This window comes from Gossypium hirsutum, chromosome A12 (assembly GCF_007990345.1).
Source record: "Gossypium hirsutum isolate 1008001.06 chromosome A12, Gossypium_hirsutum_v2.1, whole genome shotgun sequence".
Taxonomy (NCBI): Eukaryota; Viridiplantae; Streptophyta; class Magnoliopsida; order Malvales; family Malvaceae; genus Gossypium; species Gossypium hirsutum.
In genome coordinates, this window is record NC_053435.1 from 4,268,442 (window position 1) to 4,340,530 (window position 72,089).

At 31.7% G+C, this 72,089-nt stretch overlaps 3 protein-coding genes and 1 long non-coding RNA gene across 7 annotated transcripts; 2 read left to right on the forward strand and 2 right to left on the reverse strand.

The window, feature by feature from the left end:
- The first annotated feature begins 17,034 nt into the window (after window positions 1-17,034).
- Window positions 17,035-19,944, forward strand: LOC121210829 (transcription factor bHLH63). Of its 4 annotated transcripts, none has more exons than XM_041082516.1 (7): window positions 17,035-17,828; window positions 17,977-18,201; window positions 18,296-18,430; window positions 18,506-18,577; window positions 18,668-18,883; window positions 18,953-19,078; window positions 19,730-19,944. In XM_041082516.1, the coding sequence occupies exons 1-7, from the start codon at window positions 17,355-17,357 to the stop codon at window positions 19,757-19,759; spliced, it is 1,278 nt and encodes a 425-aa protein (XP_040938450.1). In that variant the 5' UTR covers window positions 17,035-17,354; the 3' UTR covers window positions 19,760-19,944. The 4 variants fall into 4 exon arrangements, with proteins under 4 accessions (XP_040938450.1, XP_040938453.1, XP_040938452.1 ...); XM_041082519.1 differs by having other exon boundaries at window positions 18,973-19,078; window positions 19,736-19,944; XM_041082518.1 differs by having other exon boundaries at window positions 17,095-17,828; window positions 19,736-19,944.
- A 3,228-nt stretch (window positions 19,945-23,172) lies between these two features.
- On the reverse strand, window positions 23,173-25,227 carry LOC107945034 (universal stress protein PHOS32). The gene is made up of 5 exons (XM_016878850.2): window positions 24,817-25,227; window positions 24,649-24,728; window positions 23,779-23,897; window positions 23,499-23,575; window positions 23,173-23,401 (listed from the first exon to the last, which is right to left on the reverse strand). Exons 1-5 carry the CDS (start codon window positions 25,046-25,048, stop codon window positions 23,376-23,378), a joined length of 534 nt encoding a protein of 177 aa, XP_016734339.2. The 5' UTR covers window positions 25,049-25,227; the 3' UTR covers window positions 23,173-23,375.
- Window positions 25,228-49,838: 24,611 nt separating this feature from the next.
- On the forward strand, window positions 49,839-51,718 carry LOC121210830 (uncharacterized). The gene is made up of 2 exons (XR_005906042.1): window positions 49,839-50,309; window positions 51,274-51,718. It is a non-coding gene; the product is annotated as an uncharacterized lncRNA (long non-coding RNA).
- Window positions 51,719-54,380: 2,662 nt separating this feature from the next.
- Window positions 54,381-56,145, reverse strand: LOC107945032 (aureusidin synthase). Its single transcript, XM_041082520.1, has one exon. The coding sequence runs from the start codon at window positions 56,130-56,132 to the stop codon at window positions 54,546-54,548; it is 1,587 nt and encodes a 528-aa protein (XP_040938454.1). The 5' UTR covers window positions 56,133-56,145; the 3' UTR covers window positions 54,381-54,545.
- Window positions 56,146-72,089: the final 15,944 nt, after the last annotated feature.

The window sequence follows — 72,089 nt, forward strand, 5'->3', positions numbered from 1 at the left end:
TCGGGCGGGCCTTCGGGCTGGCCGGGTAGCCCGGCCCATGCACACCTCTACTCTCATTGGCATTGTGTGGATTGATATCACTGGTTGCTTATTCTCACACAAGCAATTTATCACAGTCATTTACTGACAATGATTATATTAATCATTAAGAAGACACAATGGTGACAATGAGATAAAATAGAATTTTATTGAGTAAACAAATTTAACTCAAAAGAATCAAGGATGTCAAATGAGGGTAACACACACATGATTGGATGAATTGATTTCGTAAAGAGTATATAATAAGGAGTTTTTAATCATGGTACTTCTTATGGCCAGATTCTATGATTAAGTAAATTGCAATTATTGAAACGATGCTTCTAGACATAATTGCAATTACCCTAGCTTAATTGTATATGTCTGATGCTCCATTTGTTAGCTTAACAAAAGCTCAATTGGACAACATTTAAATCAGAAGGAAATTCTACGACTTTGAAAATAATTTAATTGAGTCAATTTATTAGATGTGGAATTAAATTAGGCTGTCGTGATAATTGTTCAAATAGATAATTTAATTAAAGAATTTTCTTGAAAAATTAATTTGAAAAATCTAAGTGATTTTTGAGAAAATTAATTTTAATCAAGTAAAATTAAATTAACCAAATTAATTAAAATAAAAATGATATTTTTGAAAATTAATTTTCAAGTTAGACAATTGGGTCAATGGGTAATTGAACTTGAAAATTGAACATGAGATTAAAAATTGGGCTCAAAAACCCAAAATCGAGATCGAGACCCAATAATTGGATGAATCGGGTTTGGTATGTGAAACCGGGCCTAGTCTCACCGATGGCCGGACTGGATTGATCGGGCCGTCACTAGCCTGGACCGAACTTGCAACAGTCGAACTAGCTCGGGGTGTCGTGAGGTTGTTGCACCTACAGTTGCACCTGTGATTGCACCATCGGACACGACGATGCTGGCAAAGGCAACGACGACATTCCGGTGGCCAATGGGTGGTCCTTCAGCGATTGAGTAGTGGAAGAATCACACTCCTATCGAGACTCTACTAGATAATTTGATTTCAGATTAATTATTCCTAAAAAATATTATTTTTATATATTTAATATTAAATTAAATTTAATATTTATCTTAATAGTATTTTATTAATATAATATTAGAGTGATTATCTTAATATTAAATAAATTTAATAATATTCTATTAATTTAATATTAAAATAATTAAGTTTAATATTAAAGTTGTCATCCACCATCGTTTGGTGGTTTAAGAAAGGTCTAATTGCTCCATGGACCCTTTGATTAATTAAAAATCTATAGTGATTTATTTTTATCATTTTTATAATTTAGTCATTATATCACAATTAATTGTCCAATTGACAAAATTAAAGGACTAAACTTTAATTAGCCTTTATATTAACCTCATAAATATTAAATAATAATATTTACGAATTCGATAATCGAAAATGGGATTCTGAAACTACTGAAAAATGAGTTGTTACATAAAACAACTTCAATGAGATCAGGATAAGTCTTGAATATTCAATATATGCTTCCAAGTTTAACCCAATTCGATTTAATCTCACCAAAGTTGAAGTTGATTTCTTTGATCCAATCCAAACCAATCTTCTGGATAGGTTAATATAATTGGTTTGAATATCATAAATGAGCTTGTAGTTATCCAAAGTATTAATAAAAATCAAAGCTCAAGAATCTTGTTACCAAAATTTACCAACACTAAACATGATAAGTTTTTGAGTTGGCACTCCTCCTTAACACTGCTCAGAACTTTCTCAACATATTATATATATGTTTATCATTGTAATTTAATTTAAGAAAAATGTTCATGTCGTGTATATAAATGTATGAAATATTTGGAATAATTTGTAATTAGAGAAAATTTTATTTGCTCATGAAGTATTTGTGTTTAAAGTATTAATTACTTCATTATATTGTGTTTGAGCCTTGCCTTTATTTACTTATCGTAACCATTTAATTTTAACTCTACATTCATTTATTTTAAGAATTAAATCTTTGCATATGCCAACACTATTAATTTCCTGCAAAACAATATATATATAATTAGTACAAAGGCCCCTGTAATTGAGTCAAATTTCTAATATGGTATATTTACTTTTAAGATGCCGATTTTGATACTTAAGTTTATTTATTATTGTGATAAGCTAACACCACTAACATGTGATTAAGAAGAAAAAAAAAAAAAACTCATCATCACTGACCATAAATGGATGATCCCTCAAATGTCCATTGCTTCTTTGGATCTTTAACAAAGCATTTTTCAATAAAATATTTTCCTTCCTCATATAACTCGTGAAGAGTTCCGGGCAGTTCATCATTAACCATCGAAATCGCCATGTTTGTTCCTTGTTCCAAACTCCAATCCCAACAATGCCACATCCAAGTCTGCATACATATCATAACAGTCGTAGAGAGTTTTGATCAGTGTTATACGGCAGATTAGAATATTTTTTAAAAATCAATAAATTAGTTGGCAATATATAACCTAAATTCTAACACGTAGCATTTACTAAGGATTCCTATGTCCACACTTGCTTCATCCTTATTTGTTTTGGTGCATGCATGGGAGGTTGTAAACAAATTTCAAGATACATTTTTTTTTCTTTTTAGTACTTCTAGGTTTAGTAAGAATGAATTAATAATTTTGATCTCTATACATTTTTTAATAATTTAAAATAGGATAATCTATAAAAATAGTCACTTTTGTTTGCTCAAGGTTACATTTTAGTCACTTATGTTTGAAATGTTACGTTTTAGTCACTTATGTTATTATTTTGTTACAAAGTGATCACTCTACTGTTAAATTCCATTATCTCTCTAACGGTAATCCTACATGGCAGTCCAAATAGATTTTAGGTGCTAACTTAGATTTTTAAATGGGATGAAAATAGATTTTTAATTAAAAATTTTAATTAATTAACATTTTTAAATCTAAACCTTAACTAAAAAAATTGTTCATCTCCTCTTTTTTATTTTTCTTTCGTCTCTTTTTTTTTAATGTTTTTTTTCATTTGACTAGAAAAACTATTATTAAGTTTAAAATAGTTGAAATCAAATTGACTTCATAAAGATGGATTCAATGGAAGGTTCAGGTATGTCTTCTTTGCATTCCTCTATCTCTTTTATTCAACACTGAAAAACAAAAGATTAGATTTTTATTGTTTAATAAAACTTTAAATTAAAATTTTTGAAGGAATTCAAGTGGATTACCAAAAAATCTAAGAATTTCTAACTCAATCGTAGCCCTGCCATCCACCTGGAGAAAAACATTAGACAAGAGAAACGTAACATACATTTTCAAGCTTAAACATTGATTTCATTGATAAAGTGACCTGAAGCCGAGAAGAAACCGATTTTTAATTTCAAGAATTTTAGTTTAGGGATTTCATTAAACAATAAAAAAATTTAATCTTTTTTTTTAGTATTGAATAAAAGAGATAGAGGAATGCAAAAAAGATATACCTGAACCCTCAATTGAATCCATTTTTATGAAGTGGTCAATTTAATTTCAACTATTTTGATCTTAATAATAGTTTTTCTAGTCAAATAAAAAAAATCATTAAAAAAGAAGAAGAGATGGAAGAAAAATAAAAAAGAGAAGATGAATAGCTTTTTTAGTTAAGGTTTAGGTTTAAAATTTTTAATTAATTAATTTTTTTAATTAAAAATCTATTTTCACACATTTAGAAATTCAAGTTAGTACCTAAAATCTAGTTTGACTGCCACGTAGGATTACCGTTAGAGAGATAACGGAACTTAACGGTAAAGTGATCACTTCGTAACAAAATAATAACATAAGTGACTAAAACGTAACATTTCAAACATAAATGACTAAAATGTAACTTGGAGCAAATAAAAATAACTATTTTTATAGATTACCCTTAAAAATAAGAACTCCATACCTATCTCATCATCTAATAAAATATCTAGGTTTCAAACAAAGTTTCCATTTTCAGAATTTTCAAATTTCGGTACATATTAATATATTGTCCATATTTAAAATATCATTTTATCAAATGTTTTAAAATTAAATTTAATCACCTTTATTTTTAATTTATATACATTATTAGTATATTAAATGTAAAATATTTTAACTATAAATTTTTAAGATATAAAAATGTTGGATACGTTTGGACATGCAGCTTTTATATACTAATAATACTGTGTATATCAGACAGACCTTTTGAAAAAGCTGCCTAAGATACGCAGAGAAGTTCTGCTTTACGGCTTTAAAACTTATTACTTAAAACAAGGCAAATTAAAGGAAATGGCACAGTCGTGACATCCATGTAAGTAGATGCACTCAAAACTAGGTCACATTATGAGTTTTACTTCCTCTATTTATAAAATAAGTAAATTAATTTTTATTAAAAATTATATTTATTTTTACTATTTAAAGTTTATTCATATATATTAGAATGAAATATACATGGCAATAATTTAATTATTTTATTAATTATGCTAATTTTTAACTATAAGAATAGATAATAATAAAAGTGACTAATTTAATTTGTGGCTTAATATATAAAAATTAATTTACTTATTTTTTGAATAATTAAAATAAAATACAATCTAATTTATAATTCAGAGACATTTATAGTACTTTGATCAAAGGAACTCGTGGAGTTTGAAGAGTGTTATGTGTATATTTATGGAACTAAAAGTTCTATTACATTTGTTTTAGGATGGGAAATAATTGTATGAAATATTGATGTTATGTCATCGATATTTCTTTTTTAATAGTTTTATATTATATCAGTATGTTCATCCTATAAAAAATCAAATTCAAAATAAAATTATTGATGTGGCGTAAGATTATTAAAAAAATAATATTATTATTACATAAAATCTCTTCTCTTTTTAGATTTATTAAAATTAATATTTTTTGAAAAACTAGGATTATTTCTTTGAACAATTGGAGAGAGAAAAAAAACCCCTTGGTGTCCTAATGGGTAGTGGGTAGTGGGTAGTGGAATGGTACATAAGATATAAGAGTATAGGCGAATCCCAACACCATTGATATCTCTGAAAAGCCTTCAGAATGGAGAGGGGTTGGGGCCTGCAACTCACTAGGATCCGCTCTTTTACATCGGATCTGCTGCAATCTTTCATTGCCGCCTCCTCTCTCTCCTTCTATAATTATTTTTTTTTCAGACCACATCAGTATTGGCTACTAACTTGAATTCAGTTTGGGTATGATATTTAATTTAATTTATTTATATTTTTTTTAAAAAAAATTAAAGATCAAATCTAAATATTTAAGATTCCTTCCTCTATTATTTTTAGACTAATTTATAATAAAAAAAATTAGAAATTAAGTTTGACAAAGTATGAAAGGCCGCCTTTGAATGGGGACACCTCGTTTTCGGGGGGTTACTGCAGGCATAACCGCATAAGAGGGAAAGATTGAGTGCTTCCTCTAACAAATGTATTCTAATGAAAAGAGTTGGCGTATGTATATCGCTATGGACTAAGCCGAAAGCTGAAAATTTTGTAAACCATTCAATATGATTGGACCACATTGCCACAAAGACGTTTCACTGACCAATAACCCCAACTTTTATTTAAATTAATAAAAATATTTTTAACGAGTTTAACAATTAGATTTAAATTTTAAAAAATAAAAAAAAATTAAATTTTAAATATACGAAAAGTTTATCAGTAAGCTCCAGTGAGGCGTGCTAAGTGTTTAGCACCTCAATTTTTTCATCCTCCTGTCTGCCTTTTCATTCTCACCAGTCTTTCATGGTCTATTATATCCCTACATTTTTGTTCGTTTCTTTTGAGCTTTGGCACATAATTTCCTCATTTTTTGCCTTAAAACTTCCCTTAAATTTTGTATAATTATTTTACAAATCATCAAGTGATTATTTCATATATAAATAATAAAAAATAAATATACAAGTTTTTTAATAAGCTAATGAAAATATTTATTACTATATAATTAATATAAATTAACTAAAAATAAAGAATAAAAAAATAGTTTGAAACAATATTATTATTAATTTTTATTTATTTATTAAAAATAAAATATTATATAGAAAATAATTTAATATTTTAAATAATATCCTTACTGGTTATTTTCTTTCTTTTTCTTATTACTATTACAATAATTAATCTTACCGTATATCCAAATAGACCCATTTTAATTTAGATGATGTATAAAAATTAGTATTTGTAATAAATAGAGTAGAGAGGAAGTGATGGAAGGAAAGAGAAAGAGAGGGCCCATTTGGCCTTAGTTATAGTATTAGTTCATGTGTAAGTACATGGGAAGGAGGGGTGAGGGGAAGGCCCCCCTCAAGTTTCTTTTGGAATGATAATGGAAGTAGCCTTCATCCTCTCTGGACTTGTACCCACCACTTCCATACTATATCTACTTATTACGACTACCCCTTACCTTCCATTTCTTCATAGTCCCATCAATGGAGCTACATATTTCTCTAATTTTATAATACAAATTATTGACATTTCGATCAATTTTGTATATATAAAGTCACATTATTCGACGCTTTTTAAAATTATTTATGTTGATTCTCGATAAAAATATAATTACATATTTTTATGTTGGTGTTAAGTTGAGCGGAAAATAATTCAACGTCAACTAATCATTAATTAGATTATAACTTTATAAGTCATGATTATCTTTTATCTTATTGAAACATCTTTTCTCAAAAGATGAAATTATAAAATCAAGCAGATAGTTTGGAGTGATTAAGTCTATTCGGGATTTCTCCTCGTCTGACTCACTCTTCACCCTCATTACAAGAATTTATCAACTTTTAGCGAAAGTTGGGCATTGAGACATGCAACACATTTCTAGGGAGTTAATACGGGTCAAAATTTGACAATTTTTTATGAGATCCCAAAAGAAGTATTAGCAATATTTTCTATTGTAAAAACAAGTGGTGTTAGCCTTGATCAAAAGGCTTCTATATAGATAGATTATATTAAGTTTTTCTTTTTACCAAAAAAAAAAATTTATTATTCCACTCTCAAAGTGAATTAATAGCCTATACTAAATTTATCTAATAATTTTTAAATTCTCCGATAATCTCTTATCTTAAGATTAAATATGTCTATAGATCAGAAATATATCCATAGACAAAATCGAGCTATGGTTCGATTTAAAAAAAAAATATTCAAGCTTAAGATTGACTTTTGACCATATTTAAAATCTGTTTTTACTACTCATAAATTAATAAAATATTTATATATTTTAATAGTAAATTAAGGCCATCCTAGCGAGATATATTTTTTAAAAAAATATGATCTAAATTGGATTAGGACAAACGAATTACACAGAGCACTTATCATTGAATATATCTACTTATGACTTGAAAATGGTCATGCCCGTCAACGCCGATCATCATTTGATAGATGCCCGATTAGCCTCAGTCAAACTTTAATTTAATTTTTTATTATAAATTTATTTAGAATATATTTTTTTTTTAATTTTTTTAAAATTTTCTAAAAGTTAAACTTTTTTTTTCTAAAATTAACTAAACCTTTCTAAACTTTATTTTTAGAATTTATATATATTATTAATGGAAAATTTTTATATTTTTTTAATTTTAAACTTTTAAAATATTTCTACTTTTTATATTTTTTTGGTGAATATAATAACAGATAAAATCTAAACAATAAACGTAACTAACATAACTTAAACCCAAATCACATTAGAGACGGTGAACGCCCTTAACCCTTTTGAATACTGTAATTTATACATAACTTTTAAGGTTTTTAATCCATTTATATGTCTCATATGCTAACATAGGCAAAAAGAAAAACCCACGTCACACGTTTTGGTAGTCGCCACATGGCCTTCCCTTTTTTACACGGTCAATTTTAGGAGTTGAATCGGTGGACGGAATTAAAATTTAAATAACAAAATGGGTAAAAAAAATAAGTACCAAATTAAAAAAACTGATAGAATAAAGTGTCAAATTATTAATAAACCCTAGTGTGGAAAAGAAAAAATATACTCAAAATATCGGATAAAATTGCAAGCTAGCTAGCTAAAAAGCTTTGATTATGACTAAATGTTTTATTATTATTTTTTTTTTTGGACGATAATGACTTTCCTTTCAAAGCTGTTGAAAATTGCAATCAACCAGACTTTTAATTCAAAAAAATAAAAATAAATTAGGTCCTTAAAATTATCATTTTCTAAACAAACTGTTAAATTTTGACGTAGTGAGTAATGTGGTAAGTGATGTGGCGGCTCGTATGAAAATTTTGATGACTTGGCATTTGATATGAATAGATTTTTTTATTATTTTATGAGAGTTAATTGATTTTTAATTATTTTAGGAGAGTTTAATTGATTTTTAAGGATTATATAAAAGTTCTCAAGAAATTATAAATTTTTTAAAATATTAAAATATCTTAAAAGTTATAGAAATTTATATAAAAATAATTAAAATGAAAAAAAAATTTAAACTATTATAAAAATTTGAGTAAATATCAAAATTATACATGAATTTTGATTTAATATGCAATTTCATACATGAACTTTGGTTTTGTGCTTTTTAATACATGAAATTTTGTTTTAATTCAATTTTCATAAAATTATTAACAATATTATCGGATTAGCACTAGTTTATATTGATATATTACATACATAAATAGTTATATTAATCCAATATGAAAGTAAATGTATGTATTCATTTTCTTTAAATGTATATAATTGAATCAAAGTTAAAATTTCACGTATACATATGAACCACAATTCAAGATTCACATATATAATTGCATTAAAATCAAAGGCCATGTATCAAGTTATACATTGAATCAAAGTTTATGTATAAATTTGATATCTATAAGTTTATGTATAAATTTGATATCTATTCCTAAAAATTTTAGCTAAAAGTTATTAAAATATTATTAAAATTTAAAAATTATAGAAAATCTATGAAAATTATTAAATATCATAAGATTTAAATAAAAAATAAAAACTAGTGAATGTTATAAAATATTATTAATATGTTATGAAATAATGAAAATGCTAAATAAATATTATAAAAATAATTAAAATGATAAAAAATATAAAAATTAATAAAAAAAAGTTATAAAAACTTATTCACGGTATAAAAAGTTGTAAAAATTAAAAAATATATAAGAAAATTATAGTTGTTTTTAATGTTTGGATGGTTTTAATGAGGGAGCTTGAAGTGTGATGGTAATTAGACTTGGATGAGGTGTTGAGTAAAGGGACCGAGAAATAATGGATTTAGTGTTTGGTGGTTTAAGGTAGATGATAAGTAATGGTTTTAGTTGAGGAGTGTGTTGATAATGATGGTTTACGGTATGATATAGTGTAGCATGTGTGAAAAAAATAAAAAATAGTAGTAGTTTTAATTTAAAAGTTTTTAAAAAATTATTAGAATTTATTAAAATATTATGATTTTTTTAGAAAATTATAATATTTATAAGTTGTTAAAAAATTTTAATGTTATAAAAAATTTAAATTTATTGTCAATTTAGAGGACCCAATTGATTGTTATTTTTAGATTAAGAGTTCAATTAGTTACACTTTTCAACTAGGGCCTAATTAATTTTCGAGTTAGGGCTTATTTAGTACTTTAACTTTATTTATTTGTATAAAAGATCAAATATTTATTTATTATAAAGCCTTTTAATTGTTTAAGTGTTATTAAAAAATTGTGACATATTTTAATTGATATTTTTTAAAAAATGAATAAGTAGTACAACGATTTTTTAATTTTTTTGGTGAATTACAATAACAGGGTAAAACCCGAACAACCAACTCGACTAACGCGACTTGAACCCAATTGATTTAAAGAAATCATTATGAATAAACTATATAATAATCTTTCATAAAAATAATATAAAAGCAATAAAGAATAAAAGTAGTGATAATTTTTTTGCTAAAAAAGATTTAAGGTTTTTAAAGTCTTTTAGCTTTTCTCGAAAAAAATCAATATTTTTTATCAAAATAATAATAATCATAATAATTTATTAAAAATATATTAATCAAATTTTAGATAAATTGTTATCCAGTTAACTCATAGTATCAACTCAATCAATAGTTTTATTAATAGTATAGATTAGAAAATATAAAAATGTAAAAATAATTTGACTTTTTGGTACTAAAGTTTGAAGCGCTATAATTTATATAGATGATAAATCTCTTCTATATATATGAGAAATTATTTAGTATACTATTAGTGGAGTTTCTTAGACTCCAAAATCGCAAGGCAGTTTGGAACTATTGTGAGCTATTTTATATATATTCACATACCGGCAATATCTCCATCAATTTTAAGAAAAAAGGAATTAAAATTAATTGTAACAACCTGTTTTCAGTGAAATCAGAACAGTGGTTTTGGGACCACAAATCCGAGCCCGAAAGGAAAATTTTTTTAATATTGTTTCATGGTCTGCATTGTGATAGGAATGACGTATGAAAATTTTGATAATAAAATTTTACCGATTTCATATTTAATTATAGAAAGGACCAAACTGTATAAAATGAAAAAGTTGAATTCTAGTAGCTAGAAGGATTAAATAGAAATGAAATTCAAAATTTGAAGTCCTTATAAGGAAAATAGACCATTAAGAGTAGTTAATAGATATTTATGATGATTCATCCATAAAAAATTAGAAAAAGAAAAGAACTAAATTGGAAATTGAAATAATTAAAGATGATAATAAACTAATATCATCCTATTCCATCATCTTCCCCAAAATTAACGTACATGGAAACTCTAGCAAAGAGAAAAGAGTTCAAGCAAGCTAAATTTGCTTAATTAGGTAAGCATTCTTGTCTCGTTTTTAGTAATTTTTATATTTCTGAGATCGTAGTAACCTAATCTACCTATTTTGCGGATTAATTTGTAAAGTTATCAAAGTATTAAAAGTTTTTCATGGATCAGAATGTTGAAATTTTGTAATTTATGGTAGAAAATGAAAGGTTTTTTTATAGATAAACAACTTTTGTAAAGGAAATTTTCATGAAATTATGAATTGGGGACTAAATTGTAAAGATATAAAATTCATGGAAAATTTATAAATTCTATGAATTTCATGGGCTATAAATATTATATGAAAATTTTGGTTAGATTTGAAATAATGATTAAATTGCATGAATTTCATTTTTTGAGTCTAGGGACGAAATTAGAATTAATTAAAAGTATAGGGGCAAAATAGTAATTTTCCTAGGATGTGAATTGGATGGAATTGAATGTGAATTGTATTAAAATGAGTTAAATTTACTCATATAGATCCAGATAGACCTAGTTCAAAATTGGATTGAGGAAAACAAAAAGTATCTGATTAGTAGCCTACGAACACGAATAATGATCAAGGTAAGTTCGTATAACTAAATTTTGTATATTTATATGTATGAATTAAATATTGTATATGTGAATGTTGAATTGTGTAATTGTTATGTTTATGAAATTAATTATAAATTCGAAAATGCCTAATAAGTATGAAATCCCATTTGAATAGATGAAATTTGATGGATACAAGATTTCCTGTATTGGTTGTGGTCTTGCTTATGTTGTAGACACACCATAGCTCTTATGAGTATCCTGTTATAAGCTCTCTCGAGCTTCCTATTACATGGTTCTTGCGAGCATCCCGATCGAAATTGATCCTGCATGTGTTGCAGATATACCGCAGCACTTTTTGAGCGTCCTGTTATATGATTGGTATGGATCCTACATATAATGCGGACATACCGCAGCTCTTTATGAGCATCCTGATATAGGCTCTTTGTGAGCTTCTTGATATGGCTCGCTTGAACTTCTTGTTATATGGCTATCCGGAGCTCCTTGATATTAACTCTTTGGAGTTTTCTATTAAGCTCAATGAGCTTTCTGTTTTAAACTCTTATGTGTTTCCTGTTATAGCCTGGATAAGCTTTCTGTTACATGGCTCACATGAGCATCCTATTATAAGGCTCGACAGAGAGCTTCCTGATTATATGCCCTAATGGGTACCACTGAATATTAGTTGACGGATTACAGTTTTGTACACTTCGAGTGTACTACATGTGTATCCATTGATATTTCAAATAAATTCAATGGGTAAAGTTCTGACATGGTTAAACTGAACTTAAGATGATTTTTTATGGAAATGCACATGTTATATGGAAATATGATATGAAAAACATTTGTTTATGAAAGTTATTACATGATGAGCTAATCCTTGATTCTTGATGTTTATATGTAATATTTGACTAACAAGTTTCTTAAGATTATATGTGTATGCTTATCTTAAATATAAATGATTGGTAAGTTAATTTTCTGTTATACGAACTTACTAAGCATAATATGTTTATTCTATTTTATTTCCTCTATTTTATAGCACTCGGAAGCTCATAAAAGTTGGAAGCTAGTCGGAGCAAGATCACACTATCCTTTAGCTCATTTTAGTATAATTAGTAAAATTTCCCTTGATATAATGGCTTGTATAGGTTTAATTGACCAAATGATGGCATATTAATATTTGGTTGTAATTAGCCATTGGAATGGCTAGTAGTGGTATGTTTTGATGTATATGTGTATGAGACCATATTATGTTGTTATGTGTTGTGTGCTTGAATTGATATACATATTAGGCATAAATATGCTTAAATGAATATTTGACCAATTTGGTAAGTTGGTCACTTGAAAATATGTGATGATATGTCATGCATAAGAATTGGTTTTGGCCTGATTTAAATGTTTTGACTTGGTTTGGGAATGTGTTAAAATGTTAATGTAGGTGCAAGGCAAATTTGGGTGAGAAATAAGGCTTGGAAATGGCCTTATTTTGTCTACACCGGCAGAGACACGGGCGTGTGTCTCAGCCATGTGTGACACATGGCCATGCACATGGGTGTGTGGTTTGGCCGTGTATCCCCTGTATCTTAAATTTTGAGAAACAAAATGCTTTGAATTGTTCACACGGGCAAAGACATAGGTGTGTGTCTCAGTTGTGTGTGTCACACGATCTAGCATACGGGCGTGTGACTTGGCCGTGTGACCCCTGCACCTAATTTTTGAAAATTAAATTGTCCACACGGCTTAACACACGGGTGTATGGCTGGCCGTGTGACCCAAGTTAGAGAGTTACATGGGTATGGACATGGGCTGGGACATGGCTGTGTGCCTCACATCGAATGCACACACGGTCTAGGACACAGGCATGCCACACAGGCGTGTGTCCCCTGCACCTAAGAAAAATTTTAAAATTTCGTGAAAAATTCTCTGAATTCCCGATTTAGTCCCGACTTGTTTCAAATGCATAAATTGGGCCATAAGGCTCCATTTAAGGGACAATATGATTAAATATGATTGGCTTTTGATATGAATAGTAATTGACACGAATTAATTGTATTTGTTTTGTAAACTCCAGTAATGTTCCTTAACCCTGTTCCATCGACGAATATGGGTTAGGGGTGTTACAAGCTTTCCCTAATCTCGTGTCGAATTTTTACCTTTCTTATTTGTAGAGGTGTTAAAATGTTGATTTCAGTTATTAATCGAATCAAACTAGTATTAATCGAATTGTATAATTTTTAACCAGTAATCGAACCGAATTTTTTTAACAGAAAATTAATCGAACTGAAATATTTTGGTTAATTCGGTAAAATTTATATGTTTTTGTCTTTTATTTAAACAAGGATAAAACATATAAAAAAATACATTAAAATTAACCAAAATATATGTTTTTGTCTTGAAAGTTAATCAAATTAATTGGAATTTTATGTTTTGAAACACTACTTAAGTCTTGAAATTAACACATAATATTAATTATTAAGTTTGGTTAATTCGATTAATTATCTGATTTTGAACTGAATTAAGTAATAACCGAAATTCCTAAAAACCATTAACTAACTTCTGATCGAACTAAGTTTAGCCACCAACTGATTAACCGAATTAGATAGGTTCGGTCAGTTAATTCGGTTTTAACCAAGATTTTAATACCCCTACCTATTTGATGTTAAAATTTATTATTATTTTTATATATTTGTATTTATTATTTATTTTTTTTATAATTTTTATATATAGTATATTTTATAATTATTTTTGAATATGTAAAAGAATGCCATGTGACAAAAAGAATGAGGATTTCAACTCAACTCTAATGTCAACTAAAGCTGACCTTACCTCTTCTGCTTTCGATTCTTTTCATAGTTATGATCTTTTACAAGTGTTTAAGCATTTTTGTTTTTTTAATAAGGAAAATCTTGTAGACTAAACTTAAATATGGTTTCACTTACGAAAGACTACGCTTACAAAAAGAATTGGAATCAAGAGAGTCGATGGTTGACTTCAACTGAGACGAAATCCTCAACCTAACAAAGGATTGAACCTTGACTAGATGGAGGAAAATAATTTGGCAGGCATTTATTAAACGAAAGGCACAAACTGTTGCATTATCCAATTAGTATGATTCCACTCAATGATGTGGAAGCATATAGGTGTCGTGGATTATGTCCATAAAAAATGACTATGCTCATCATGATATAGTAATGTTGTTGACTTTGTACAACAACCATGCAAACAATTACAACAAATACAATTTAGTACCTTTATAATTATAATTATTTAATTTTGATTTGTGTTCTTATCCAACGAACATCCCTTGTACAATTGGTATGATCTAAATGATTGCTTTATCAATACAAATATTATCCTAAAACATTTATAATACAATATTTTCTATATCATAACATAAAATATTAACCATGATTACATTTTCACCTTTTCGTAAAAGGAAAAGCGTATGCTAACCATAGCAACCGTATCCAACCCCACGCTTGTAGAAGTAGATAACATCTCAACAACTTTAGGACACCTTGCACAGCATTTGATAGAGAAATGTCAGAACTATTTTCTCTTTGCTAAATCGGCGTCGCCCAATAGTGGGAAATATAAGTTTAGCATCAACATTTTTTCAAACAAGTAGAGAATGTAAGTTATGGTATATCCATTGATTTCATTCTCATTTGCATCAGGTGGGAAAATGACAAATTAATTTGTCAATTATATAAATTTCACCCAACACTCATCGAAATCAATCACTCTTTTTGAGAATGTATCGCTCAATTGAAAAGCCTATCGATAAAACTATATCTTCTAGCACAATATCATTTCATTACATAAAAAATGAAGATTATAAGGCTCGGGCTTCCATTTTTCTAAACAAAGATGGCAATAAACAAAATCAATTCATTCTTTTAGGGAAGGTATCTCATACATTGATTCCTGTAGTTAGAAAGCCTAAATCATATGAAAAAACATATGTTAAGGTTTTTTATGTCGCATCGGATCAAATACATTAATTCAAATAGCTGAAAAGCTTGAACCATGTCAATAGAATCTAGACACTCATAGTGTTGGCTTGAAATTTGTGAGGAATTAAAATTCACTTCACCACTCATGCAAGTCAAGCCATAAAACTACTCTCTTTTTTTTTAAAAAAAAAAAAAATTATTTAGAGGGAAAATATAGCAACAATTATGTTATTAGAAATATTTGATTTAGTTTAATATTTGATTCAAGTGATATCAATTTAATAATTGAATTTATCAGATTTTTTTTTATTTTTAAAGCATTTCAGGCAAATAATAGTATACATAAGCATAATTATGTCATTTAATTTTTCGTATATTATTTTTTTCTATAAAAAAATCATCTACTCTCTATGAAAAAACATTCTTTAAACAAAAAAAAAAAGAAAAAGAAGAAGAAGAAGAAAAGGGTAAACTATTAGAATAGCTACTTTGTTTGCCTTAGGTTACATTTTAGTCACTTATGTTTGAAATGTTACATTTTAGTCACTTACGTTATTGTGTTGTAACATTTTTATCACCAAGTCATTAATTGCCATTAACGGTGTAATGGTATGCTGAAGTGGCATGTTAAATCATCATTTTAGACAAAAATTTTAGGTTAAATTCTACAATTGGTCCTTATATTTTTTCATTTTGAGCAATTTAATTTTTTCCTTTTATGTTCTTTTAACTTTCTTTCTATTTTTTTCTTTTTTCTTTTCCATTCTCTTCTACTTCTCCCTCTGCTTTCCTCCCTTCTTTATTTCTTTTAATGTAGTTTTTTTTTATATTTTTTATTTGTTAAAACTAGTCCACAAGCTCGCTTCACAAGAAAAAATTAAATTATTTAAAAAAAATTAAAGTATAAGGACTAGTTTTAACAAATTGAAAACATAGAAAACTACTTTAAAAGAAATAGAGAAGGAAGAAAAACATAGGAAGAAGAAAAGGGGAATGGAAAATAAAGGAAAAAAAAAGAAAGTTAAAAAGAACATAAAATAAACAAAATTAAATTGTTCAAAACAAAAAAGATATGGGGACCGATTATATAAATTAACCTAAAATGTTTATTTGAAATGATGATTTAACGTGCCATGTCAGCTTACTGTTACATTATTAACGACAATTAACGGCTCAGTGACTAAAATGTTACAACACGATAACGTAAGTGACTAAAACGTAACATTTCAAACATAAGTGACTAAAACGTAACTTGAGGTAAACAAAAGTAACTATTTTGAAATTTACCCAAAATAAAACCATTCTCTTCAAAAGCTACTACCTTTATAAAAATATTTTTCCTATTAAAAATACCATGGAAAGATATATATATTTTAAAAAGAATAATGTATTATATAATTTTTTTACCTAAATAATTGATGTATACATAATTTAATTTAAATAAAAGTCATAATGATTTTTTTGTTCTCCAAATTAAAAAAAATGTTATTTTAACTTTTTTTTTAAATATTACTTTTTAGGCTATTAAATTTACGTTTTTTGTCAAACTATTCTAAAATAAATGAAAAAGCTAAATATTTTTTTAACTTTGTTGACGCTATATATACATAAACATGTTAACTTTTTTATCCATTTTGGAGTAATTTAACAAAAAAACGTAAGTTTAAAAATTGAAAGAGTCAAAAAATGAAATGATTGACTAAAATGATTTTTTTTTTTAAAGTTAGAAGGGACAAAAGATAGATTATGCCTAAATAAAAATACTGCTTGTATTTCTACTCTAGTTTCCCCTTTATATATACCTCATCCTCCCTCCTCCCCCTGCCCTTTAAAACTCACTGTTCCCAAAAGTAACGAAAGATTTCAGAAAAAAGAAAAAGAACAACAAATTCTCAGAGTACATCACCTAGTGATATATGGTACTATCCCTCACAATGAACTCGTGTTAGCCTTGGAAGTCGTATAGTGAACCTGCCTAATCCTTCTTCATCTTAAACACTATTCTTTGATTTTGATCTTTCACTTCCCCTTTGTTGTTTGATTTTGGCTTATTTTGAGATTTTGACATGAATAGAGCATTAGCAGAGACATTGACAGTGCTGGATAGACAAAGAGCACGCGTGAAATGGCAACAAGAAAGCTATTTCAGCGAATTAAGTGGGGTGTTTTCGAACCAAACCAGCACCCATGTTCATGGCTTTCAGGGTGATTTAATAAGCGATGAGTCGGTGTTGGATGACTTGGTGATGACTCGGCAAGTGAAGCCTGACCCTCACTTAGAGACATCCTGGCCTGAGTTGGGGAAGGTTGACATGGCTGGCATGGGGTTTGGGCCATGCGGCTACAGTAATGGACCGAGTTTTGATATGAATTACGCCATTTCTAGGACTTTTAGCTGCCCTCCAGCTGTGGCGGCGACTATAGCCAAAGAGGCGACGGAGGTCAAGGGCAAAGAGTCGATTGTCTCTGAGAACATGGGTTCAGCCGTTGCAAGAGAAAGCTCCAAGAAAAGGAAAGCTGACAAGTTGCATAACTTAAAGGTTCATGTTCTGTTGTGTCTACACCTCTCTTGTTTTATACAAAATGTTCTGTTTTGGGATCTTGTCTCTTGTGCCAAAGAACCAAACTTTGGCAAAAACCAGGCCAAAAATCATTAAATGGAGTTGGTATTTTTTGATATGTGTGTAGGTTGCTGCGGATGATGACTCTAAGAAGACCAAAGCCTGTGGAGAAGAAGGGGAAGAGTCAAAAATTACAAGACCACCCAACACCAACAAAAGCAGCACCAAGCAGGAACCTTCTGCTGATACCTCCAAGGAGAATTCAAAGCTCACTGAGGTTCAAAAGCCCGATTATATTCACGTCAGGGCACGTCGTAGCCAAGCCACTGATAGCCATAGCTTAGCTGAGAGAGTGAGTAGGAAATTTGTGTGTGTGTATATATGTTTCTATGTTTTGAATACAGAATGATGTCTTAATTGGTTTGGTTTATGTTTTCATTTTGTAGGTTAGAAGGGAAAAGATCAGTGAAAGAATGAAATATCTGCAAGATTTAGTTCCGGGGTGTAATAAAATCACTGGGAAAGCTGGAATGCTTGATGAAATAATCAATTATGTTCAATCTCTTCAACGACAAGTTGAGGTAAAAACCTTTACAATCTTCATTTTCTTCATATATTTTGTGTCATCCAGTGTCTTAATTGTTCATAATCTGCAGTTCCTATCCATGAAACTAGCTGCTGTAAATCCAAGGCTTGATTTCGACATTGACAATCTTTTTGCCAAAGATGTAAGGCAAAATCTAGAATATTTCTCTTTTTTAATTCATTATTGTTAATTTATTTTTGTTCCTAATGTTTGAATTGTTTGTTCTCAACAGGTATTTCCTCCTTGTATAACTAATTTCCCAACGGTTGGGATATCATCAGAAATGGCAAATCCTTCTTATCTTCACTTCAACCCAGTTCAACAAGTGGTTGCTTGTTCTGGAGTTGAAATGGGATTGAACTCTCCCGACATTGCGCTTCGGAGAACCATTAGTGCTCCCGAATCGACAATCCTGGACGCATCATTTCTGGATACATCCTGTTTCACTGTAATTTCCTGATTGCCTCCATTTTACTCTTTTCTTTCACACTAGTGTTCACCATCTTTCTCATTATAGAACAACACTCGGCAATGCAGCAAATTCAGCCCTCACCAACATGGGACGTTGAATTGCAAAACGTTTACAATGTGGCATTCGAACATGGAAGATCAACAACACCCTTCCCATCTCAACCATTTGCAGGTGCATAAAACGCTAACATGTCCTTGATGATTTTTCAGTGCAGAAGTTTTGACTACATTTGATAGATGCATAAGTGAACCCCACAGTTGTTAAATGACTTTTTTTCGCTAAGTAAGAGCATTTGCCTATATATGCATATGATTTAAATGAAGAAAGTTACTTTTATAGAAGCTTTCTATCATTTTCACAATAATAAATTATATTCAATGAGCACTGTATCCCATTTGCTTGTTCATATAGGTAAGAGTAAACAACATTTTGACCCGACGTCTTCATTTTCCTTGAAGCATACGTATTGTGATATATTTTGGACATTGATATAAAGATATAACCCTCCAAATATGTGTTGAAAATTTTTTTTAACATATACTCGAGTCCGAGTAACATAGTTTTGATCTACTAAATGTGCATCTACTGTTACACCACATGGCTTGGAAAGGCAAAATTGGGGGCCCTGTGTCAAGCTAAACATACAATTAGAACTATCATATCATTGTCTTAAATAAAGGAGAAACATAATAGTGTTTTTTTTGCATTTTATGTTGGATATTTGTAAGGATTGAACTGGCAAGCATGAAAAGATAGGAGTAGGTCCTCTAGAGATGTGAATCAAAGCATACAAACCTTATCTGATCCATCTTAATTTGATAGCTGCAGGTTCCATTGAAGCTAGCCATCTAAAGATGGAGATGTGAATCAGAATATGAGTTGATGATTCATTGATGATCGAGTTAATTCCAGATCCCTTGGATCGATATTCTTTTCACCCCCCCTTTTTTGCTTCTTTTAAGTATATATATGGTATATATGTTTGTACGTATACTTGAAAACAGTATGAATAAAGATCAATACTGATTAACTTCAAATCTTCCTCTTATTCAAATTGCATTTAAGGTTACAATGAAAGGTTGATGGGATGGAGGGGACCACATGACTGGGGGGTCAACTTTGATAGCTATGTTACTAGTTTTTTTCCATATGGTTACACTGAATGTGCTATAAGATGGGTAAAGTTGATATGGATAAGTGCAAAATTGGCCACCATTTTTTAATAATCACACAGTTTATTTGAAGTTTCACTGCCTCATTAACACTATAGTTGATAATGCAAGAAACACCACAAAATTTGATAATGTTGAGGGGAAATGCATAGATTAATCCCAGTGGCACACGTTGTTCCGTTGTTGGAAGAACCATAAGTGACAACTTGAAGCAGTCCAGCATCAAAGACAGCGGACATCGAACCTACTACTGGACTATCTTCCTACTCTTTTCAGACATAATAATAGTATGTAATATATTTGATTGAGACACTGATAATTAGTGCATAATTGCATCAAAATTACGGCCTCAAATTTACCTTTGATTCATTCAATCATTTGGCAACTGTGTGATCATAATATCTATGAACATCAACCAGTATTAAGTATAAAAATATCATATCCATATTTATAAAATATAATTTAATTTGTATATGAAATAATATTTTAATAAATTTATAATTGAGTTGATGTTAATAACACCAATCCAAATAAAACACTATAAATAAATTAATAATTGTTTTGATTTTTTTCTCATTTGTCTATTAGTATAAAGTGATGATAATATAACCGTCTTACTAAAACCAGCGCACGACAACAAAGTAATAAAATAAAACCTAAAAGTTTGATATAAAAATGGATAAATGTGGAGAAATATGTTATGCAAATTGTAGATGAACATTAACTGCTGGTGTCGTGTGGGTGATCAAAGCAACAAAAAGGGGGCAACTTCATTGTCAACTTTATTTATATCTAACTCCCCTAGCACCCTGTATCATTACTATTTCCAACTTCATCCCCCCTTTTTATCTTCTTATATTTGAATGAATGTTTTTTCCACATTTGAATTTGTATTTTTACACATTACTACAACCTCAACCAACAATTATTATTTATATAATTTTTATCTCTACATTATTTACACCCTAGTTGGAAGACGTTTAAGGTCATACTTAGACGAAATAATAAATTGGTTCTCTTTTAAAAAAGTTATAAAATGTAATATATTTATGGTGAAAATTGTAATGCATTTGGAGCCCTAGTAGGTGAAGCATTTATGGTGAAAAATCTAAAAAAAAAATATTTCTCATGTTAAAAGTTGAAAAAAATAAAATTTTTTAGGCCCTTTTAGCACTGGGCCCTCGACAGCTGCACTCTCAAACAATCCCCAAGACCGAGCCTGATCTTACCCTTAATTTTCATGTTTGAGTATAGGTTAAATTTTGTTATCAATCCATATATATTACATGTAAATTACGGTTTTATTCTTTAATTTGATTATTTTAAGTCATTGTATTTCTAGAATTTTAACAGTTTTAATTCTAATCAAAGCTGTTAAATTCATTTAGTTAAATTCTGCTATTTTAAATTTTGAAGTGGCAAATATATAATTGCTTGTGTAGTGTCATGTAACTTACTATTTTTATATATTACTCACAAAAAATTAATTAATAGATTTAAGACCATTGTTTACATTAAGATTAAAATTTTGAAATTTGAAAAATATATAACAAATAAGAACAATGTAGTTGGACATAGGATAGGGTGCACGAGTATGCCTATTAGCTTGGGATTTAGATGTCTCTTAGTTTATTATTGTTCTCTTTTCCCTATATAAGATTTTAATTTTTTTTTAAAAAAAAGAATAATATAGAGAATATAGACTAAATTTATAACTTTACACATAATACATGATTAATGGTAGAATTTAACCAAAAAGATTTAATTGCTATTCCTTGGTCAAGATCAAAATTTTAAAATTCAAAAAATACATGAACTAAAATTGATCAAATTAAAATACATGTATTACAAAAAAATATATAAAATCTAATAATAAAATTTGACCTTGAATATACATTAAACACGATTGTTAGACACAAATATTTGATTAAAAAAGAAAGAAACAACATACTATATGTTGGAGGACACACTTATATGTTGGAGGACACACTTATATGTTGGAGGACACACTTTTGATCATGGCAGGGGCATTTGTAATTTGTAATTTGTAACCTTCCAATCCATTACTTTGTGCAGCAACAACCCAAAATTTATTTTCAAGTTTCATGTTAGGATGCCAATGAATTACTACAAGCCAAGCCAAGCAAAGCAAAAGCTTCTGAAAATTAGGTATAATTATAGAAAGAGGTGGGAAAATTTATAATCAGTGCTGCAATTAAAAAGAAGGGCATTAGGAGAAGGCGGGGGACCATAGAAGGGCGGGCATTGACATCTACTTGTTCTTTGAGAGTCACAGAATAGCCTTCTCACCCTTTCCTTCATTTTCAAGCCTTAAGTTAAATAGCGAAAGGGGGTGGACCTCTTGTCATCCACTGCCAAGATCTCTTTGATTCTCTTTGTTATATGTTGATGGTGAAATATGATAGATTGCCTTTTCACTTTCTTGGGACCCATTTTTTCTTTTTTTCTTTTAAACTGCACTTCCAAGGCAATAAAAAGTCCATCCCTCTTGCGTTTTGGGCTATTTCATGTTTGGATCAACTATAAACCCACTTCTTGTGTCTTTATGTTGAACAAGATTCCTCACCAACATCAACATTACACCCTTTGAATCTTGTATTAGTAATATGTGTAAAAAGAAACTGAAAACATTTCAGATTTTGAAAAAGGAATATTAAGGGTAGGACCATGAGATATGAACCCTCAATTTTTGTTCACAAGAAGTTGCTTCAACTCCGGGACACCTTTATCAACCAATCACAGCCTCTCACTCCACACAAGTTTCAGATATAATTGAAGCTTTTTTGAAAGTGATGTTTTCTTTAATATCACTGAATCTGCTTAGATTTTTAGAAAATAGCTGCTTCTTTTTTTTGTTACAATGCAGATATAGGGCCAAATTCAATGAATATATATTGCAAAGTTGAAATTTTAGACTAGGCAAAGATTACCATCAGATAGTCAAGGCAACTTTAGTCTTAGATTGCCATTGTAGAAATATGAATTTGCTGTGAAAGCTAAGGTACCTTTTGAAGTCCGGTTCAGTCGGTCGGTAATTCTTGATGACAACTTCGGATGCATAAATTCGGGAAATAAAAATCGAAATACCAAATACCGATAAAATTACACACAATATATCGTATGGTAACACTAGATAAGAGGCTCTGAAGCAACACAGCCATAACATGCAAACATTCAGATAAACAACCAAGCAATCTATCTTTACATACAGTGCTACAAGCAAACAAATTGATTCCATGACTAATGGTTTCTCAAGTTAACCATTGCCTTTGCCACTATATCAGTGATTCATCTCCAGCTTCTGCCGAGTTATAAAAACAGAATGTGTGAATCATTCAAAGTTTCCAAGGAATACAAATGAAATAGAACTAGTGGTCTCTATTGGTTAGGGTTAGTACCTTTCCCAGGTACGATTATTACGGGTGCGGATTTGCAGTTGTGGAAGCAATACTCGCTTACACTTCCTTGAAATACACTGCAAAGGTATGAATATGATGAGGGAAGAGCAAGGGAATAATGGAGTCATTTAGTTTTTCCATGTATTTGGAGGATATATTAAGGCATAGCTACATACTCATGTGTAGATATAAGTCCAACACAGGTGTTAAACATAAGAACATTCAGAAAAGTGACATCTATATAGAAAGATGTAACATGAAATTGAGGATTAAATCAGACCTTTGAATTAAGCTTCTACCACGAGTTCCCATAACCACTGCTGCTGGCTTCAACCTCTCTGCTTCCTTGCAAATTACCTTACCCGCATCCCCTTCGACTATTCGAGCTTTAGTCCTCACCTAATTCGAAGAAACTATAAATTTCAGAAAATCCAAACACCAAATAATTTTGACTCTCAAAGCTATATTGGAACTAGGGGCATGCAAAGGAAACACTACCCTAAAGTTTAATTCAATTATAATGTATAAATGCCAAAAGCAACAGATAATTGTGTACTCTAACTAGCATATCCCGTTGAAAAATTAAAAACAATCTGTTCATATTGATCATCTTAAACCTTTAAATAGCTAAAACAGTGAACCATCTTGACATTTGACAGAATATTCGAAGGGCTATGGACCAACGAGGGTTCTTTTATACATATATACCAAAAAAAAAAAGACCATGCACTTTTTGCGCCTTGGAGGGTTTATTCCTTGCACCATTGACGACACTGACATTGATCAATTTAAAACTTTAGGTGCAAATAGAAGATCAAATCATGGTTCAAGATTTTAGTTGGTCAATATTGTTGATTTATATTTGAAGTTTGGACGTACCCTATAAATGTTATTAAAAGTTCTAGAAATGAAACTAACCAACCTCTATTTCGCATTATGCACCTAAACATATGTAGATATTACAATTGATCCCATGGAAATTGTCAGTAATCCACATATATCAATGTACTCATCTATGGAAATAATAGACACAACAATAGATGGATCAATAATCAACCTAATTTAAAATGTCCACACAACAGACATAATGATCTCGCAATAACAATTCCATACTAATGACGCAAATGATAATAAAAGATGAAGAACTAACCATGGTAACCTCAAAAGCCTCGACCGCTAACTTCTCCATAAGAGCTTGACTAATTTCATAAACCACATCGTTTCTGACACCTATAAAGATAAAAAACCCAGAAAAAAATTGAGAAATAAGTAAGCTAATAATCTAGAAATCGATTATTTCTATGACATAAGTTATAACTGGAAACAGCATGGACAAGATGGATGGTATCAGCAAGCCTGAGGAAGTGAATAAGAGCCCAATCAAAGGCGTGTTTGCTCTTGGGGCCGTGATCAATAGCAATGAGTATATCTCTGCCTCTCCTTCTCTCCCCTGTTTCCCTCTCTAGTGCTGGCTCTGGGACTACTGGGACCAGCGAAGGCAAAATTACTTCTCTGTAATTGTACTCTTCATCTTCCATCACCGTCTCCATTTCGTTGATTAATTCCCAAAATGAAAGAAAATAGAAATCTTGTTTTCGTTTCTGAAATCGGGTTTTCCAGGATTTTGTTTGATTTGCTAGAGTTTCGTTGTTGGAAGATGATGAATTGAAATACGAGACCGAACTTTTGAATTGTAGCCGCCATAGACAGGCGCATGAATTACGTGTTTCAATTTTGAAACCGTGTCGTGTCGACTAGTCATAGATTAGGCAGGTTTTTTCAGTAAGAAAGTAGTTTGGTCCCACCCATGCTTCCCTTGACTATTTACTCTTTTGATTAAATTAGTAGAATTTAAAGATTACAATATATTTACGGCATGTTTTGAGGGTAGATTAATGGGATGAAAGTATAATTATTAGTATATTAATTACACTCTTTTTTTTTGCAATTATTAAGGTATTAAGTGTAATTTTTGTAATTATGAAGAATTGTAATTTTTTAGTCGTGTTTGACTAATAGAGTGTAATTACATCATAATTTCTCATATAATATTTGATAGTACAAGTTATAATTACATAGTTATAGTATTTATATTTTTAAAATATTAATTATTATAAAAATTATTATGTGAAAAAAACAATTTTTAAACAAGTAACAAAAGTTATATGTTATGTTAGTATAAAAAAAAGTTGATAATCTGATAACTAATAAAAATAACAAGAAAAGTAAATATTATATACAATTTTATCTAATTGCTATGGTGCATGTTTATTGGGTTATTCCCTCTTTAATATTTAACATATACTTCTTATCATTATATGTTGGTCATTAACCAAGTTTATCATCATCTAAATTTGAATCCGCATCATTAAAATTATCAAGACCACTTTCTTCCATGTACTCTATGAAGTATGGATCATCTCAATTCCCTCTATGGTTGTAGTTATGAAATATGCAACATGTTAGTACGATCCAACATTTATTCTTATGTTATACTAAGGTGATATTAATATGAGAAATGTTTTTTAAAGCAACAATTGTCTTATCAATTACATTTCGAAACCTTGAATGTCTAAAATTAAAGAGTTTGTGAGTTGTCTATGGTGTTTGTGTCTGACGCCATTTTCTCAAATGGTATCAAACCTCACGATATCGTGCAAGAGAACCTTTTCTATTTTCATAATTAGCATCAACCTTATAATATTTGAGTTTATAGTCCAAATTAGATTTGATCATGGGTTAGACCACCCTCCTAGGCCCGAAGGCCTGCTCGAAAAGTGGGAGGGTTTCGACAAAAATGTAGGCCCAAAAAATGGGCTTGGACAAAAAATGCCTATTTTTTAAACGAGCTAGGGCCTGGTAGGATTTTTTGGCCCGGGCTCGACTCGAATCAGCTTATACTTTCTTTTCTATTGTTGTTTGCTATTGTTTTGTTGCCATTTCGATATTATATTGCTACTATTTTGTTGTCATTGTTTTGATATTATATAACTTTTTATTGTTAATTTTGCTACTATTTTAGAGGCATTTGCTTGTTAAGTTGTAACTATCTTAGTATTTTTTAATTACAGATTTAAAAAAAATGTATTTTCAATTTGTTTAATGTTTTTAGTGTATTTAAAATATTATATTTTTTAAATTCGTTTTTATATAAAAAATAAATATAGACGAGTCGGATCAGACTTGAATTTAGCATTTTTAATCTGGGTCAAACTTGGACAAGTTTTTAGGCCCATTTTTTGGGTCAAACTGGGCCCGAGCATAGAAATGGGCCTAAAATTTTACATCGGTCTAGCCTAACCCACGCCAGGTCTAATCCAAATAGTTTATAGCTTTAATTATAAAAATTTATACAAACTTAATTTAGAGAAAGACTTATGCTAGGTTAAATCCATTTTTATAATATGTAAATTAAGTAAAAAAATAATTTAAAATCTATAATATATGATCTTTATAAAAAAAATTTATAAATTGTCCAAAGCTTCCATAACACTTCTTATAAATAATATAATTTTTCTATAGCTTTAGAAATTATTTTTTTTCACACCCTAGTTTGGCGAACTGGATTAGTTTGAGAGATTATATCAGTGGTGACCGTCTAAGTAGCGAAACTTAGACCAGATGAGGCAATAACTTCGTGATGGAGTGCTACGAAGAACCTCGCCAATGCTGCGGAGTGTCAGTCCGAGCAATAAGGAGTTATAGTTAGGGCGAGGGCCTTATTAGGCGAACTATCCCGCTAATAAAATCGTCACCTGTGTTTTAGTATTGTTACTTAAGTAAGTACGATGACTTGTAGGATACGTTTGAGTCACCTGGCCTCCTTGTAGAGGCAACATGTCAATAATTAGGACATTTGTAGAGCCTCGTAGGATGTGATTAATTAGTGGAAGCGTGCGAGAATGAGTAATGATTAGAGATAATCTTGATTGAGATTTGGACATAGGTTAGCTATAAATAGGATAGTATGGTAGTGAAGAGAAGGTTTTCTAATCCATCTTCTCCATCAAACTTTGTTATCATCAAAGAAACTAGTAGAGTTCTTCTTTGCTAGCAAGGGTGTTAACTATAAAAGTATAAGATAATGTTAGTGCTAGTTGTCTGCTGGTAAATTCTTAAACTTTCATTTAAGTTTTGCCAGATAGATAAAAACTGACTTAAGAAAAAATTGATAGGATTTCTTTGAATACTAGGTAGGAAGGAAACTCCTATCCATAAATTGTTTGCATGTCTATAGATTCTTATTGCACCATAACTTTTTGGTTATTTTTGATGATTAAAGAAGTTATTTTATTGTTTAGCTAAAGAAATGAGAGAAGGTTCCAATGCTAAAGGAACTAGTAGAGTAGATAAAGTTCTAAGTAAAGCATTCTAGTGAGCTTGTAATGGCGTAAATTTAAGTTATCGGAACAGTGGTTTGGTAACCACAAATCTGATTTAAAGAGAAATTTATTTTAATATTTTTGCATGAATATTGATATTATAGGAAAATCGTATAAAAATATTGATAGAAAAATTTTACCGATTTAGTGGTTAGTTAGAAAAAAAATTATTGAAGAAATTGGGTAAAAACAAGGTATCAAGACTTTGATCTCGTAAGACTAAGTCAAAAATATTTTTATAAATATTTATGAAATGATAGTAATATGGTATTAAAATTTCGTTAGAAAATTTTTATGTTTGGGTAGTTAATTAAGTAAAAAAGACTAAATTGAAAAGGATGTAAAAGTTACTAAAAGGATTAAATAGCTCAATTTTTAAATGAGGAGGGACATAAATTGCAAATAAGCCTAAAGGAGATATTTTGGGCAGCATAAGCTGAGAAAAATCAAGAGAATTGGTGAAATAAGGGCAAAATGGAAAAATAACAAAAGTCTTCATATTTCTTCATTATCATCAGAAAAAAAACGTCCTAAGGGTTTATTCAAGCTGGTATTTCATAATTTTGGCACCAAGTGAGTTAATTCTTGCCTTTTTCTTATAATTTTTGTGTTTTTAAGACTTTTACAACTAGGTCCTACTATTAAATTCATTAGTTTTTGATTTCATGGATGAAATTGAAAGTCACCATGGTTGAGTGCTGTAAGTTTATGATAAAATAGCATGAAATTGAAGCTTCAATTGAAATATCATGAAATTGAAGCTTCTATTTGTTTATGAAATGATTTTATTAGGTAATTTCAATAGAAATTGATTTTTATGACCTAATTGTGAAAATGTTTGGAATTAAAGTCTAGTGCTGAAATTCTGATTCCTAAAGGTTATAAAGTAGTTTAAAGTGATAAAATAAAGTGTTAATTGAGAAAAATTAGCTCAATTGAGAGGCTAATTGAGTAGGGATGAAATTATAATTTATTAAAAGCTTAGGGGAAAAATGGTAATAAACATCTTGCATTAAAACAGTTCTGGACAACAGCAGTAGACTAACTTTGAAAAATCACCATAAATTATGTAAATCTAATTAGAAGATGAACAAAATATGAAATTAAATCTTATTGAGTCTAGTTCTCACAGAAGAAACATTGTAAGCAATGGAATTATAAATCATGAGATATAATAAATTTTACAAGACAAGATCAGAATGAATTTGGGTTCCCCTATTCTGACTTTGGAAAATCATAAAAAAATTGGAGAAAAATATGTAGGGGTTAAAATTTATATATTTAAATTATTAATGAGTCTATTTTCAATAGAAACAAATTAAAACATCATCCAAATTTTGTAATAAGAGATAATTAATTTTTAGCAAAGAAAGGTCGAAGCTATCAGACAACAAAATAGGGGTAAGTTTGAAGATTTTAATGTACTTATTGGATAAACCAAAAATTCTGAAAATTTTATGGTAGAAAGGTATTTGAGTCTAGTTTCAGAAACATCAAGCAGTTTTTAATTTGGAATTTTTTAGCTTGAGATATAAATAATTTAGTGACTACAACTCAAGTAAACAACTTTGAATGAACTAGAAATAATAGTGGAATTATAGAGAATATTACATATGAACATGAAATGTATTAAATTAATGATTACATTTATTTATTTAGATTTGGAAAATTCAAATACGAAGCTAGATCGAGGAAAAGAAAAAGTTAAGGATTAGTAGATTTTTGTATACGAACAAGTATTGAGGTAAGTTCGTGTAACTTGAATTATATTCTTAAATGCTTGAGATGTATGTTATTGATGTGAATATGATTTGAATGTTCATTGTATGAAAATTGATGAAACATTGATATATTTGATAAAAAGGGGAAGAAATTACAGTTGAATGGAAGGAAAATTTGATGGATCTCTGAAAAGGAATTGACGGCAAAAATGATCTAGCCCAGACGGGTGATCCTATCCTGATATAGCCCTCCCGAAGAATATGTGTAAAATAGATTTAGCCCGAAGGGTAATCTGAATTAGGGTCTGAATTTAGCCTGGACTGGTAATTCAGATCCAAGCTCATTAGAGTAATTGTCGTTGCAGAGGATTTAGCTTGGACTGGTAATCCCGACAATACTCTATGAGTTTATATTACAGGGGATTAGTCTAGACTGGTAATCCCGCTGTAAGGATGAGGTTCACCGGAGTGTGTTCTCTGAAATGGAAATGTGCGCACATGAATATGAATTGACGAACCTGGAATTGTACACTAAAAGTGTACATCTGAAAATCCATTGAAATTCTGAGAAATTCAACGGGATAAATATGAAAAAATAACAAGGGAATGGAAATCATGGTATTGTTGAGCTCATCAATCATGGTATATATTATTGATACACGGAAATTATTGGACTAACTTGAATGTTGAATTTGTGCATGTTAGGGTAATCATGAATTGAACGGATATATGAATGTTTATTGCATTATATTGAAAATATTAGGTAAGTATAATTCTTGTTACATGAGCTTACTAAGCATAACATGCTTACTCTGTTTCCTTTTCCCCTGTTTTTTAGTGTTAAGAGCTCGGAGGTCAGATTTGGTCGGAGATTCACACTATCAACTTCAAGATTTTGGTATATAAAGAAACTTTATTTTGGAAATCAATGGCATGTATAAGCTAATAAAGTAAATGTTAATGTGAAATGAATGTAAGGTCAGCCATTGGTATGGCTAACAAATCTTGGTTTTGGTATGTGATGAGATTATCTTATAAATATGCATAGATCTATCTTGAAAATATGTTGGATTGTATTGGTTGATGTGGATTAGTCTCGGTTTAAAATTGCAGGGAAGGTTAAATATCTATAAAGGGGTTATATTGAGTTAAAAAAATTAATTCGTAAACTCCTGTAATGCCTCATACCCTATTCCGGCAACGAATACGGGTAAAAGGTGTTATATTTGTTGGTATCAGAGCTACGGTTTAGCAGGTTCTCAGACTAATGTAGCAAAAACGAGATTAGCTATATATGCCATTTAAATTATTACTGATAGTGTGATATCTCCTGACCATTTAAATGTGTTTGTCTTATAGTAAATGTCTGCCGACCAAGCTCAATCCGAGGAAGCCGGGAGTCATGCTCCTGCTCTAGAACGGGCACAGAGGGAAGCTGAAGTTACTAGTAGTACAGGGCCTATATCTAAGGGCCAAGGTGAGGAGGCAAAATGAGAATTCTTTCAAATGATGAATGAATGGTTTAGTAAATACTTAAGAACTAACCCTGTAATGCAACAAGCTCAAGCTCCCCCTCCGACTCCTCCACCGGTTCTCGAGATCCCACAGGGTACAGGTATTGAATCTGTTAGAAAAGGGAAACTCCAGTAGATAAAATCCAAAAATATGGGGCTGAAGAATTCTAAGCAATAGTTGATGATGATCCCGAATAGGCTAAATTTTGGTTAGAGAATACTACTCGGGTTTTTGAGAAATTATTTTGCACACCAAAAGAATGTCTGAAATGTGCCGTCTCACTGCTAAAAGATACAGTTTACCATTGGTGGAATACTAAAGCTTCAGTTGTTCCGAAAGAAGAAATTACATGGGAGTTCTTTCAGAACGAATTTAAAAAGAAATATATCAGCTAAAGGTTCCTTGATCAGAAAAGAAAAGAATTTCTTGAGCTGAAATAAGGCAACAGATCGGTATCTGAGTATGAAAGAGAATTTGTTCGGTTGAGTAAATATGCTCGAGAATGGGTACAGTCAGAAGCAGAAATGTGCAAACGATTCGAAGAAGGTTGGATGAAGACATTAAGTTACTGATCGAAATTCTTAAAATTTGAGAGTTTGCTACATTGGCAAAGAGAGCTTATAAAGCAGAAGAATTGAGCAAAGAGAAGAAACAGGCTAAGAGGGAAGCTCGAATTTTTAGTAAAAGACCGATGGGAAAATCCCAGTTTTCTGCTCTAAAGAAATTGAAGAAGTACCAGGATCGTTCTACCTCAGCCACTTGGTATTCGGGTAGAGAGCGAGGTTCTCAACGCACTAATCCAAGATCTTCCACTCTATCAATAACTAGTGTTGGCAGTGTTGGTACCCTTAAGCCGAGATGTCAATATTGTAATAAAGTTTATTTTGGAGAATGCCGGTTGAAAAGTGGGGCTTGTTACCGATGCAGTTCTTTCGACCATTTCTTCAGAGATTGTCCAAAAAGGGGTGAAAAAGAAGCTGAACAAATATCGAAGTTGAGTAATCCAGTTTCGAAGGGTAGACCACCTCGACCATCCGGTAATGTCAATGATAGCCGAGGAGTTACGAAAGATACTACAAGCAGACCTGAGGCACGACCACCTACTAGAACATATGCCATTCGTTCTAGAGAAGATGCCTCAGCACCCGATGTTATTACTGGTATATTTTCTTTACTTGACACTGATATTACTGCATTAATTGATCCTGGTTCTACGCATTCATATATATGTATAAAGCTTGCATGTGTTAAAGATTTATCTATTGAACCTATTGAATTTGTGGTTAAGGTATTGAACCCCCTAGGCCAATCTATTTTGGTGGATAAAATTTGTAAAAATTGTCTACTGATGGTAAGAGGTTATTGTTTGCTGGCTGATTTGATGTTATTGCCATTTGATGAATTTGACGTGATATTAGGCATAGATTGGCTAACCCAGCATAATGTAGTAATAAATTGTAGACAGAAATATATTGTGCTAAAATGTTAGAATGGTAAGTCGTTCGGGTTAAACCTGATCAGACAGAGGGGTTATCTGATGTGATTTTAGTGATAGCAACACAGAGGTATGTCAAAAAAGGGTATGATGCTTACTTGGCTTATGTACTCGACACGAAAGTATCTGAGTCAAAGATACAGGCAGTGCTAGTGGTATGTGAATTTTCCGATGTGTTTCTAAAGAAATTACCAGGGTTGCCACCAGAAAGAGAAGTGAAATTTTCTATATATTTGATTCTGGGAACTACTTCGATTTCCATAGCTCCGTACCGAATGGCTCCTAAAGAATTAAATGAGTTAAAGACACAGTTACAAGAACTTGTTGATAAGGGTTTGTTCAACCGAGTCATTCACCTTGGGGTGCTACAGTTTTATTTGTGAAAAAGAATGACGAGTCTTTGAGGCTGTGTATCGACTACCGGCAGCTTAAAAAAGTAACCATAAAGAATAAGTACCCATTACCCTAGATTGATGATTTTTTTGATCAGCTGAAAGGTCTACAGTGTTTTCAAATATTGATCTCTGATCGGGTTACTATCAGCTACGGGTAAAGGAATCAGATGTATCAAAGACAACATTCAGAACTAGTTACGGGCATTATGAGTTTCTGGTTATGCCGTTTGGGCTAACTAATGCACTTGCAGTATTCATGGATTTGATGAACCAGATATTCAGACTGTACTGAGACAGATTTGTGGTAGTATTCATTGATTATATTTTAGTCTATTCTTGAGATAAAATGAGCATGCAGAATATTTGAGAATAGTGTTGCAAATTCTGCGTGAAAAGAAGCTTTATGTTAAATTCAGTAAATGTGAATTTCGGCTCTGAAAAGTGGGTTTCCTTGGACATATTGTATCCGCTGAAGGCATCAAGGTATACCCAAATAAAATCTCAGCTATTATTAATTGGAGTTCACCGAAGACTGTATCTTAAGTTAGAAGTCTCTTGGGTTTAGCTGGTTATTATCGGAGATTTGTACAGGGGTTCTCTATGATAGCTTCTCTAATGACTCGATTATTGGAAAAATATGTAAAGTTCGAATGTACTGATGAATGCCAGTAGAGTTTCAACCGATTGAAAAATCTACTAATGAAAGCACCTGTATTAGTGCAACCTAAACCGGGTAAGGAATTTGTTTTTTATAGTGATGCCCCATTAAATGGTTTAGGTTGTGTCTTGATGCAAGAAGGTAAAGTAATAGCCTGTGCTTCAAGACAACTTAAACCACATGAAAGAACTTACCCAGTACATAATCTTGAATTAGCTGCTATTGTATTTGTGCTGAAGATATGACGGCATTACTTGTACGGTGAGAAATGTCATATTTATACTGATCATAAAAGCCTGAAATATCTGATGACGCAGAAAGATTTGAATTTGAGACAGCGCAGGTGGCTTGAACTTATAAAATACTATGATTTGATTATTGATTACCATCCGGGTAAAGCTAATGTTGTAGCTGATGCTTTGAGCCGAAAATGTTTGTTTGCTTTAAGAGCTATGAATACTCGGTTGTCACTGACTGATGATGGTTCAATCATAGCTAAATTGAGAGCTAAACCTACATTTCTACAGCAAATATGTAAAGCTCAGAAAAATGATGAGAAGTTACAGGTTAAATAGGCACAGTGTGAGTCAGGTATTGATTTAGGGTTTCAGATTGGTTCTGATGGTTGTTTATTATTCATAGCAGAGTTTGTATACTGAATGATACAGAGCTCATACAGAAGTTTCTACACGAGGCTCACAGCGATACTATGTCTGTACATTCGGGGAGTAATAAAATGTATAATGATCTAAAAAAGATGTACTGGTGGCTGAGTATGAAACGTGATATCTCTGAGTTTGTATCAAAGTATTTGGTATGTCAGTAGGTTAAAGCTGAACATGTACCTTCGGGGTTACTTCAGCCAATCACTATACCGGAATAGAAATGGGAAAGAATCACTATGGATTTTGTATCGGGGTTACCGTTGTCTTTGAGGAAAAAAGATGCCATTTGGGTGATTGTTGATCGATTGACAAAGTCAGCGCACTTTATTCTGGTACGTATGGATGATTCTTTAGATAAACTAGCTGAATTGTACAATCTAATATTGTCAGGCTACATGGAGTGTCTGTCTCCATTATATCGGATAGAGATCCCTGATTTACGTCTCGTTTCTGAAACAAATTGCAAGAAGCCCTGAGTACTCAGTTGTATTTTAGCACTGCATTTCATCCTCAGACAGATTGACAATTTTAGCGTGTAATTCAAATATTGGAAGATATGCTCCGATGTAGTACACTAGAGTTTGAAGATAATTGGGAGAGGTATCTACCTTTGATTGAATTTGCTTACAATAATAGTTATCAGGCCAGTATTAAAATGGCTCCGTATTAAGCTTTGTATGGTAGAACATGTAGAACACCGTTATATTGGACAGAGCTCAGTGAAAAGAAGATACATGGGGTTCATTTGATCCGGGAAACAGAAGAAAAAGTGAAGGTTATTCGGGATAGTCTAAAAGCAGCTTCCGATCGTCAAAAATCATATGCCGATTTTAAACGAAAAGAGATTGAATTTCAGGTCGGTAATAAGGTATTCCTGAAATTGTCTCATTGGAAGAAAATTTTTCTATTCGGTCGAAAAGGCAAATTGAGTCAAAGATTTATTGAGCCATATGAAATCATAGAAAGAATTGGACTGGTCGCTTATCAATTGGCATTACCACCGGAACTTGATAGAATCCATAATGTTTTGCATGTTCTATGCTACGACTGTATCGATAGATCCTTCACATGTTATTTTTCCGACAGAAGTAGAGATTCAGCCGGATATGAGTTACAGTGAAAAATCAGTTAAGATTTTGGCTCGGGAGACAAAGGAGCTCAGAAATAAAAAGATAAATTTGGTGAAAGTACTATGGAAAAAGCATGGGATTAAGGAAGCGACAAGGGAACCGGAGGAGAAAATGAGGAATCATTACCTGAACCTCTATACTGGTAAGATTTTCGAGGACAAAAATCCTTAAAAGGGGGGAGAGTTGTATTGGCCTAAATTCAAGGTTATCGAAATAGTGGTTTCGTAACCACAAATCCAATTTAAAGAGAAACTTATTCTAATATTTTTGCATCAATATTGATATGATAGGAAAATCGTATGAAAATATCGATAGAAAAATTTTACCGAATTAGTGGTTAGTTAGAAAAAGAAATTATTGAAGAAATTGGGTAAAAACAAGGTATCAAGACCTTGATCTCGTAAAAATAAGTCAAAATATTTTTATAAATATTTATGAAATTTTAGTAATATGGTATTAAAATTTCGTTAGAAAATTTTTACGTTTGGGTAGTTAATTAAGTAAAAAAGACTAAATTGAAAAGGGTGTAAAAGTTACTAAAAGAATTAAATAGTCAATAGTTAAATGAGGAGGGACATAAATTTCAAATAAGCCCAAAGGAGATATTTTGGGGGGGATAAGCTGAGAAAAATTAGGAGAATTGGTGAAATAAGGGCAAAATAGGAAAATAACAAAATTTACTAAAATAAAAATGGGACCAAATTGGAATATCTAGAATTCTCTTCATATTTCTTCATTATCATCAGCCAAAAACATCCTAAGGGTTTATTCAAGCTGATATTTCATAATTTTCACACCAAGTGAGTTAATCTTTACCTTTTTCTTATAATTTTTGTGTTTTTAAGACTTCTACAACTAGGTCCTACTATTAAATTCATTAGTTTTTGATTTCATGGATGAAATTGAAAGTCACTATGGTTGAGTGCTGTAAGTTTATGATGAAATAGCATGAAATTGAAGTTTTAATCTGTATATGAAATGATTTTATTAGGTAATTTTAATAGAAATTAATTTTTAGGACCTAATTGTGAAAATATTTGGAATTAAAGTCTAGTGCTGAAATTCTGATTCCCAAAGGTTATAAAGTAGTTTAAAGTGATAGAATAAAGTGTTAATTGAGAAAAATCAGCTCAATTGAAAGGCTAATTGAGTAGGGATGAAATTATCATTTATTAAAAGCTTAGGGGAAAAATGGTAATAAACATCTTGCACTAAAACAGTTTTGGACAGCAGCAGTAGACTAACTTTGAAAAATCAGCATAAATTGTGGAAATCAAATTAGAAGATGGAAAAAAAAAATGAAATTAAAGCTTATTGAGTCTAGTTTCTCATAGAAGAAACAGTGAAAGCAATGAAATTATAAATCATGAGATATAATAAATTTTGTGAGACAAGATCAGAATGAATTCATGTTCCCCTGTTCTGATTTTGGAAAATCATCAAAAATTGGAGAAAAATAATTAGGGGTTAAAATTTACATTTTTAAATTATTAATGAGCATATTTTTAAAAGAAACAAATGGAAACATCATCCAAATTTTTTACTAAGAGATAATTAATTTTTAGCAAAGAAAGGTCGAAGTTGTCAGACAGCAGAATAGGGGTAAGTTTGAAGATTTTACTGTACTTATTAGCTGAACCAAAAATTCTGAAAATTTTATGGTAGAAGGTATTTGAGTCTAGTTTCAAAAACATCAAGCGATTTTTAATTTGGAATTCCGTAGCTTGAGATATAAATAATTTAGTGACTTTGAATCAAGTAGACAGCTTTGAATGAACTATAAATAATAGTGGAATTATAGAGAATGTTACATATGAACATAGAATGTATTAAATTGATGATTAAATTTATTTATTTAGATCTAGAAAATTCAAATACGAAGCTAGATCGAGGAAAAGAAAAAGTTTAGGATTAGTAGATTTTTGTATAAAAACAAGTATCGAGGTAAGTTCGTGTAACTTGAATTATATTCTTAAATGCTTGAGATGTATGTTATTGATGTGAATATGATTTGAATGTTCATTGTATGAAAATTGATGAAACATTGATATATTTGATAAAAAAGGGGAAGAAATTCCAGTTGAATGGAAGGAAAATTTGATGGATCTTTGAAAAGGAATTGACGGTAAAAAGGATCTAACACGGATAGGTGATCCTATCCTGATATAGCCCTCCCGTAGAATATGTGTAAAATGGATTTAGCTTAGATGGTTAATCCGAATTAGGGTCTGAATTTAGCCTGGACTGGTAATTCAGATCCAAGCTCATTAGAGTAATTTTCGTTGCAGGGTATTTAGCCTGGACTGGTAATCCCGACAATACTCTATGAGTTTATATTACAGTGGATTAGACAGGACTGGTAATCCCGCTGTAAGGATGAGGTTCGCCGGAGTGTGCTCTCTGAAATGGAAATGTGCGCACATAAATATGAATTGACGGACTTGGAATTGTACACTTAAAGTGTACCTCTGAAAATCCATTGAAATTCTGAGAAATCTAAAGGGATAAATATGGAAAAATAACAAGGGAATGGAAATCATGGTATTGATGAGCTCATCAATCATGGTATATATTACTGGTACAGGGAAATTATTGGACTAACTTGAATGTTGAGTTTGTGCATGTTAGGGTAATAATGCATTGAATGGATATATGAATGTTTAGTGCATTGTATTGAAAATATTAGGTAAGTATAATTGTTGTTACATGAGCTTACTAAGCACAACGTGCTTACCCTGTTTCCTTTTCCCTTATTTTTTAATGTTAAGAGCTAGGAGGTCGGATTCGGTCGGAGACACATCACACTATCAACCTCAAGATTTCAATATATAAAGAAACTTTATTTTGGAAATCAATGGCGTGTATAAGCTAATAAAGTAAATGTTAATGCGAAATGAATGTAAGGTCAGCCATTGGTATGGCTAATAAATCTTGGTTTTGGTATATGATGAGGTTAATAAATATGCATGAATGTATCTTGAAAATATGTTGAATTGGATTGGTTGATGTAGATTGGTCTCGGTTTAAAATTACAGGGAAGTTTAGATAACTATAAATGGGTTATATTGAGTTAAAAAAATTAATTCGTAAACTCCGGTAATGCCTCGTACCCTATTCCGGCAACAAATACTGGTAGAGGGTGTTACAGAGCTCCTCTGTACCTTATGTTTGGTATTTGTGTTAATTTGTTGCTCCGAAATTCATGTCAAATAGGCCTCAAGAATCAGTGCATACATGGTTAATTACGGTTAAGCAAGCCTAAAAAACTTGGTGTTTATACATTAAGAGTACTCCTTCCTTAGTTGATACGAACTCGCCTCGGGAGTGATTTGAGTCGTATTAGTTTCCCGATCGTAAATTGGGTAAGTCTCGGCTCGTTCGAAGAAGGCTGGAACAAAGTAAGGAAATAAGCTCACAAGGGTTTCTAAAGAGGGTTTTAAAATAGTTGAATGGTGTATGGGTTAAAATGGCTAAGGCCGGAGAATGAACCAACAATATTAAGATTGTTGACCCGAGTCTCAAAAATAGCACTTAGATGAATTTCGATTTAGGAAAATAACAAGAACCTTGACCCACTATCAAGAGTGATAGGAACCAAAGGTATAACTTTGAACTTCCATACCAGCAAAGGTGATAAGTTCAGGATAAAAAGGAAAGATAGACGCCACGAGACGAATTCTCGATAAGTCAAATCAGTCCTAAAGTGAATAAAGAGAATTAAAATCTCACTAGAATAAAGAAGTTCATAAAAGTGACAAAGTCTAAAATTCTGTAACCTTTACAACCAGCTTGAAACATCTATTTATAGCTAAAAACTAAGGGATAGCCGAATAAGCACATAAGCATATAAAAGGTCAGTTTTAATCAATTCAAATGATCTGAAAATTTCCATGAAGTTTCCTTGGTGCTTATTTGAAGGTTCCAGCAGTTGGAAATTAAATTTGAGCTGTATAGTTCTAAAAAATTCGACCAAAAGAGTGCATGGTAATGAGTTGGCTGCTTCAATTAGCTGAACAGTCTTGGTGCCTTAATAATTTCAGCTTGGGCACACCGAAAGTCAAAGAAATCATATAGCTGAATATGGTGAATAAGTGTGGCTGATGGTGTTCTCGATGAATGGCTCTTAATGTTTCATAAAAGTCACATGGAGAAGATAAGTAGCAGCAGCTGTATTAATTCACTCAAGGACCTTTTGAGCTACACAAAAAAAACACATGGAAAACTCCAATCAGCAACTTCTTTCTTAAATGTCGTCCATGAACATGCAAGATGCATGCTTCCTCATTAAATGCCTTCCAATGCACCTTGCTTGCTGGTCAGCTGATTTAAGCACCAATTAAATTCGATCCAAGAAATATGAATGCCTGTACATCAAATTAAGTCAGCTTAAGACACATTAAAATTCAGCAGCCTTAAGACAACTTTAATTCGGCTAGACAACTTAATTAACCATCAATGCCATGTTCAGCTGGACAAAACAATTAAATATGTCCTGTTCTTGACACATTAAAGTTATGCGCAAACTATGACAAATTAACTTGCTGTAGCTTAGGACAAATTTAATCCATTAAATTCAGCTGACACATTTAAAACATGTTAAAACTAAGACAAAATAATACGTGCACATTAATTCGGCTAACACACATTAAAATCATGTAGTAACTATGTCACATTACAATAATGCACTAACTTAAACATATTTAAGCTAATTAAATGATTAGAATTTAAACACATTAAAATTCTATTTTATTCCAGCTGAAATAAATTACTAACTTAATAATTTTATTCCAGCTACTAAAATATGCATGAAAATTTAAATATCATGTCCTCAAGCTCAACGAGCTATCATGAAACTGAGTTGAGCTCAAGCGAGCTAGATCGAGCTACATTAATCTCAAGGAATGAGCAAACAAGCTCATTGGGCTGGAATTAAGCTGATTTGAGCTCGTTGAACGGAAATCAAGCTTCATTTTACATTTGGGCCCCTCGAACTTAGGCCATTCTCGATGTTGTGGAGTTGGGTCATAACATGATGAGACCGGGTTCGCATCATTCCCTACCTCTTGAAGAAGATTTGTCCTCAAATCGGGCTACTTGCTCGAGAAAAATGTTTCAAGATCACAAACCCTTTTGTTCATGATCCAGACAAAATCAGTTTCAACATTCTGAGAACCACAAATGGCTCGGAAAGAAAAAAGGTCATTTGCATGCCCTCCCTCTTTAGGAGGGTACCACCTCACATTGTCACCTACAAAAGAATAAAACAAATTAGTGACTCGATGAAGGTTAAACACAAAGGAACCTTCCGAAATTTTATTCACAATTTGAACAAATAAACCAATTCCAGGATCAAAAATAGAAGTCGGACATACCTTTTTCGAATTGGTCTTCATATTCGGCAACAAAGAAGGCATTAGACTCAATCTCAAATTATAATCATCATGCAACAAGAATTTATTCAAAAAAATATGTAGTCCAAACATCATTCGTGCAAAGCATGCATGATCAAATAATCGAAACATCTTACATTCCAATTTGTTATTGAATAAACAATCCAAGAGAAATGTTTTTAAACACTCATAAATCTCGAATCTCATCCGCACATCATTGTTCAAGCAAATTAATTTAATGCAACAACTTAATGAGTGCAAATTTTCATCATAGTGAGAAGTTTCATATGATTCAAGATCTTGCATAATTAAACCTTGCAATTGCCGATTGGTTTTTACCTTACTAACAAACTCACCAACATCACAATTTCCAATGGGAATACTTGCCTTGCCATCTTTTAAGACAAACATGCTATCAACAATCAAAGAATATCAATTGATCACATCAATGGACAGATCCTTTTCAAAACGCAAGTCATGAACAAAGTTGTCAATACGATTCGGATGGAGTAGGTTAAGGAATAAAGAATTCTCACCTTGCTTATTGTTGGGAATAGGGAAATGAAGATCGAGTTTACCTTTTTCAACCAATATAAACCTTCTCTCCTCGGAAATGTAGTGATGACCAAAATTTTTATTTCGATTAACCTGAAATGACGATGAAACACAAAGACAACTTGTGTTTTTCAAAGTGTTGCATTCATAATAATGAAAGAGGCTAATGTCACCATGGACAATGGTCTCAAAGGGACATGCTGATATGTTATTCACACACTGGACGTATGAATCGATACCAGGATCAAAAGTATGAACTGATCTTACCTTTTCGACAGGAAACATGAATTTCATGTACAGCCATATAAAATGAGGAAGGAACGATTTTAAGTTGTAATCAAAATTGCCAAATTTCGTTTCCTTAGTCAAAGACCAGGCATCATACAAATTGTTCACACAAAGTTTAGGGTGCTGGAGTTTCCCACAATACGAACCAAAATAGTAAATTCCAAGTTTGAACGCACAAGTTTGTTTACTTATTCCAAAGTGTAGCAAATGTTTCATTTTTGTCATTAAATCAAACATGCCGATCCAAAAGGATTTGTGCATATACAGAATCAAAATATCTCGCCAGGACAGATTTGCACAAATTCAAGGATGTCACACAAGGCATGAGATGATTCACATAATCACCACAATCAAACAACTTAAACACTTTTCGTGAAAACCCGATTTCACGTGAGATCATATTTGGTGTTTGTCAATCTAATCGAACAACATCAACAGATTTTTCATCACAAAACAAATCAAGAAAAAAAACTTCTCACGTTTCCACTTAGAACAAATTTATCAACCACAAACAAAGAATAATGAGTAATTGTTTCAAAATAAAGAGATCTTTTAAAAACGAAGTCATCGAAAATTTTATCGACAACTTTTAAACCTATTTGCCGTGGCTCGATTGCTAAAGATTCCTTACCTTTAAGCACTTGTGGTTGGATTCCACCTTCAACCTTACCTTTTTCGATCAAATGAAAGCGTCTCACATCAGGGAAGTATTGCAGTTGGAACTTATCACATGATTATTCAAAAACCTGAAAATGAGAAACAGCACAAGGACAACTCACATGTGGATTAGTTGAAACAACACTCACTTTTTCTTATTTTCTCTCATCTCTTCCATTCGTTTCTTTTTCTAACTCACGTTCTTTTTCAACAACACTCACTTCTTGCTCATTTTTCTTTCTTTCTTCATACTCACTCTCTTTTTCAATTTTCTTTTCTTAATCAATTTCTTTTTCTTTTTCAATTCCGTTTTTCTTTTTCTCATTCTCTTTTTGCTCTATTTCACACTCTTTTTCTTTCATTTCTTTTTTTCTTTCAAATTCTTTCTTACATGATTTTTTTATTTTAGTACAAGAAGGAGATAACTTAAGAGATTCAAAATGAGAAACTTTTCGTTGGGAAAGACATGAAGGATCCACGTATGAGATATGATCATCTTTTTGAGATTGAGTCTTCGTGGATGATTAACTTTGCACATATAAAGAATTACTTGGACCTTCTCATTCGACACCGTAATAGGATTCAAACTTAAAGTTTCCTTTGCTTCGTCTCGAATTCCTTGTTGAATAGGAATCATGATATGGATCTCTTCGGGGATGACCTTCCGTGAGTGAAGACTTGGATGCATACGAACCATGTTCACTTCTTCGTTTGGACTTCTCCGCAGAGGAATACTTTGAAGCGTTTGAAGAAAAATTTCTACCTTCTTGTTGGTAGTCTCGAAAGGGTTCAAATTCATGGTTTTTTTCATACCGACTCAACTTCCTTGATGAATAATAACCTCGGTATGAGTCTAACCTCGAGTAATCATCGGATACGTGTCTCTGTGATGATCTTGTCTCCGTCTTTTGATTTGCAGAACTTCGATACGTTTGGGCTTTTTCTTCGATATGTTCCAAACGTTCTCGTATTGGTTTTAGTCATCTTTGGAGCATTTGACCCACCTCATGAATAAATCTTGATATGTTGGGTCTAACAAATCATTATCATAATTACCATTACTTTCGGTATTTTGAAACATGGTGTTTACTTAGGCAAATCTCACACTTTCTCTCAAAAAAAAATATCACAATTTTGGCTCTTACACACTCGAATAATCTCACTACACACTCGTGCATTTTTCATCTCTATTCGCCTCTTTTGATTCACAATGGACTACTTAGACTTAGCAGTCATGGTGTAGAGTCGGCTTACAAAAATGATGTTTGGTTTGGATAGGAAATGTTGTTGGAACAAGGGTAGGCTAGAAAAAAAAAACAAAAGGATAAAAGTGTGGCTGTTTTTTATTACTATTTTCAAATTTTACACTTCAAATATATATTCTTTTCCCTTTTTTTTTGAATTTTTCTTTTTTTTTTGCTAAAATGCAATTCTGGGAATAGAAAAAACTTCGATTCTTACCTTAATTTAACCAGCTCTGATACCATATGATATGAACTCACCTCGGGAGTGATTTGAGTTGTATTAGTTTCCCGATCGTAAATTAGGTAAGTCTTGGCTCGTTCGAAGAAGGCTGGAACAAAGTAAGGAAATAGGCTCACAAGGGTTTCAAAAGAGGGTTTTAAGATAATTGAATGGTGTATGGGTTAAAATGACTAAGGCCAGAGAATGAACCAACAATATTAAGATTGTTGACCCGCTATTAAGAGTGATAGGAACCAAAGGTATAACTTTGAACGCCATACCAACAAAGGTGATAAGTTCGAGATAACAAGGAAAGATAGGCGCCACGAGACGAATTTTCGATAAGTCAAATCAGTCCTAAATGAATAAAGAGAATTGAATTCTCACTAGAATAATAAAGTTCATAAAAGTGACAAAGTCTAAAATTTTGTAACCTTTACAACCAGCTTGAACACCTATTTATAGCTAAAAACTAAGGGATAGTCGAATAGGTACATAAGCATATAAAAGGTCAGCTTTAATCAGCTCAAATGATATGGAAATTTCCATGAAGTTTCCTTGGTGCTTATTTGAAGGTTCCAGCGGCTGGAAATTAAATTTGAGCTGTATAGTTCTAAGAAATTCGACCAAAAGAGTGCATGGTAATGAGTTGGCTGCTTCGGTTAGATAAACAGTCTTGGTGCCTTAATAATTTTAGCTTGGGCACACCAAAAGTCAAAAAAATCATGTAGCTGAATATGGTGAATAAGTGTGGCTGATGGTGTTCTCGATTAGTGGCTCTTAATGTTTCATGAAAGTCACATAGAGAAGATAAATAGCAGCAGCTGTATTAATTCACTCAAGGACCTTTTGAGCTACACGAAAAAACACATGGAAAACTCCAATCAGCAGCTTCTTTCTTAAATTCCGTCCATGAACATGCAAGATGCATGCTTCCTCATTAAATGCCGTCCAATGCACCTTACTTGCTGGTCAGCTGAATTAAACACCAATTAAATTCGGTCCAAGCAATATGAAAGCCTGCACATCAAATTAAGTCAGCTCAAGACACATTAAAATTCGGTAGCCTTAAGACTACTTTAATTCAGCTAGACAGCTTAATTAACAATCAATGCCATGTTCAACTGGACAAAACAATTAAATATGTCCTATTCTTGACACATTAAAGTTATGCACAAACTAAGACAAATTAACTTGCTGTAGCTAGGACAAATTTAATCCATTAAATTCAGCTGACACATTTAAAACATGTTAAAACTAAGACAAAATAATACGTGCACATTAATTCGGCTAACACACATTAAAATCATGTAGTAACTATGTCACATTACAATAATGCACTAACTTAAACATATTTAAGCTAATTAAATGATCAGAATTTAAACACATTAAAATTCTATTTTATTCCGGCTGAACTAAATTACTGACTTAATAATTTTATTCCAGCTACTAAAATATGCATGAAAATTTAAATATCATGTCCTCAAGCTCAATGAGCTATCATGAAGCTGAGTTGAGCTCAAGCGAGCTAGATCGAGCTACATTAATCTCAAGGAATGAGCAAACAAGCTCACTAAGCTGGAATTAAGCTGATTTGAGCTCATTGAACAAAAATCAAACTTCATTTTACATATTGGCCCCTCGAGCTTAGGCCATTCTTGATGTTGTGGAGTTGGGTCGTAACATGATGAGACTGGTTTTGCATCATTAGTGCACAAGTTCCATATCCAAATGAATGTAAGGAAGTATCGGAGAGGTGTTGTATATAATGATAAAGAAGATACATGATAATATGATTTGCCTTCAGTATGGGACTTGTTGCAAACCGTGACCGGTGAAAACCGAACCTTGCCGGAGGACACTTATGTGTTCATACAAGAAGGGGAGTTAAGATGATACGGAGATGATATTGTTATATAGCTTAGATGAGTGGATTTGAAGATACAAGAAAATTTGGTTCTTCAAGAACCGGGGATAAAAAGCTAACACAAGGAAGGGAGTATGTAGAAAAAAAATAGTGTATAGGGTATTGCATGCTGCATGAAAGCATTAGCACTAAACTCGTCTATCGTAAATGGCAATCCACATAAGTGGCATATTCGTGGAATAGATGTGCCTGTGATTCTCCTATATGAGTATAGAAACAACGTTGTTCGCCAATCAACTAAGTTGATTTGTGGTATCATCTGCTAGTTGATCTGTAAGCCATAGTAATGTATCGGCCAACCATGGTGAATTAATTGAGTCCTTTTTTCTTTAATGTCCGATAGTAATTAAGGTGAGATTGTTTTCCCCAGAACTCACTAAGTTCTTATGAACTTACCCAATTTCTTCTTCCTTTAAAGTTTTTAGGTTAAGCATGGTGATTAAAGGGACGTAGCCAAACTTGCGACCATTTGTGAGCCTTTTTAATTTTTGAGGTTAACATGTATTTGCTACGGGTGTTAGGTCACTTATTAGAAACCACCAAGCTGAAGGTTTTTAATCTGTATTGAATGATATTTTGAAAACTACGAATGTTGAATGGAAGCCTTGACGACTTAACAAGATTTATGATTCATTGATGTTAATTAAGTAGGCACAAGAGGGTTATGCTGTGCACCCTTAATGCAGCGGATCTTTTATTCAAAATTTTGCTTCCAAATATAAATAAACTTAAACTAAAGGAGTACCACTTTGGAAAAAGGGGTATCAACAAAAAAAGATAATGTTCTTTTCTAGATAGAAAAGCTAATAGACGTGTTCTCAAATCGAGTCAACCTGTGACGCTCCATACCCGAATTTGGAGGTCGAGTTGGGAGTAGGGTGTCACATTTTTATAAATAAGTTATTGAAAAAAAATTATAACATTTTTTTATAAATAACAATATTATTTTTATAATATATAACATTGATACATAAATAAGTTATGTATGTAGTTGGCCATAAATTTTTATAAATAAATATATTATAACACTTTTATAACATGTAAATTACTTTTTATAATAATTTTTTTACCATAATATTTAAAACATGTAAATATACAAATTATTTTTATAATATTTTTAGGATTTATAATATAAGAATTTTTTTACATAACCATCACAAATACTCATACGTGTTCATGCTTATAATATAATTTTTATAACTTGTATAAAATATATTCTTTTAAAAATTGGATTTGGGAGTAATTACTTGAGTAATTACTCCAACTCTCCCCTCTCCTTTAAGAATTGGAATGTGTAATTGGAGCACTCCAATTACACTAAGTTCGGTGAGTCTCATCAATTACAATGGTTACCCAAACATGTTACCCTTGTGTAGTTACAAACAATTACACGTAGATCCATTTACTAGGTGGCTTTCCAAACACTACCTAAATATTTATATTTTTCGTATATTTAGAATTTAGTCTCCATATTTTTATTTTTAGGAATTTAGTCCATTTACTTTTCAAATTTAAAATTCAGGTCTATTTGTTAACACTTGTTTGTTTAATTTGTTGGGTGACAATTTGAATTTTTTTCTTTTAAAAAATACTCATTTGGTGTCTATGTAACAAAAAACGATATAGTAATTAATCTAAATTTAACAGAGAATTTTAATAGTGTTAACAATTCTTTAAAATTCAAATAAACATTTTAATTAGAATGAAATAGTTAAATTAACTAATAAAAAAATTGAGGTATCAAATTATGTCAAAATTAAAATATAAATATCATATCTAAATTTGAACAAAACATAGGGATCAAAATTCAAATTTAACAAATCTTATATAACCTAAAAAAATTTAAAAATAAATTTAGCCATTAATTTAGCATCTAAAAAAATGAACAAATGTCATGAAGGAAGGTGTTAGGGTCTTCCTTATAGATATACTAATATGGATGCGTTTGGTTAATTATTTATTTGTGTCAAATTTTAGAATACAAATTTGAAGGTTAAAATATACTCTAAGTCATATGCACTTTGTGTAGTTGAAATTTAGTTTCGCTACTTTTATTTTTAGAAATATATTTATCTACTTCTCGAATTTAAAAATTTAGGTACAATATTTACCATCATTAAAATTTTTCTATTTAATTTTATGATATGACATTTTAAAATTTAAAAAAAAACTTAATAGTCATAAAACAATAAAAGTAACCTTGAATATACTTATTAGGATTTTTTCTTAAAAACTTTCATTTGAAATCATCATTATAAAATAACTTTTTATTGGAATATGGTTTTTAAAGAAAAATTGATAGTGATTATTTTGATTGAAAAAGTTTATAATATTAATAATTTATACTAACTGATGATATCATAAAATTATATATAATCATGTAATATTTTAACTGAAAAATTAAAACTATTACTTACTTAAACTAATTAATAATATTATAAAAATATAAGAATCAAATTATATTAACAATTAAATGTTAAGCAGATAAAATATGAATACTGAAATTTAGTTGTTTTATAAAATGAAACAAAAAGAAAAAGAAATGAAATGAAGCATAATGGGTGAGTATGCCAATGTCATGGAAGCAATGTCTTTTGGATTTATGCATAGGTATATAGATAGTAGTAAAGATCTTAAAAATGAGTTCAGGCTAGTGTCACGGGCTAAAGTGTAAAGCTCGTGACCATGGCGCAAGATGTACCCTATGGAGATCTATCGATTAGATGAGAATCATTTAGCCTACGAGAACTGGCCCGATTCAAAGAACTGTTGGAGAAGCCTGTCAGATTAAAGCCTAGTTGGCCCAATAATGAAAATATGGCAACATAGGCTGTTTTTAGTAAATATAGGAATCATATCTTGTAGATTTAATTTGATATGGTTTATCTTGTAAATCCCATGATTTAAGGGATAGGCTAATCTCGTTCGTCAATGTAACTTAATCTTAAGAGTAATAGAATTCTTGGAGAGCATTTACTCAAATACCTCTCATGCATTCTTTCTGTGGCTTTCTGTTATTCTTTTGTGGCTTTTTGGTATAAATTGCTTCCATTATACAAATTGGTGTCTTGGAGAAATTCTAAAGGAATCCTCACTTGTAGTGTTTAGGTTGACTTAGGCGAGTTTGGTACGAACGGATCGCCTAAGGCCGCACGAATCGCGAGACGAAAGATCTAGCCCTATGACACTAGGACATTGAATTATTAAATGCCTTTCTCAAACGGCTCAAATCATAGAGATTGGGGCTCGACTTGGGCTTTAGACAACATTTTTATCATCCTAATCACTACATAATATTTATAAAAGGATTTCTACCAAAAATATTATTTATAAGAGAATTATAATTTTTATTTTTATTTTTATTTTTAAAAATTTAGTTTTTTTTATTTTTATTTAAAATTATTCTGTTGAATTCATTAATTTGCCATTTTGAAATAAAATTTTGAAATAAAATAAAAACTCATTTAGTAGTTATGTAAAAAACTATTGTAATAAACTTAAATTTAATAAAAGAATTCTAAGGACATTGATAATTGAACTTACATTTTTTAATAAAAAAGATAAATTAAAATTTTTAAAATAAAAATAAATGACTAAATTTCAAATAAAAAAAATATAAAAACTTAAAATATATTTTGATAATTGAAATAAATAAGTTGTTGAATTGGCTTTTCATTTGAATTTTAAAAACATATATTGTGATGGATTTTGTTATCATCATTGATTGATGTGTATATAGAATGGCTAATCATTCTTTATCCATCAGTTAATAAAAAGGATAAAGTATTACTTCACTAAACCCCTAATAAAATTACAATTTCTCACCAAATAAATCGTATCCATTACATCTCTCCTCAACTTACTCTTAATTTTAAAGGCTAAATGCTACTTTATAGGGTTATTATTTGATCACCAAAAAATATCTGATAGAAAGTTAAAATTTTGATTAATTTTTAAATAAAATGTTACTAAATTTGTAATTTCTTACTTAAATTTTATTATGGTCATAATTGGAATGTCGAAGTTCAAAAATAAGCAAATACAAACTAAATTGATGCGTAAAGCAAATTTGGGGCTGAAGTAAAAATTTAGAATAGTTTAGGCTGCTGAAAAAAAAATCAAATGGTAGACTTTGAAGGATTCAAATATTTCGTTTAACAAAAATCTTAGAAAAATCCGATTCTTACTTAAGCATTGGTTAGTGCTTAATTATTACCAAGAATTTAGGCATAAATTGTGAGACTTGGTTCCTTCAAAATTAGGGTCCGTTCTTCAACCCGGCTGAGATGAGCTTTTAGTTAAAAAAGCGCTTTTCATTAAAAAGCAAAGGAGAACGCATTTCATTTTGAGAGCAAAAGGACAGCTTCTTAAAAGGACTTCTCGGCAGATGAGAAGTAGATTTTTTTAGCTTTTCAACCAAAAAGTCCTTTTGCCTGGTTACTTTACCATTTTAGCCACACCGACGCTGGTTCCCTCTGCTGCTAAACTTCTCTCTGCTCTTTGCTCTTTGCTGGTTCCCTCTGCTGCTACACTGTTCTCTGCCCTCTGCTGCTACACTGCCCTTTGCTGGTGAGTTTATCTTTTTCTTCTCTTCTTCTCTTCTTTTGTATATTGATTGATTTTGTATGGGATTGACTTTTTCTATTGGTTAGAACCTAATAATAAAAATAAAGTAAAAATTCATTTAAAGGTTAAAAGCTTTAAAATCACTAAATCTTATAAGAGCCAAACGTGTTAAAAACATTAATTAAAAATAAAAAATAATTTTTATAATAATACAATCGTGTCAATATCTAATTATAAATATTTAATTTTTATATTTAAATATTTAAATATAGTTTATATATTCTAATTAAATTTTATAAATAATTAATATTAATTACTTAGAAATATTTAAAATTAATATTATATATTAAAATATTAACAATAAGTTATAATAATTTATTTTTTATATTTTTGCTAAAATATCATAATATTAACTAATTTGAACATTATTTAAATACATATTTGCTACTTTATAATCTCATGTCTAAAATGGACATTTTATTCTTCAAAAGCACTTTTTGACAGCAATGCCAAACACTCAAAATTCTCAAAAGCACTTCTCAAAAGCACTTCTGAAAAGCACTTCTCAAAAGCACTTCTCAAAAGCAATGAAGAACTGGCCCTTAGTATAAAAAGAGGTGTAACTGGGCATTGGCTGGAGTTGAGAATTTATTTTAGAATTTGCGTCCATAATATCTTGAAGTTTGCTGCCTTATTCTTTTTCTTTTTATATTTTGGTGAAATTCCCCCTCAAGTCCCTTTCATTTACTTTCAAAACCTTGCATTCTATCTAAACTCTCAAAATTTCATCAAGCATGACCAAATTCATGTTCAACTAATCCCCGCTTAGCTTTAGGCAGATAATCAATCCAACTGAGAATCTTGAGAAATTAACCTGCACTAAAAATCTTTAACACGGTATTCATTATCTCTCCAGAATATGGGACAAGTATAACTGTCTATTTAAGTTAATTCAATTTTAACTCAGAAAGAGCTTGTTGGGTTGTCAATTGTTTGACGTACAATTGGGAAAACGGATCAGTCAACTACCACATTCAAGTTCCCGCAAACAAATTGGCATGTCCAGGTGGAGAAGGCCAGTTGGATTCCATCAAGGGAGATAATGATCAGATTTTAATGACCCACGCGGTTGATGCCATTGATTCGACTTGAGCTCTTCTAGATTGCAAGGCTTTCAAGGTCTTAAATTGTGGACACGTGTTACGCGGTTAGACAGTTGGTAAGGATTGGCTTGTAGGGCATCCCAAAATCAACTACACAAGTAAGAGTTGGCGATTAAGGCGTCCTTAATTCATCTTTGAGGGTTGATTCTAGTTTGGAATATATCGAGTCTAAGGCTAAAAATTTACATATTTGATTATCTAATTTAATTTTATTTTTCACATTTATAATTCAACTATTATTTTGTTCTATTTATTTCTATTTTTTTTATCTTTAATCAACTAAAACCCCTTTGTTTTATTTTCAGCACAACACGTTACAAGTCATGGGCACAATTGCTGGCACAACGTTAAAATCTGGTCACGCAAAAACAATATTAAGAATCCTAGTCCCTGTTGGATCGACCCTGGTTCTTTATACTATTGTTTAGTTTAGCAATCACGGTTCAGTCTATGAACTAATACGAACAAATACGAATACGCGGTTATCCACCCAAGCCACACTAGAATGCTCAATCGAGCTAATCCAACGAAGAACATGCCTAGGCACTAAGTGCCTATCCCGAAGGCTAACATCCCTGAAAAAACACGACTAGGTATCAAGTGCCAGGCCGGTAGCCTCACATCCTCTCCAAAAACATGCCAGAATCACTATAAATATAACTCGATAATCCGCAACAAATACTGGATTTCGATATATTCAATATATAATATCATGTCATATATCATCATCTCTTCAATATCAATCCTGTACAACACGCAAAATAACAGGCTGAATGAAATTTTAATTTTTTATAGTCTATATTTTTATAATTTTTAAAAGATTAAATTGAATTTTTTATAATTTTAGAGGAGCTAAAATATAATTTTATCTTTATTAATTTAAAATTTTTAAAAAAATTTAAAAATCTAAATAATAATTTTTTATTTTAGGGTCGAGGGCTTTGCCTCTAGATTCACCTCTGAATTTAACCGTATAGTGTAATATACAGTGTGAAGCTTCATGCGATTGACTTACATATAATACTATAAGATCCAAAATTACTTTTGTGAATATTATGAGTTTACCACAATGTGGAGGGACCATTTATTTTATCTTAATTAACTTGTGTAGTGTCGTATGCCACACAAAACTTCATGTGACTTACATACATGTAACACTGCCGCATTTTTTCGATAACAGTCAAGGGTGGCGGTGGGGGATGCAGACAGCCCCTAAAATGGATAAAATGCGTTTTAGACCCTAAGAAATCTATTGAATTATAAATTAATAAGTTGTATTTCAACTCTTACAAAAATATAAAACTTAATTTCATTCTTAAATTATTAAAAAGATAAATTGAAGGATTCAGTAAACCTAGCCAATTCTTAAAATAAAAATGAATCCAATTGTATTTATGGGTAGGTAGGTGTGAGGGAGTAAAGAAAGTGGTACTCCTCTTGGCCCTAAAAACCATCGGTAGAGACATCTTGGTGATGAATTGAGAGCCACATAACGTAATTTAAAATGTCTAAATTGCAGTTGAGTTCAACATAAATTCACCCTTTTAACTTGTTCCACCCTAATTTCTGTATTGTTTATGGATTTAATTGGCTGCTGATATAAATTGATAGTAAATTTATGTTTTAGTCCTTGAATTATTTGAAAATTTTCATTTAAATTATTCACTGTTAAAATCGTTGTTGTATGATTTTTTGTATTCAAACTAGTTGCACCAATTGAAAGCTCTCATTTCGCTTCTCTTCTACAATTCCGTTTTTTTTTCATGAATCAACTTTGAATGTCACAAATCTGTTAACCAAAATTCAAACAACTTTCTTTTATGATCTCCAACACATACTGCAGTGGTGGAGCTAGGGATGGCGAGGCCCCTAACCCTCCTAAATTGGAAAATTTTTCATTTAGGCCCATTTATAATTTTAAAATTTTAAATGAGGAATGGTAAAATTGCTCTCTGGCCCTCAAAATGATAAAAATTAAAAGATATAAGCTATTAAAATTAAGAGATTGTATTTTTACCATCATAAAAATATAAACTTAATTTCACCCCTCCAAAAAAAAAGGCTTGACTCTTGACTGTCTGTTAGGTTGACTTGGTTCTAAAGTATGTTCTAGTCATTGATGGGTACTAATCCATCGTATCGATCATCGAATCATCGCTTAAAGCTCATTAGGTGAACTTAAAAAAAAAACTTAACTCTCAATGAGTTAAATAAAAAATCCTGAATAGTTTAGTGATTTAAATGAAGACTTTCGAATAGTTTAATGACCATTTTGTGACATTTTGAAGTTGAGTGATCAAAACGTAATCTTATCACAAAATAACAAAAGATGATAAAAATGTTATGTTTTTTTTAGAATTTTATATTTATCATATTTTTTTAGCAATATATTTATCATAATTAATCACAATAATATTTATTATTTTTATAACTGAAATTTCTTATACACATGGATTAAAATAATACAACATAATAAGGTAAAGAAAAATATTTAATGCATTGTTAGTGCATAAGTTCCATACACTATCAAATGAATAATAATATAATACATCATCATAAAATAAAATTAAAAATAATGGATGATTTATAAATAAATTTTAATAACTTTATTTAAACATAATTAAATAATAATTAATTATAAATAAATTATAAAACCTTAAACTCTAAATTTGATAACCTAAACACTAAACTCAAGATCTTAACCTCTTAAGCTCAAGTTTCTAAATTCAAGAGTTATTAATATTTATTTATGATGATTATGATTATTTAATTATTTTAAATAAAATTATTAGTAATTATTGAAAAGTCTTTTACTATTTTTTTGAATATAATGATTTATTTATTATGTTATTATTTATTGGTAATACATAAAATTTATGCAAGACAATATAAAAAGTAAAAAGTAATTTTTTAAAAAGATAAAAACTAGAAAATAATTTTAATATAATATGTCCCATCCCATGATTATTATTTTAAGTGCAAAAGGGTGATCATGAAAAAAATAATGATGACTCTTGAAAAGATTTTAAAAGAAATAAGCAAGAAAAACAAAACTTAATCGAGAAATATATAAAAATTATTTGATGTACTGCATTCGAACCCCTCCAATTGTTACGTTGCTGCAACTTGGTGTTGTTGGTAACAATGTTACCCATATGCTTTCATCTTCATCGGCTTCCAAATCTTCCAGCAGTTCCGACACTCCAAGTTTAAGGTCAATTTTCCTCTTCCCGGCTCCGCCGCCCGGAATGTGAGCGAAGGTCCCTGCAAATTCCCTGAACTTTGGGCTGATCTTGAACTGATCAATCAAGTTTACATACACATCAAACTTAACATATGCATCTCCCTTCACTTCAATCCCGTGCACAACTATGACCTTTTCCTCTTCTTTCTCCTTCTTCCTCCAATGGTTCCTAACCTTTACTGTCAAGCTAGCGTCCAGAGCTCGACCATGAGTATCCAACTCGGAGGACGAAACATGGGTCCTTGACAACATTTCTAATTTATGCTTCTCTTTCGTTTTCAACATTTGACGAGCTAGTTTTGGTGGGTAAGAAGGCTTTGGACGCATATTCAACCACGGACGGTGAACCTGTTCATAAGAATAACCCAGTTTGATTGTATCCACAACATCACCGACTTTAACCCTCACGAGCCTCAAATTCTCATCATAGAAGTAAAAGAAAGAGTCGAGCCAATCTGGATCTTTGATATCCAATTGTTGTTTATGAGCTTCCCTCCAAACTTCCCATAGACGATCTATGTTTGCATGGTGTGCGTAGAAAATAGGGTCCTTTGCTACAGAGTAAAACTTACCCATATCTTCCCTTCCAGGGTTTAAGCTGCTCCCAATCCATGTGTGCAAAGCGTTGTGAGGGGCAAGCTCTATTGTGCCAGGTCCATTACAGTAACCTTCCTTTCCAGCTTTATATGTACACCCCATGAACAGTTCGGTCTTTCTTGCTCCAGACACCATTTGGTTATACATAAATGCAAGATTTAAATCTATTTGATCTTCAGGGCTTAGATTTGTGTCCGAAACATAGTTTAAATCCGCCGTTTGTGGTGGAAGATGAGAAACGTCGCGCATTGTATGATAAAAAGATGAACTGTTGTTGGTGTACATATCGGGTATTACCATCCCTTGAGGGATGTCCCAAGCCCAATATGGCAAAGCAAATGTTTCGTCTCCGATGAGACTACCGAGGATACGTTCGTGGAAGTATATCATCATTCGATGCCAAGGGAAAAAAAACCATGTGCGGTGGATACTGAGCGGAGCATTGGAGTTTTGTTGGTCGTAGGCTCCGGTGCAGAAGAGACAGTGCAAGTTTGCCTGACGGGAGAAGCTTCGAGGGTCATGGTGTGGTAGCGACTTCATTATGGACAAGGCCTTGTCATATTTAGCGATGTAGTCGGCATCGACAGCATGGACTGGGCGGCGGATTCTTAATGGGGACTGGGGATCGGGAAACTGGAAATCAACGAAGGGCAGCGGTGATTGGAATCCTGGTGGGCAACAATCAACAAGAAGATCCGTACGACCATAAGATGGATGGCAAGATGTCATGTTTGGTCCTACAGATTTAGTCTCTCTTTTACTCTCTTCAGTGATCACCCCGTGCTTGCCCAAACTCCATCCTTCAAGCTTGCCTAGAATCATCTTTGTTAAATCCCTGCATGAACAATGCCTCATTATCTAATTCACTAATAATGCATAGAGTGGATATAAAAATTAAAAAAAAAACAGTATAAACCCAAAATAATATTCAAATTAAGTGACGTGGAAATAAAGAAAATATGAGTATATTGCAAATTAACTGAACCTACCCTGCAAATGGGTATTGAACTTGTTAGGATCGTCCCGATTAAGCAACGAATAAGTAAAAATAGTAGAAGAAATTGAAAAGATGAACACAAAAATTTAACGTGAAAAAACCCCTCAAAAGAGGATAAAAAACCACGGGCAAAGATAATTTTACTATAATGGCAAAAGAATGAAGAGTACAAAAGATGGAGATAAAAACTAAACCCCGAAAACCCGAAAAACAAAGAACCCTCAAACGTAAACACAAAATTCTCTGAATGTGGTATGAGTTCTAATCTAATGGGTGTCTCTTTATTCTAAGATTGTAAAGGAGCCTATTTATAGGCTAAATTAGTAAGTCAAATAAACTATACTAATAAATGCTAAATATATTATACTAATAAATACTAAATCTTCTAGAAAGAAAATATATTTTTGTTTAACTTGACTTGCAAGCAATCTCTTAGAATTTGGGTCACATAATTCTAACAATCTCCACCTTGACACGAATTCTTTCAATGCCATCTTTGCCAAAACCCGCCACGGGCCTATCTTGAACTATGCAGGGAATTAACTGAGTCGAATCTATGCTTAGAAGCTGGAAGACTTCTAGCCTTCGACTTGTGCATTGCCAAATCAAAACTAACCCGGGTCTGATTTTTACGAATACAGTGCCCTAACTTTTCAAAACCTGCATCCAAAGAGAACCTCTCTTCAACGAAACGGTCATACCTTTTTCCCTCCTATGACCAAGTTGCCTCCGCTTCAAATGAGTTGACTTTGACTCCGTAACGGACGAGGGACGTCCGATTTCACCGGTCACTGTAGAACCTTCCAGAATATAAAGACTGCCGGTTCTTTTACCTTTTAACAAAACGAGAGCTCCACGAGATACTTTAATGTTGCTCAACTCGATGTTGATTCTGCATCCTTTCAAGTCTAAAATACTCAAGGAGATGAGATTCTTTCGTAAATCAGGTACATACCTGACATCTGAGAGTGTCCTAATCGTCCCATTGTGTATCCTAATTTTAACAGAACCAATACCGATTATTTTACTAGATGAATTGTTTCCCATGTGCACAACTCCACCTTCAACTGAACTGTATGTGGAGAACCATTCTCTATTGGGACACATGTGGAAAGAACATCCTGAATCTAGGATCCACTCAGACGTAAGCTTGGAGTTATCGCTCGTTGACACTAACAAGAAATCATCACCGCCTTCATCGACCAAATTAGCACCAGCTACATCTTCCTCGTTACTCTCAGCAGCTCTTTTATTTCGCAGTTTATAACAATCTGCTTTGACGTGACCTAACTTTTTGCAATAGCGACACCTTTTGTCTCGTTTCTTTGATGCTACCAAAACGGAAGCTTGTCTATCTACTTTGCTATTCAAATCAAACTCATTGTCGAGTTTGTCTCTACTCAACAAATGACCCTTCACATCTTCGAACAAGAGTTTGTCTCTGCCATAAATCAGGGTCTCCCTGAAAGACTTGTATGAAGAGGGTAAAGAGCACAATAATAGCATAGCTTGATCTTCATCGTCAATATGAACCTCAACGTTCTTTAAATCATTTAAAAGAGTAATGAATTGACTGATGTGATCTTTAAGAAGCTCACCTTCGTTCATGCGAAACGTAAATAAACGTTGTTTCAACACTAAACGGTTAGCCAGAGACTTAGTCGCATAAAGAGTTTCTAACCTTTTCCACAAGGTGAATGAGGTCTTCTCCATTAATACCTCCTGCAATACTGTATTCGCGAGGCACAACTGGATTGCAGACAAAGCCTTTTCATCAAGCTCTTCCCATTCTGTTTGATTTAGATTCTTAGGCTTTTTCCCTGTAACAACCTTTTTCAAGCCATTTTGAACTAGAATTGCCATCATCCGAACTTGCCACAAATTGAAATTTGTCTCACCATCGAACTTCTCAATTTCAAACCTTGTTGCTGCCATCTCTGACCGGACTGATCTATGAAAGTTAAACTAGCTCTGATACCACTTGTTAGGATCTTCCCGATTAAGCAACGAATAAGTAAAAATAGTAGAAGAAATTGAGAAGATGAACACAAAAATTTAACGTGGAAAAACCCCTCAAAAGAGGATAAAAAACCACGGGTAAAGATAATTTTACTATAATGGCAAAAGAATGAAGAGTACAAAAGATGGAGATAAAAACTAAATCCCGAAAACCCGAAAAACAAAGAACCCTCAAACGTAAACACAAAATTCTCTGAATGTGTTATGAGTTCTAATCTAATGGGTGTCTCTTTATTCTAAGATTGTAAAGGAGCCTATTTATAGGCTAAATTAGTAAGTCAAATAAACTATACTAATAAATGCTAAATATATTATACTAATAAATACTAAATCTTCTAGAAAGAAAATATATTTTTGTTTAACTTGACTTGCAAGCAATCTCTTAGAATTTGGGTCACATAATTCTAACAGAACTTGATTTGATTCAAGGCTCCAAAGAGTGACAGTGAATATGAGCAAAAGGAAGGCAAATGTGATGGTGGAAATCCATTTGCATGGTCCCAAAGCCATGGCTAACAGATTCTCAACCTTTGTATTCTCTCAATCTCTGCAATAAGAAATGGGAGAAGGAGACAAAGGGTGCTATTACCTTTGCATTCTCTCAATCTCTGCAACAAAACACTGCTTTAAATCGTCCAATTCAAACACGCGTCAATGTCATTCTCTTAAACCTTATTTAATTACCTTGTCGGCAGTCACTACTCGCTATATATATGTTTTATTCCATTGTTTTCTGCTTCTTTTTCCTCCACGTAGCTCAGAGAAATGTATTCCTGGTCATGAATCCCTGCTGAATTATTCATTTCCTTCTTTTCCCTTCTAATTTCCTCATGGTACGTTGCAGCTTGAAGAACCAAAGGAACATGGAAAACGACATGTATGGATAAGGAACACCCCATAAGGCAAGTGGAGTGTGGGACTTTGCCTGTTAATGATATAACCCAGATCCAGCATAAGATAATGCTTGGTTAGCTTCATATCAATTAAAAACACCCTATAAATATTATAAGCATAAATAACTTTTTTTTATATTTTTATTACATTTAAGAAGATGAGGCCTCACAATATTTGAAGACTATTCAATTAATGGCTCACGAGAAAGTTTGAGAGATATAATTAAAAAGGATATATTTTACATTAAATGCCATCACCGAATGGGCATTTGATTACTAAAAATTATAGTTTGTGAAATATAAACCTTTTAAATTAATTACTTTTCATTGAGGAGTTTTTGCTAAAGTTTTTTTTTTAAATGGATAAAATTATATCATAAAGAATTTATGTGTAACAGCCAAAAACAGTATTGGTTGGTGCCATAAATGGTTTCAGCTTCACAAGTACAAGTGGACAAATTTTGAAGGTTGTCATAAAGGCCAACAAGTGATCTTTGCGACCAATAGAGAGCCACGTTTGAAATAGTTAAATTGTAATTAATAATTGTTTCTGTCCCTGTTTTTCAAATTCAAAAAAATTAAATCGATTTGATATTAATTTTTAAGTTATTATTTTAATTAATTTTTAGTTGGATCGATACGATTCAATTCAAATATCATGTTAGAATTAAGTGACCCAAATTTTTATTTAAATAAAATACAATGGAAAATAAAATAAAAGTAAAATTCATATAGAACTAGACTTCTTTTATTTTATTTTAGAATAAGGTTTTTAAACCTTATTAAACTCCATTTATTTTATATTGATTAGGATAAGGTGTTTCAATCCTACTAGAATATGGCTTTGCAAGCCTATAAATAGACACAGTCTATTCCTATTGTATGTGATTCAAATTTTTCGATATAGTGAATTTTCTTCTCCTCTGTCCGTGGTTTTTTCCCGAAAAGGTTTCCACGTAAAATTTGTGTGTTCTTTATTTTATTTATTTTATTTTATTTTATTTTTCACAAATTGGTATCAGAGCTTCCAAGTTATTCATCTCGATTACAGTAATGGCGTCTTTGAAGTATGAAATTTCGTTGTTGGATCGCAACACCAGATTTGCGTTGTGGCAAATTAAGATGCAAGTAGTTCTTGCACAGATGGATCTGGAGGATGCCCTGCTAGGGATAGATAAGATGCCTTCGACATTAACAGATGAAGAGAAGAAGCGTAAGGATCGAAAGGCATTAACACAATTACATCTGCATTTGTCCAACGAAATTTTGCAGGATGTGATGAAAGAGAAAACTGCCGCTGCATTATGGAAGAGGCTAGAACAAATATGCATGTCGAAAACTCTAACAAGCAATTTGCATATGAAGCATCGTCTTTATGCTCATCGTTTGGAGGAAGGTGCGTCTGTACACGAACACTTAACAGTGTTTAAAGAAATTCTCTCAAACTTGGAGGCCATGGAGGTTCAGTATGATAAGGAAGATCTAGGGTTGATTCTACTTTGTTCGTTACCCCCGTCTTATTCAACCTTTAGAGACACGATTTTATATAGTCGCGAGTCTCTCACAGTTGATGAGGTTTATGATTCTTTAACCTCGTATGATAAGATGAAGCATCTTATGGTTAAACCCGACTCTCAGGGAGAGGGTCTCATTGTTCGTGGGAGACAAGATCGGAATGCTGATGATGATCGTGGTAGGACACAGGAACGGAATCCTCGTGGTAAATCTAAGGGTAGATCGAAGTCTTCAAACAAAGGTAAAACTTGTAACTTCTGCAAGAAGAAAGGGCATATTAAATCTGAGTGCTATAAGCTATAAAATAATATTAAAAGGGAGGCTGCCAATCAAAAGGGAAAATAACCAGAAAATTCCGGTGAAGCTGATGTTGTAGAAGACTACAGCGATGGTGAACTTCTAGTCGCTTCTATCAATGATTCTAAAGTAAGCGAGGAGTGGATACTTGATTCAGGCTGCACCTTCCACATGAGTCCCAATCGAGATTGGTTTACAACTTATGAAACAGTATCTGAAGGTGTTGTTTTGATGGGAAACAATGCTTCGTGTAAAATCACAGGTGTTGGAACAATTAAAGTTAAGATGTTTGATGGAGTTGTCAGAACACTTAGTGACGTGCGGCATGTTCCAGAATTGAAAAGAAATTTAATTTCGTTGAGTACTTTTGATTCAAAAGGGTACAGATACACAGTTGAAAGTGGGGTTTTAAAGATTTCCAAAGGGTCCCTTGTTGTGATGAAAGGGCAGAGAAAGATTGCCAAGTTATATGTTTTACAGGGTTCTACTGCTACTGGTGATGCAGCTGTCACTTCCTCTTCCTTGTCAGATGATGATATTACTAAACTTTGGCATATGCGCCTAGGGCATATGTGTGAGAATGGCATGGCAGAATTAAGCAAAAGAGGACTTCTTAATGGGCAAGGAATTTGCAAACTGAATTTCTGTGAGCACTGTGTTTTTGGGAAGCAAAAGAGAGTTCGATTCACTAGAGGAATCCATAACACGAAGGGAACGTTGGAGTATATTCATTCTGATCTGTGGGGGCCATCCAGAGTGCCTTCGAGAGGTGGAGCTAATTATATGCTAACATTTATTGATGATTTTTCCAGAAAAGTTTGGGCATTTTTCCTGAAGTAGAAAAGCGATGTGTTTTCCGTATTTAAGTCTTGGAAAATTATGATTGAAAAATAGAAGGGAAAATAGATAAAATACCTGCGCACAGACAATGGCTTAGAGTTTTGTTCTGATGAGTTTAATAGATTGTGCAAGTCAGAAGGGATTATGAGACACTTGACAGTTCGTCATACTCCACAGCAAAACGGCGTTGCAGAACGAATAAACAGAACGATTATGGAGAAGGTTCGATGTATGTTGTCAAATGCCAACTTACCGAAGGCATTTTGGGCAGAAGCGGCCTCTACTGCATGTTTTTTGATCAACCGATCTCCATCCGTTGCCATTGAGAAAAAGACTCCACAAGAGGTATGGTCTGGTAATCCTGCTAATTATTCTGATTTAAAGATTTTTGGGTGTCCTGCGTATGCTCATGTTGATAATGGAAAATTGGAACCGAGATCTATTAAATGCATTTTTCTTGGTTATAAAGCTGGTGTAAAAGGGTATAAGTTATGGTGTCCTGAAAATAGAAAAGTTGTGATTAGCAGAGATGTTGTTTTTGATGAAACTGCTATGCTACCTAACTTATCTCTTAAAGACTCTTCCAATAAAGAAAATCAAAAGCAGGTGGAGCATCAGATTAATACAGAGTCAACTCCTCAAGCCAGAACAAAAATTGAGAATAAAGTTGCTTCTTCACCACAATACTCTATCGTCAAAAACAAAACTAGAAGAGAAATTAAACCTCCAAAGAAGTATGCTGAGGTTGATCTAGTTGCTTATACTTTAAATGTGGCTGAAGATATAGATGCGAATCAAGAGTCATCTAATTATTTTGAGGCGGTTAGCTGTGAAGACTCAGAAAAGTGGATGTTTGCTATGCAAGAAGAGATGGAATCACTCCACAAAAACAGAACATGGGACCTTGTGAAACTTCCTAAAGGCAAAAAGGTTGTTCGTTGTAAATGGATGTTTAAAAAGAAAGAAGGGACTCTAGGAGTTGAAGAATCCAGATATAAAGCAAGGCTTGTTGCAAAGGGTTACAGTCAAATTCCAGGAGTGGACTTCACAGATGTGTTGTCTTCAGTTGTTAAGCATAGTTCGATTCGAGCTTTGCTTGGTATTGTGGCCATGCATGATTTGGAGCTTGAGCAGTTAGATGTAAAAACTGCATTTCTGCATCGAGAACTTGAGGAAGGTATTTACATGCAAGAACCAAAGGGTTTTATAGTCTCAGAAAAAGAGGACTATGTTTGCTTGCTGAGAAAGTCCCTTTACGGTTTGAAACAGTCACCAAGACAGTGGTACAAGAGGTTTGATTCCTTTATGACTTCTCATGATTTCAAAAGAAGTAGTTTAGATAGTTGTGTTTACTTTAAGAAAAACAGTGATGGTTCTTTTGTGTATCTACTTCTTTATGTTGATGACATGTTGATAGCAGCAAAAGATAAAGGAGAGATAAGAAAGGTTAAAGCCCAACTAAGTGAAGAATTTGAGATGAAAGATTTAGGACCAGCAAAGAAGATACTTGGTATGAAGATTCTCAGAGATAGAAAAGCAAGTAAATTGTACCTAAGTCAGAAGGGGTAAATTGAGAAAGTTCTTTGCAGGTTCAATATGCAGAGTGCTAAGCCTGTTAGTACTCCTTTAGTAGCCCATTTCAGACTTTCATCGGCATTGTCTCCTCAATCAAATGATGAGATTGAGTACATGTCACATGTTCCATACTCTAGTGCAGTGGGATCTCTCATGTATGCTATGGTTTGTTCACGTCCAGATTTATCATATACAGTCAGTGCAATTAGCAGATATATGGCAAATCTCGGTAAAGAACATTGGAAAGCAGTTCAGTGGATTTTAAGATACTTACGAGGCACTACTGATGTTTGCTTACAATTTGGAAGAACTAAAGATGGAGTTATAGGGTATGTTGATGCTGATTTTGCTGGAGACCTTGATAGAAGAAGATCTCTTACAGGTTACGTCTTTACAATCGGAGGTTGTGCAATTAGTTGGAAAGCCACTTTGCAAACTACAGTCGCTTTGTCTACCATTGAAGCTGAGTACACGGCGATTACTGAGGCTTGTAAATAAGCTATTTGGTTGAAGCGACTATTTAGTGAACTCAATGAAGACCTTCAAATCAGCACAGTATTTTGTGATAGTCAGAGTGTCATCTTTCTTACAAAAGATCAAATATTTCATGAGAGAACAAAACACATTGATATTCGGTATCATTTTGTTCGTGGTATTATTGCTCGTGGTGATATTGTTGCGAGCAAAATTAGTACTCATGAAAATCCTGCAGATATGATGACTAAGTCACTTCCTATAACCAAGTTTGAGCATTGCTTAGACTTGGTTGGTGTTCATTGTTGAAGTTAAACCCTTAAGGGGTTTTATGGAAGAGGTGGAGAACTTGTTTATTGAAAGTTCGCGATGAAGAACTTGTTTATTGATAATTTGTGTCAAGGTGGAGATTGTTAGAATTAAGTGACCCAAATTCTTATTTAAATAAAATACGATAGAAAATAAAATAAAAGTAAAATCCATATAGAACTAGACTTCTTTTATTTTATTTTAGAATAAGGTTTTTAAACCTTATTAAACTCCATATATTTTATATTGATTAGGATAAGGTGTTTCAATCCTACTAGAATATGACTTTGCAAGCCTATAAATAGACATAGTCTATTCCTCTTGTATTTGATTCAAATTTTTCGACATAGTGAATTTTCTTCTCCTCCGCCCGTGGTTTTTTCCCGAAAGGGTTTCCACGTAAAATTTGTGTGTTCTTTATTTTATTTATTTTATTTTATTTTATTTTTCACAAACATCATTAGTTATTTGTAACATTCTAACCTATATCCGTCGTCAAAATAGAGCTTCGGAGCATTATCGAAATTTATCGCTCAAACACATCCAAAACATATCAAAACAAACATCCTAGGTACCTAACCAATGTACTCTCATTGGTACCACAATTATATCATCAAAACATATCAATAAAACATCAATCAAATCCAATTTGTAAATATGTCAAATTCAATCTATTTTGCCTAATTCATGTTCATTCAAACATTAACTTAAACATGCTATAATATGACCTCAAACATAAACACATATTTATATGTATATAACCAACTAATATTAACTTATAATCTTATTACAATTAATTCATAAAATAACTATTAATAAGACACCCTAAGTACATGCCAACACAAAAGGATAAACATCACCACATTTGAGTTCGGGACCATTATTGGATGCTGAATCAGCGATCAAAATTAAGTACTTAACCTGCGCATGGAAAACAAAACTGTACGCTGAGTAAAAACTCGGTGGTATTTCTATAATCCTAATATTTAAAGATAAGTAATTACAAATATACGATTGAAATATAAACACATATTAATATTTATTTATTACAACAACCATATCATATTTCATTTGTTTCACAAATATCTCAATTCACGTACTTGTTATATAAATAGCTTTTCACAATTTTATTTCACATTTCTTTATACAATTGCATTATCCTTTCCATATTCATTTCATGAGTATATAACTCATATATTCCATATATTTGCAACATATTTCACATTTTATTTTCAATTTACTATTTTACTTCCGTTCTCATACCATGCCATTTCAATATCAATTATAAAACTTTATTATTCACTTACCCCTATTAACACGATTCGGACTTGAACGGATACACGGATCTAACCAGAACACACTAGTTTGGCACCTAGTGCCTCATCAGATAATTCGAAGTAATAATTTGACACCTAGTGTCTCATCGGCTAAACCGAAGTAAATTGATACCCAGTGTCTCATCGAATTAATCTGAAGTAGTAAATTGACACCCAGTTTCTCATCGACTCGAAGTTGAAGAAATCCCTAAACTCTTCCAATCCTACAACATGTCATCCATATCTAATTTAGCCCGATATAGTTAATAGGGTTTAATGTCACTTTTCAAAAACAACCAATATTCATTTCAATTCAAATAATCAATATATTAAATATATATATACCAATTCAATCAATATAAATTCAATAAATTCATCACATACTAAATCAATCCATTTCAATTGCAAAACACAATAATTCTCACCTCAACACTTACTATATACATTAAATTGAATTATAAAAATTAACAACTAAATTCGAATTTTAGAAATACAAACCAGAAATTCCGAGTTATCCCTCGTCTACTTTATCTTTCCCCTTTTTAGTCGAGAGCTTCAGTACGACGTTAGCTACGGAATTAAAACAATTAAAAATCATCAATACAACACAATTCAATTTCATATTGAATATTTCAATTTTTACTCAAATTTAGTCCCTAAACCGAGACTAACTTTTATTCTTCACATTAATTCTTTATTTTCATGCAAATTCCACTTTAGACTAAATTCAACTCCCTATTTCCACATAAATTCCTAAATTTTGAATTTTTCACAATTAAGTCCCTATTACACAAAATTTACTATTAGTTCTACAATTTAATCCTTTTTCATTTCTAGCTTAAAACTCTATCAATTTAATCCCTAACACTAAAATTATTCAACATAAACAATACTTAAAATTCAATAATTTCTAAAATTTTGACATGAGCCGAGTAGTATTTAATACCGGGATTCTAAAAACATAAAAATTATAAAAAAATGGACTAAATTGACTAACCTATTGAACTTGAAACTTTAAAACTCCTAAGGTCGTTTGTCTTTCTCCTTTCTCCTTTCCCCCCCTTTTTTTATATTATAATATATATACTTAAACATTAAGGTTTTTATATTATAATATATATAATAAACTTACACATTTTTTTAATCTTATGTAGACTCATTTAATGCTAATGGCATAATTGCTTATTTAATCCCTTTAATTATTCTTTAATCTATAATTCAACTTTCACTTTATATGCAATTTAGTCCTTATACCTAATTACTCTTAATTCATGTAAATTCACCTAACCAAAACCTATTTAACCACACAACTAACTTCGTAAATATTTGTTATTTATCAAAACGGAGTCTCGAAAATATATTTTTCGACACCTGTGACTATCAAGTCGTTACATTATTAATATACAACTTACTCAACTTATATGGATTCCTCATTGTTTTACAATTAGGATAGGGGAATAGAAAGCGTTTTCTTCTTTTGGAACAATAAAGATTTCTCAACCATTTTTTTTATATTTGTTTGCTCACTTCGGCCACTATTTTTATATTATGATTTTAGCTTTGCACATTTAACCTCTTAAAGGATAATAAGTTAATGAAAAATACTTTGAAGACTAATCTATTAAACGTACTTTCCTTAAAGATTGGATTGTATCAACTCAATCAATTACCTCCTTTGAATTGTGGAGAATCGATCGGATTATATTGAAGACATTATTGAAAAGTGTATATCTAATTCGCTTTATATTAGACTTATTAGTATATTACATTTGCTATTTTGTAGATGCTATTTCTAAAGGGTTGGATTGTAATTGATTACTAGTATGTTAGTAAGTCTTGAAAACTCTTATATATTGAGAGACTTGTATAAGTTTTGTACAAGAGCATAAAGAGAACTTATTTGTTCATTGAGGAACATTTTTTTAAGAGTGCATTGAGAGTGTAAAACAAGTTGCCTAAATTCTCTGGGGGAGAACTTAGAGATGAGTGTTTTAGCCTTTAGGAACAAAAGTGAGCTCTATATACTTGGAAAGTGATAGGCTTTGATTCACTTATTGTATTGTGGATTAAATATAGTGGAATTACTCACTGAGTTAGGCTCCTCAGACATAGGGCAATCAAATTGCATAAACAATCATGTGTGTTCATTGTTTATTTTGATAGTTTGTTTTGCATTGTAGCCAGACATTTTCATTCAATAGAATCTGCTTAGGCAATTAAGAACTTTAAGGTCCAACGTTGATGATAAAATTGCATTACTGTGACCTTTACAACAATAGATGTCTAAGTAATTCATTTGAATAGTTTTCAAGATTCTATCAGGAATCTTGTACTTTGATGTTGTTATGGACATATTTGACTTGATTAATCAGAAGCTCAACACCTGTGGATGTTAATGTTAAGCCTATTTGGTACACATTAAGTTTGACATGTATGAGCATTAAGGTCGTGATATCTTACATTTCCAAATCCCCTTCCCCCATTTTGTAAAACAAAAATCAAAAATTTATTTTCTTATTTATGTTATGAAAAATATCGTAAATTATTTAGGTCAAAACTATGTTATTATTGTGTTAATTAATTATAGATAGTAAATTTGTAAGTGTTTTCTATAGAATGTTATTTTATTATTATGGTTACAAATTGCTAAATATGGTATATGTGAATTGTAAGAAATTTGTGTTAATGTGTTTGTTTGCCATTGTAGTAAGTTAGTGTTAGTTTGGTTGGATTATTTGTTGTTAAGAATTGTTGAAATATTATCATCTTTTTGTAATGTTCAAATTTTAAGATTTGATATCCTCAATTGAGAAGCTGAAGTGTTTATTTATGTTCTCAATTAATTTGAATGAATATATTATTTTGATTGAGGATGGACTTGTTTTTTAATCCAAATCTCATTTTAACATGAAGTTTAAGAATGATGTTACCTTGGAACATATTGAAGGAGATTTTTTAAGGAAAATTCAAAATAGAGGTGCTAAGTAGATATATAGTACAATGTATGGATTTTTGAGGTCTATCAAAGGGGTGTAAGTAATATGAAGTAGATTTCAACGATAATGAAAATGTTGAGACAATGGTTTTTGTAGACCAAGAATATGGTGACGTTGCAACGAAGTTGTACTATTGTTTATTTATAGGTTTGAATAGTTTAAATTATAATGAAAGTGTAATTTCAAGAGGAATATAAAGTTATTCATTTATCAAACCATTTCTATTCAATTTTTATTAGTTTTAATATAATAATAAGAAAAGTTCCAATTATAAATAATTTAAAATAATAAGATATTACTTATTCATAAATTTGTATAGTTTAAATTATACCCAAATTTCAACTAAAGAATAATATATGGTGTAATTCAATATTTAAAAAAGGAAATTATTTATCCAAATGTTTTTATTTAGTTTTAATATAATAATATTTTTTATATTTAGATCTAAATGCCCATTCTAAAAAATAGAAATTATATTGTTATTACTCTAAATTTATCAAAATAAAATTATTTTTAGGTAGGGTTTGGAAAACCACCTAATAATTGAATTTGCATGTAATTGCTTGTAATTAGGGATGACAATAAAGAGAAGTGGGGTAGATGCTATCAAATCCATCATCGCTCCAAAGTTACAACGCTTTGCTCCTCCATCTACCTCATTCCATAGTGGACTTATGATCTTTAAAACCACTACACCTCTATGGATGTATGGTTCATCTATCCCCACCCCACTCTACTCTGCTCCACTTAATTTGATTTTTTTTCTATTTATTTCTAATATTTTAAATCTTTTCAACATAATTCTTCAAAAAAAATTTAAGCATTATATTTATTTTTAATTTTATACCATTTGCCCATTTCGTACTTCTTCATATCTTAAACTTTTCAAATCTCAAGGGTTGTTCAATTATAATTAAAATTCAAAGATGATTATTGCACCATAACAATATGTGTGGTCAACATGACTAATTGACTCTGAGAATTAATTGACATTACAATGTTGCTACAGTATATTTAATGATAAAACATCCTCCACAATTTTCTAAACATAAAGTATCATACAAATTCAAACACATATTTAAACAAGAAAAAGTAATTTTCCATTCATGTTTAAAGCATGAACATAAACATATTCCAAATAACTTAAAACATTACATGATAATCTTATCTCTTAAGCCTAACTCTTAATAGGCTCCGCTTTATTCTCTTTACTGATTGCAGACATTTTAGATCGATATGGACAATCTTGCATCCTATGCAGACCATAACATAAGAAGCCCTTCACTGTCTTCTTCTCATTCTCTCTGACCCTCTTGGCTTCAACAAAACGCGCAATCAAACCAAGCCTCATCAATGCTCTATCTGACTCATCATCCCCTTTGATGGCAAAAAGGGGATTTCTTTAGACAATCTTTCACCATATGTGGACCATCACAAAAGAAGCATTTCACTAGCCCCTTCAATCTATTGATAGGCTTCCACTTCCTATTAGGTGGTTTTTCATTGCTACCATTCTTACTATTGCCACCATTTTCATTTCCATCTTCCTTATGGTTTCCCCTACAATTGCTCGTCTCTTTGGACTTGGAAGACTCAAATTTATCTTTCCTCGGACCAAGCTCAATAAAGGATTCTGCCTCAACCACGTTTACAATAAGCTTAGTGATACTTTGTCAAACGCAACTCTTATTTTGTCCAAGGCTTCAACCTGTCTTCAAACTAGTAGAATGTTTCTTTGTCACTCAAGTCAGATATTTGAAACATTAACTCACTGAAGTGTTTGACATACTCCCGAATAGTTTGCGTAAGCCAACACAACTTAGCTAGAGCCTCTTTCTCAGCATACTATTGGTAAAACTGTTTTTTCAGCTACTTCTAAAACTCTTCCCAAGTCCCAAACGTGGTCCCACCTTATTTCTCATCTGTGAACCTAGGACATCACCACAAGAGAGCAACATCAATAAAATAGACAACAGTAGTATTTACCTTATAGGCATCAACCTCGATGCCTATCGCATGGAAGTATCGTTCCATCCCCTGAGAAAATTGTCCATATCTCTTATGGACCTCGTCCTCTCGAACTCTTTGACTTAGGAACTTCCATTTTGTGTTTCTTCAATACCGAAGCCAACATCCCATTACCTAAATCAACTTTACAGATATTGAGCTCCCTTTTGAGCTCCACCACCTATTCCTTCAAAGTCGTTATCATGGCTTCGAAAGCATCATTCTTCTCTGTCAATTTCTCAATCTGATCATCCATGGCAACATAGTCCCTGAGCTACATTCTTATAGAGTCTAACTCATCGATGCGTCCCTCAACTACCTTGAGTGTTTCCTTCACATCACTCATGGATTCCTCGAGATTGGTCCCCAACCTTCCAAAGCCAACAACATATCCCTTGATTTGCTATTTTTCCTAGACCTCCCATGGGTTTCCATTAGGATATTATGTTCATCTCCTCCTTTTATCATCTTAATCGACACCTTCAAACACTAACTCAGATACCAACTGTCGTGAGGTTAGAACTTTCATCTCGCAATCTGTGCGACTCTAGTCGATTTATTAGTTTCAAATTCGCCTAAGTTAGCCTAACTCCCGCAAAAGTGGGAATTCTCGTAGAAATTCTCTAAGGCACCAAAGCAAAGCTGAAGCAAAATCAAAAGACAAAAGAAGTCACAAACAAAAAGCCAAAGAAAAATAGTGCACACCAAGTGTTTGAGTAAATGCTCTCGAAAGTGTCATATTACTTTAAAGGTTTACGACTGAGTTAATATAAATAAGGGGAAAGACCTCTATTTATAGTTGAGCTCCCTCAAATTCAACGGTACAAATTTATTTACATCGACAATCAAGATTTGTGCCTATCTATAAGATGAGAGCCCTAAGGGATTTAAACTCTACATCTTTATCCCTTAGGATTTACATTAATTACCCTTGTAACTCTAATTTTACCGGAGTGTTTCACTGGGCCACCAAGGCTTTAAGTAGATGAGTTTCTCCATATGTTTCCATGAATTCGACGAGTTCAAACGGATCAAATGAACCCATTTAATGTGTTGAACTCCATGGGACAGTCTGTGCACAATGGTCACGAACTTTGATCTATAGCCAATGACACTAGAACCCTGAACAAAATACTCTACATTAGTCCCCCTCTCAACACATACTCTTTCAATGACGTTGAATCCTTGTGGGAAAAGACGATTGGCAAGACCCCTGAGAGTATCTATTTTTCTGAAGAACAATTGCTTAAGAACATTCAGGTCAGTCCTCATACCATGAATTAATTAGTTTTAAGGGTAAGGAATTTGGGTGATTTAACATAGCTTAATTGTCTCACATTCTTGCAGAAGCTGTCATTCCCCTGAATGTGATACTGTCAATCGCACACTCGGTTTTTGTCAAAGTAGATCACACAAACTTCAAAATTGAAGCTTAAGAGCTATACCCAGATGTCAAATATACTACAGTTGAGCAGCACCATCATCAGTTTGTCTGAATCAAAATAAGTAGATGACGCCATTTTAGGTTTGCTAGTGGTAGT

Coding starts and splice junctions, on each gene's coding strand:
- LOC121210829 (XM_041082516.1), top strand. CDS start 17,355: ATGAATAGAGCATTAGCAGAGACATTGACAGTGCTGGATAGACAAAGA. Junction 18,431..18,505: donor CTCTTCAACGACAAGTTGAG/GTAAAAACCTTT, acceptor CATAATCTGCAG/TTCCTATCCATGAAACTAGC. Junction 18,884..18,952: donor TGGATACATCCTGTTTCACT/GTAATTTCCTGA, acceptor TTCTCATTATAG/AACAACACTCGGCAATGCAG.
- LOC107945034 (XM_016878850.2), bottom strand. CDS start 25,048: ATGGAGACGGTGATGGAAGATGAAGAGTACAATTACAGAGAAGTAATT. Junction 23,576..23,778: donor GGTAGAAGCTTAATTCAAAG/GTCTGATTTAAT, acceptor ATACCTTTGCAG/TGTATTTCAAGGAAGTGTAA. Junction 23,402..23,498: donor AATAATCGTACCTGGGAAAG/GTACTAACCCTA, acceptor ATAACTCGGCAG/AAGCTGGAGATGAATCACTG.
- LOC107945032 (XM_041082520.1), bottom strand. CDS start 56,132: ATGATTCTAGGCAAGCTTGAAGGATGGAGTTTGGGCAAGCACGGGGTG.